This window comes from Sebastes umbrosus, chromosome 11, assembly GCF_015220745.1.
Source record: "Sebastes umbrosus isolate fSebUmb1 chromosome 11, fSebUmb1.pri, whole genome shotgun sequence".
NCBI classification, from domain to species: Eukaryota; Metazoa; Chordata; class Actinopteri; order Perciformes; family Sebastidae; genus Sebastes; species Sebastes umbrosus.
This window is the reverse complement of record NC_051279.1, coordinates 31,854,131-31,926,219: the sequence shown is the minus strand read 5'-3', so window position 1 is coordinate 31,926,219 and position 72,089 is coordinate 31,854,131. Positions and strand designations below refer to the sequence as shown.

General features: G+C 44.2%; 2 protein-coding genes across 4 annotated transcripts; one reads left to right on the top strand and one right to left on the bottom strand.

Moving 5' to 3' along the window:
• Positions 1–27,120: 27,120 nt before the first annotated feature.
• On the bottom strand, positions 27,121–31,142 carry LOC119496637 (prostaglandin reductase 3-like). The gene is made up of 2 exons (XM_037784077.1): positions 30,558–31,142; positions 27,121–28,217 (listed from the first exon to the last, which is right to left on the bottom strand). Exons 1-2 carry the CDS (start codon positions 30,866–30,868, stop codon positions 27,287–27,289), a joined length of 1,242 nt encoding a protein of 413 aa, XP_037640005.1. The 5' UTR covers positions 30,869–31,142; the 3' UTR covers positions 27,121–27,286.
• On the top strand, positions 30,239–67,475 carry LOC119496636 (teashirt homolog 1-like). Of its 3 annotated transcripts, none has more exons than XM_037784075.1 (3): positions 30,239–30,414; positions 32,540–33,077; positions 62,618–67,475. In XM_037784075.1, the coding sequence occupies exons 2-3, from the start codon at positions 33,038–33,040 to the stop codon at positions 66,127–66,129; spliced, it is 3,552 nt and encodes a 1,183-aa protein (XP_037640003.1). In that variant the 5' UTR covers positions 30,239–30,414; positions 32,540–33,037; the 3' UTR covers positions 66,130–67,475. The 3 variants fall into 3 exon arrangements, with proteins under 3 accessions (XP_037640003.1, XP_037640002.1, XP_037640004.1); XM_037784074.1 differs by lacking the exon at positions 30,239–30,414 and adding an exon at positions 31,291–32,335 and having other exon boundaries at positions 62,618–67,472; XM_037784076.1 differs by lacking the exons at positions 30,239–30,414; positions 32,540–33,077 and adding an exon at positions 49,101–49,321.
• Positions 67,476–72,089: the final 4,614 nt, after the last annotated feature.

The window sequence follows — 72,089 nt, the reverse complement described above, 5'->3', positions numbered from 1 at the left end:
GTAGCACACCCTGGTATTTTTGGCATACTGCATTTGGCATATTATGTATTGGGACATATGGTGCCTTCAAATGGGGTCGTGTTTACCATGTTTACTGTGTTTACCGTGTTTACTGTGTTTACCGTGTTTACCGTGTTTACGAGTTGGGCCCATATGAACGCCCCCTCAGGTCGTATTCATGATCTTGGAAGTGGAAAGTTTCTGAAATTTCCGAGTTCACAACTTGTGACGTGTTTTTTTCATTATTACAGAAATGGTGGAAGTTATGGAAGTTATTTTTTCAGTACATAATAAGTTAATATATTTTAATTTAAGCCGTATATTGTTTTTCTTCGTAATTTTATAACAGGTCTGAGGAAAATGTTGATATTCCCAACGGCCTCATCTTTCTCCTCTGTCATTATGTCTTTGCATTTCCTGCATTATGTTACCCACTTGCTAGCTTGCTAAATTGTTAGCCTCTGTGGCTTCTAGAAGTCGACAATAATGTTAATATTGCCGTTGCTTTTCAGCAGTTCTCACGACTTAACCACTGAACGCCAAGCATATCGTGTACACGACTTCCCATGTTGTAAACACGAGCTCACGAGTTTCATTTGAAGGCACCAATACTAAAAAGTATGGTAGTATGGGTATTGAAACGCACAGTCTGTGCCTAGTACAGCTAACCTGGAATATAAATGACATCACTTCCTGTACTGTACACCACAGGCTTTGTCGTAGAGTTTTTACGAGAGCAAGTATAAAAGCTTTTATATACTGGTTACTAGTATCTTTATACCAGGAACATGGAATGACAGGAGGTGTTTTGACATGAAACTGTCAAAGATTGTATAACTTTAAAGATTTATCTGATTCGGACTTCACCTGAAATAACCAGGCAGGAAACAATGAAATAATTCTTTTGGGGGCCGTTCCTACATACACACACATGCTGTAATCGCCACTACTCAGCCGCCATCTTTGCCCTCCTTACTCCTCAACGTCTCTCTCTCCCCTTGACACATACCTCTCATTAATTCAGACCTGTCACATTGACACACACCCTTACACACACACACACACACACACACACACACACCGGTGGTACCTCAGCAGCGGGTGACAGCTCATCGTTGAGTGACAGCAGCTCTGTCTGTCTGCTACAGGAAGATCTTCTGCTGCCAACAGTTTTGTAAAGTAACCCTCGACTGTCACCGCGAGAGAGGGAAGGGTCATCTATTCATATGTCTGCCTCCTCAAACCGTAAATAGCTTTCAGTGATGTCTTCCCTCATCCATTATTAACTGCTTTTGAATTAATGACAGTCTTTCATTTAGCACACGTAACTCTGGTGTGGTTGTTTCGCATTGACTTGTCTGTCCAGTAGCAATCATCCCAACCCATCCTCTGATTAATATGGTTTGAAAATGAATGGTTAAGGAAACGTTTTAAGGTTTCTCTCATACAAAAATACGCCATATTGTTCCATATTTTTTTAACTTCAGCCTCCTACTTTCCCTAAAAGCCTTTCATAAAGGCTCAGAGAAAATCAATATATGAATATCAAACAAAGCAGAGACATAGGAAACGAGAATTACCGCCTCTCGGTTGTATGCTTCCGTCAACCAGTCAAGTTGCAGGTAACATCCTTCTCTGTCCTAAATGTCATCACATCATAATTGTATCCTGTTAGACATTTGTGTGAAATTGTCATAATTAGCATATTAATTCTTGAGTTATGGCTAAAAATGTGTTTTGTGTGGTCACAGTGACTAGGGACGGCCCGAATGCTTCGAAGCTTCAACCATTGCCACGGTAGTCGACCTCCAAATCAGTATTTGAATGCTTCCGAGTATATATTTATACTTTATGTAATATTAAAGTATAAATCCCAAAATAGCGCATTGAAATAAGGAATAATCCCACACCTGTTCATTATTCATATTCAACATTAACTATTATTAGTTGTTTTCAGACGCCACTATCCTGGACACTGAATCGGGGGAAATGGAGACAGAATATTTCTCACCAAAGCTTTGAAGCCCAAAAAGTGGTATTCGGGACAGCCCTAGCAGGGACCTTGACCTTTGACCATTAAAATCTAATTAGATCATCCTTGAGTCCAAGTGGATGTTTGTGCCAAATTTAAAGAAATTTCAGGAGTTGAGGAGAATGGACCGAATGGACGTACGTACACACGGACGGATGACCTGAAAACATATCACCTCCGTACATGGCTGTGTTGCCGGCGCGGAGGCATAAAAATATCTTGTCTAAACTTGGAAATGTCCAACATAAAATAAAAAAACTTCTGTCTTCTACAGATGTGTTTGATAAAAGTTTAACTGTGTTATATGATCCAGAAACACAACTAGATATTTACCTCTCTTTATCAGTTTGTCTTTAATGATTATCAGTCTAAGTTATGGCTCACATCTCATACTGGAAGTGTCAAAGAGGACTATAGAAATGTTCACAACATATAATAAAGCCCTCTAAAACTGGACCCTTTCTTACTCGTCAGCAAACTTAAATCAAGTGCCTGTTTGTGGAACCTAGTGTGTCTGATTGGTGTATTAACTAATCAGCTTAGTTTGGACCCTGACGGACACCCGTATCGGTATTTTATTCAACAAAAAAGAACTCCCTTTGACCTAATGTACTTCTCAGGTGAAATGATTAGACTCTGAAGAACTCAGTTTGTGTGCTAATAAGTCAAGATGTGGAGCTGGATCATAAAAAAACATGAAAAATCCAAGGCCCTCAAGTTGAGTATGGACCAGATGTAACATGGCCAGAATAGCATTGTCTACCTCTTTATAGGCTGATGAGCAAAGCCAGGGGACAGACAGTAGTGGTCTCTGAGCACTTCATCACTAGCGATGTAAAAACAACCGGGCAACAGTTGTTATTGACCTCAGAGGGTTTGGAAATCAACATGTCAGGTGTACAGTAACATGGAGATACAGAACACCACATATTGTCACGTTATGGGGAAGATATCAGATCCCACACAAAACTCCCACACGTCCTACTTGTAACTGTAATTGTAATTGTAACTTGTAATTTAACTCAGGTTTGCACAACCTGTCCTGTACATGAACGTAGCATCGACATGGCAGTGAGAAATTAAAGAGATCTCTGAAAATACAGAACAATTATTAGTTTAGTTAAGTAATTATTAACAAAATATCAATATGTTGGCTATTAAAGCTAATCTATTATGCTCATTTTCAGGTGCATACTTTTATTTTAGGTTTCTACTACAACTTGTTTACATGCATTAATGTTCAAAAAATGCTTTACTTTTCTCATACCGGCTGCTCTGATGTGTCAGCTGGCCCACTGTCAAGATTGGTCAACCAAGCTAAACAGACTCAGACTCTGCTCCAGCGCTGCTCTAACTAGCTAAACTAGCCGCTAAGCAGGTATTATGCAAAAGTGTTACTTAGTGACATCACCACGTTACAGAAGAGTATTTCAAATACTCAGGATTTCAAACAAAGCGTTTCAGGCAGTTCAAGACCAGTGTTTCTGAGGGGGGGAGTAGATTGGCGTGGGCTTTGTAACGGTCGTGGCTTGAAGGCCACACGCAAATTGAGAAACTCTAGCGACATGGTTATGGTTGAGCATTAACCTCAAATAGTTAAGGGGTAGGCATTGACCTCTCGCAAGACTTTTTTCAAGTTTTAGCAATTTGCAGGTTACCTTCTAGACATGACCCTATGTAACTTTGCAGACCTTTTTACATGCAAACTAAAATATACAACGCACTAAAGGAAAAGGGAGAAAGCACAAAAGCATAATAGATCCTCCTTGAGAAGGCCAGGGAGGCCGATTGGCCAGAATTACTTATTTAATTAATAAATTGATGAAACACTTTTACTCTTTTATGACTGAAACGTTTTATGATAAGCAGATATTAAGTATAACCCTTGTTGGCTGTCAGTAAATCTAAATGGGACAATCATCAGGGGATTTTGGTCATCAACTCTTGTCCTGACCTCGACTGAACGCAAATTGGACACTGTTTAGTTTTGGTGAACAGGTGTCTGTTTTGGGATTAAAACTCAATCTAATGATATTAGCATTATTTGATACTGAAGTGGCCTAATGTAATTTAGTGTTATTCTCTGGTTTATCAGTTGTGTGCATGGACCCACAGCTGCAGATTGAAGGCAATGACTCCAGATTAACCTGTGAAAGCAGTCTCATATGAATGACATATTAATCAAACACTCTAAAACACTTGCATGTGATGTGGGCCTATTGCACGACCATTTGATCAGATGGTCTGTAAATGGTATTACTGTAAAGGAGTTTTAGACTGTTTGACCCAGCAGTTTCATTTCATCATAACAAAGACAGATTATAAAGACTTTTATTAGATCTAATGGGGTCAATTGTTGGTAAAAACAGAATATTTAATCCTGCTCCCCCCTGACATGTGACCCAGGAGAGATTCTTGGTAAAAGCTGCAGCTGTAAACCAAATAATGATATTTTCAATGTCACATTGTAAATCGAGAGGGGTAACAGGCCAAAGAGAAAAGAAAAAGAAAACCACCACCAAACACTACAAAGCACCCAGAAGTGTAAGGTACACTGCCAATTATTTTCAGATGTTTTTCAGCTAGATTTGTTTCTTTAAGGATACCTCTTTATTTTGTGACCTGTGTGTTCATGATGTGGATTTGGACTGAGTTCAAATTTTACTACTAGGACTGTGGAGGATCTCTGGCATCCCCTAGGTGAGAAGAATAAAACTGTGATTTGTAGTCAGAAGTTCTGCCAAGGAAGCCCATAGCTTGAGGGCTCAGAGACTCACAAGACCGACAAGAACATGCAATAAACTGGTCCGCCAAACGTCAGAAACACAGGATTTTTTTTTTTCATCATTTGATCCGTTCCGCATCAGTCTAAAAGAAAAAAAAATAATTGGCCGTTTAGAGGCACAAAAAGAAAGTTTGCCTTTGTTGTGAATCTGCATAAGAGTCACCACCATACATTATCATGAATAATACATTCATATCTCCTCCATAGCCACGGGTGGTAGGGATTAGATAAAGCGCCATAAATAAGCTTCAAAGCTCGCTGTATGCCGTTTTGTTACACCTCGCCATAGAGGCCTTTCCTTTAATCACAAACTTAGCCTTAGCTGGTGGGGCCCTTTTGTTGCGATTGTGCTGGTGTCGCTATTAGTGCAGGGCGGCCCCGTCTGTACACACGTATTCATTTACCTAATTAACACGGAACTCACACTGGGAGTCAAATGAAAGCTACCGTAGGGGAGTCACAGAGAACAAAGTCTGGCGAGGAAGCTCGGCTTCTTACTGTCGCCTGCCATCGGAATCACTGGGGGAAAAAAGCAAAGACGCCCGGACGGGCCTTTAGTTAACTGGTTTATCTGAAGACAGAGATGATGAACTGACACCATTCTCTTAAAAAGAAGTCCTCTCTCGTTTGTTTGTCCACTGCTTCTTATACAAATTATATAATGTATTATAAAAAGATTAAATCTGTTGATCTTGTCGATACCAGTGGAAATGATATATGCCAACATTACAAATATGAAACCAAAGTTTCTCTAATATCTATTGTGTAGGCTCAGTTTGCAGATATACAGTATTGTGCTGATATTGACAGTATAAGATACCAAGATGGTCTGGGAAACCTATAATGACGTTTTATTTTGTCATACATATATTTAACTGTTTGATAATGTTTTCTGTGAATTCATACTTCACTTAAAGGAAGGAATATCTCACTAGGTTCCACTCCAAAGGTCAAAAGGTCACCACCCTACCTTAAAAATGTTGACTTTTTCATTTAAAAAGAAGAAAATGTGTTTAATATTTTTGTGGCTTCAAAATCTAAAGACATCTGCTACCCCTGACTGAGTCTAGAAATATATTGGGCAGACACTGGACTTGGTGTCGGTGAAAACCTAATTAGTGGATTATCATGTAAATTTCTTAGTTAGATCTTTGTCAGACAACATGAAATATGCCCAACATCAGCTAGAATAATAACATCTTGCTCAATGATCAGCTCTGGAGATATACAGTCTCCTGCTCCTGTTATATCTCTGTTCTATATTCAAAAAGTGTATACAGTACGGCTACTTCAACTCAGTAGAAACGCACATAATTAACATTTTATTTTTGGTGACATTTCAAAAGTTTGCGTAAAATGTGCTTGACAGTTGGATGGAAACAGCTTCGGTCTCTATCAGTGTTTGTATCTCTCTGTTCTTTGTCTTTGTCTTTGAGGTGCAGGACTCGCCATCTTGTGTTTTAAAGGGTTGGATGTCTTTAAGGACTGATTATCTTTAATTAACACAGTAAGATAGATGCTCATTCTATCTGCCTCTTATCTCTACCTTGTACTCTGTCAGGTTATTTTCACGGCTTATCGCCAACTGCAACGTAATAACATGGACTGATATACCTGTGTATTATGTGAAACATTATAATGTAATATTGATTGCCAAAAATGGATTCTGATTAACTGAGAAGGCTTTTGTGTGCTGTTCTTTACATAAACTAATTATTAATGCTTTAGTTTTTCTGGAGGATCCCATACACTGACGTCCCAGTGATTGTGTAATCCAAATATCAACATCAACACATCAAGATATTTGAAAGGTGGGCTTATATGTAATATAACTCTGGAAATTAAATGCAAAATATTGTTGTCTAATCAATTGGTTGGTTGGAAACAAAAAATACTATAACGGTCCACTGAAAACTCAGATTACATTTAGTAACACGTCTTTTATGTCTGATGCCAACTTTTGAAAAATTCTCACTTATTCAATTTATACAAACAAACTATGGTTAAAGGTGCAATGTGTAAGATCTGGCCACATGCTCCATACAAATATATATGTGGCACAATCTCACCTCTACTACTGGATCCATACAATCTAAATTTACAATCATTATTTAAAAAAAAAAAAGCCGACTACTAACTAGCGGCAGGGCAAGAATACGCAAAATTCAACTGCTGAAACTCTGAGAGACGATTAAAATAACACTCTTCTAATCTTCCCGTGTGGTGTCGGCCTATACTGTGTTTACTGTGCTGCTAACCGGGGGCTGTACGGTCCGTGTACATTTTGATAGTTTTTATTAGATTAGATCCAAAGAGGCAGAAACGAGACGAAAACAACTTGTATTTTCATTTCGTCCTCCCTGCCACCAGAAGACTACTTCACCGGGAGGAGTGTGCAGCAGCTGCGGGAGACGGACCTTCAGTTAGCGGCTGTAACAACTCAAATTTAACCAGCGCAAACCCCCAGTGACGGGAATCACAACAGGCTGTGGCCAGCGGCAGTGCCGGGTCTAACCTGTGTAACAGCAGCAACACAAAGTTTGCTGATCTGGCGGGGAGTTGGGGCAGTCCCCCCGGGATCAGACCCTATGATGGGGTTTGCACCATTGGTTGAATTTGAGTTGCTGCAGCAGCACAGCCACTAACTGAAGGTCCGTCTCCTGGAGCTGCCGCACGCTCTCCTTCCAGCAAAGCTATAGTCTCCTGGAGGACGAAGCGAAAATACGAGTTGTTCCTGCCACTTTAGATTCCAATAAATAAACTATCAAAACATACACGGACCCTTTACCTTCAACATGATTGACATCTACTTCCTCTTCCTCTCCTCTACGACTGGCTGGGGGCTAGCTGGTTAGCATGCTCATTTCAGTCGATATCTCTGTGGACGTTTTTTCTAAGGAAAGGACTGCACAATTATAACAATTCTGTTGAAAGCATTGCATTACAGTGATGAAGTGTGATGATAAATATTACAGTAAGTAAGCAATCAATCAAGGTCTTTTGATACTGATTGGTATTCAAGCAATAATGCACTTCAAGGTGTGCTAATATAGGTGGATAAAGAATGAAGCAGACTCCAGTTTCCAACATAACACCCCATCAGAGTGCATTACTGCACCATGACCACTTGGTGAACATTCATTACCAGTTTTGGACAATTTTTTTTACAATAATGAAAAATTAATACTGACGCTGTCAAAGATATAAGCAAACAAATATTATTACCCAAAAATGTATTAAAATAAAGGTGGAAAAAGTTAAGTGTGAAGGTCAGATTTAGCATTTTATCAATGACGTAAATTATTTTAGGTCTGCCCTCCTTTATTTTGTACTGTAAAAATTGCGTGTTCCATAAAGAGGTGAACACGTGTTGTCTGTGGTGCACACACACACACACGCACACACACACACAAAAAACGGCTGAGATTAATTACGAGGGGTTGGATGTTGCATCAGCAGCCAATTATCACCTGAGTAGAGTCGGTTGGCCTCAGTCGGTTTCGCAGCCGCCCTTCTTTCTTCTTCTCACGCTTCCCCTGAAATCAGCTGCCCATCAGCCGCCAGCAAATTGGATGAGGAGCCAGGAAACACATTACCACCCAAATACACAGTGACAACAAATTGGGGATGGCGGTAATAAACTCTAATCTATCAGGAAGAATGAGGGGTGAAGGATGCAGCCTGGTCAGAGAGCTGCAGCACACGGAGAAGAGAGTGGAGGGGACATGAGAGAAATGAGTGATGTGTTTAAACTTCATTCATCCGGGGGAAGTCAACAGTGTTTTACCGGTGGCTGTTGGGAGGTTCCATGGGAGCAGCTGGGGGTTCAAAGGCTTATTCAAAAGTACTATCAAAGGTTTTCTTTACTAATGTGGGAATTTGAACCAGACCACAACCGAAAAATTGTTGCAAAGCTGAAAGAAGTGATGATGCCTGTGGAGGAAGAGGAGAAATAGCAATGTGAGCAGAGGTGATGGACGGACAGAGAGTGAAGGATGGAGGGCATTTCATGAATGATTTCTGTGAACCCCACATTCGCCTCTCACCAGCGGCCTGACCTCCTCTGACTTAGATGATCATTGTTGTCATAGAGACTGGCAAAACAAGTGTGACACTTCCCTGCTCCCCCCCACCAACCCCCGTATCTGAGTGATGAAAATGAATGTGGCCCCAGGATCAACACGCAGCCATATTGGCAAAAAATCAATACTTCTTCCCTCTGTCTTGCATCGGTCCAGTAAGCTGTAACATATCAATCCATATGTGCGCGCAGTCTACACTAATCCTCCCTGTTTGTGTGTGTGTGTCTGTGTGAACGTGCGTGCGAGGGAAGAGAAAAATGTAGCATTGAACAAAAGCTGCCCAGTGTGTTTGAACTGCTCCATTAAAACAATCTTTGTTTTTGATACAGAGGAGAGAAAAAGAGCAAGCTGACTGAACACAGACTGGATGTCAGTCTAAGATGGAGGTTTTTTTTTGTTGTTTTGTTTTGCTTTTCTTTAAATTCTGTTTCTCATTACTGTGCCGAGCCTCAAGCAGTGAAGGGAAAAAAAAAAAAACGAACCGGAGCAACTGTGCCTGAGCCCAGGGGCCCCCAGGAGCCACGGGGGGTCCCTACTTTGATGGAGGCCTGAGCATCATTAGAACAGATAGCATGATGGGGTCAGAAACACACTGCTACCACTGCACCGCTTCTGCAAAACTCCTAGCAGCGCTCTCACTGACAAACACAGACACCAGAGTGTGTGTTCCATCCGGCTATTTCTGTGACTTATGATGTATTGAAATAGGAAAAATATCACAAAAAATATTTTAGAACTCGCTTAAGGCGGAAATAAAGAAAATATGTGCAGCTGTGGAAATGCCTTCAAATATACTGACAGCAGAATGGTTGAGTTTTACTGCACTTAAAGTCTGGATCTATAGATAGATAGATCAATAGATAGGCAGATCGATAGATTGATAGATAGATAGATAGATAGATAGATAGATAGATAGATGGATAACAAGGTTTAAACAGCGTAAAGAAACCAAAAGAGTAGGATTTTGGAATATATGGCAATGGGTTAACAGAAAGCAGAAATTAATTATGTAATCCATTGCAGTTCGCTCCGAAAGTTCACTGTTCACTGTTCATGAAAAAATTAATGCGAGCTAGCGCTTCCTTTATGGGCATAATAAAAATTATACTGTTGTACTTAAATTTTTTAATAAAGTGACTGAGAACATTTAGGGAGACTGGCATATGTTAATAAGACTGAGAGGAGCGGGCCGTCCAAACAGCATTGGGGAGGAACAGTCCTGCTTTAAACCATCCCTGGTCCTCAAAGGTCAACCATATTTTTATAATAGCAGCCCTATTGGCCAAATCTAAATCTGTCCTCAGAATATGGAGCGCAACCAATGAGAAGGTGTGGGAGATAAAGTCTAGTAGCTGCGCGAGGCAGCGTTACGACGCCGTCTTTATAGGTGAGCAGGGTAGAAAGATGGGACCTGTGATACACTTTGTGTTTTATAGGCTGGCTTTAAGTAAATTTCTATTAAGTGAGGATGTGCGGAAGCAGTGGCATTTGTTAGCATCAGTCTTGGTACATGTGTATAAATGTGAGAACTTGACCGCTAACATATTTTTACAAGCCGATATTATACTATATGCATTACAGTGAGACTATGGAAATTTGCTGAACAGCGACCACCGCGGCTACAAAGGGTAGTTATTGGATAATGCTAAATGCTCAACATCTACTACAACCACTGACTGTATATAAGAAGTGAACGTAGTCACCGTGACGTCACCTATTGGTTTATGGACTACGGGTTTGAAGCCTCGAGTTCTGCATTTTGGCTGTCTCCATCTTGTTTTTTTGCAACCAGAAGTGACACGAGAGGGTGGAGCTAAGTACAACCAAAGAACGTATATTGCCAAGAAGTGAAAGTCAATCAGCGCCCAGCAGCAAAGCTATGCTTCTGCCATTTTGGACTGAAAGCGACTATCGGACGGCGGTAGGACGTCTGCTTAAAAAGTGCCGTACAAAAGTAAAACAAAATTATTTCTATTTTATTGTCATATTCTAGAGAAATGGCCTGTTTTGAACAATAAAATATGATAAATATAGTACACGTCTTCAGTCCAAAATGGCGGCTGTTAAAAAAAACACCGGAGTTTCGTCTTTTTGCTTCTATACTCTTTGGTACAACCGAACACCGAACTGGACAACACTGTGACCCGTCAATCACAAGGTAGCCCCGCCCTAAAGCATCCCCTGCTTTATGGTCTATCTGACTCTAAATGGGACCATAATTTACTAAATGAACATCATGCTGTATTGAAGAAGACTTGAAACTAGCGATTGAAACCATAAACTCATGTTTACAATGTTTACTGAGGTAATAAATCAAGAGAGAAGTAGACTCATTTTCTCATAGACTTTTTTACAATCAGACTTCTTTTTGCAACCAGAGGAGTCGCCCCCTGCTGGCTGTTATAAAGAATGGCAATGGCTTCAATTCAATTCTTTTCAAACTTTTTGTGACACCAGAGAACAAAAACATACACTCAAGAAGCAGTAAAGTGCCGTGTGATTTCCTGTCGTGGTGATGATGCAGAGCGACACTAAAACTGTCCGATGAATGAGTTAACTATCGGCCCGTATCACTTAATGTTTACTCCTCTTGGCTCATGTGTAAAAAAAGTCTGTGTGAACACCAGCAGTTGTGAAAGTAAATCACGTTCCAAGTACGTTAATGAATATTTGACACGGTAGCGAAATCGTTTCAACGCTTTTTCTCAATTTCCTCAGAAAATCATCTATTAGCCAGTAAATATATAATTATTCAAACTGCATCAGGTACATCACATCAGAGGTAGATGATGGTTGATACCTGAGTTTTAGTTCCGGCCCACTTACCTGTACATTTTTTCCAGTATGTGTGTGTGTCTGCATATGTGTGTCCATGTGAGAATGTATGTTGGGTGTTGATGTCGGGGCTGTAGGGATCTCTGATGGGTTGTCTGTGTGTGTGTGTGTGTGTGTGTGTGTGTGTGTTCCCTGGCGGTGATGAGACCCTGTCTCTGACACAATGCTGCTCTGTTAAGGTCAAGCCCTACAGAATGTCAGGGATGATGACACGCACTGAAAGGTTTCATCTAATCCCTCCATTTCCCCTTCTTCTTCCCCCTCCGTCCCTCCAATCTGTCTCCCCCACCTCCGTCTCCGGCCGGCTCACTCACAAGACAAGACAGACATATACCGGCCTTCACCTAGAGTCTGCATCAAGACTCTTTGTGGGTGTGTTTGTCTATGTGTGTAAATAGCGTCAAGCCATGCCATCCCACTAGTAAGGCCAATTCAGAAATGCCTGAGGCGACTGTCTCTGTATCTGCATGGTTGGCCTGGTCTTTATACAACCCACTGTCAAACATCTTTGCTTCATTCTACAATGGCTGCACATTCACTGATACTTACACTTAGTTGCTTTAATATAGTGAATGCAACAATAGAATAACCAGCAATCATGACGATTTCCCTCCATGCATAATGATGTGCAGGAGATCTTTATTATAGAGATTACAACAGCTTTGAAAACAGTTTTGAAAAGATGTAAGACATCAACTTTTATATTCATATGAATTGACATCAATTTATGTCAAAATCTTTGCTGTATTTAGAGCATTTAGCTGACATTTTCATCAAGTGACTGCACTAGAATTCTACATCACAATTGAATAACGGATTTGAGTGCAGTCCTTGTGCAAAGTGCAGTAATAAGAGCTCTGCAGGCACAATTTCCTATTTCTGATCCCTTCACATCTGTTTGAATTGTAAGTTTAATTCCTCTTCTTTTCACCTTTACAAAGACCGCCTCTCGACAGTCTTTGGCTGAATTTGAAAGCAAATCTAATTCTGTTATTTCTAAATAGCGTCAAATTAATTCAATTAAGCTGCCACGAAAAAGAATGTTATTTACACCTTATGAGATTACCTGGACTTAATTTCCTGGGGTTTTAAATAATTGACAAACAGCATGTGCGTACTTAACTAAGCCTCATATTATGCGCACAGTTGAACATGTCATCAGTTAATCTTAATGCTTTTTACTCCTACATTTTCCCTCATTTTTCCCTCTTTCCCTCGCTCGGCTGCTCCATAGTTAACACTTATTAAATTAGCAGTCATCCAGTGATCAAACAACAAGCCTTTTCCATCTAGCCGACTGAATGACGACGGAGGTCTCCTCAGCATCTGGTGAGATGCCTAGTTTGGTGCATGCGAGCACAGAAGCCCCGCTAATTATGATATTACAATTCCAGTAAACCGTTTTGTGAAAGCACTACAGTTTGGATTTGTTTTTTAACGCCGGTAAGCAAAGAAAGAACAATGCTGGATTCAAGATGCCTGGCTTCCCCTGCACCTTCTCAAACTGTCATTTATCCTCTCACCTCTGTGGATTGGGTCTGAAGAGTCAGTAGAGGAATGGCGGAGATGGAGTGAGCGGAGGGAAAGGGGGGGTGAATGAAGGATTATATAAAGAAGAAGCAGCACTTGACGGTAACTGGTTGAGATTAGCGCCTTAGGGGTACAGCAGTGGCTGTGATTTTGATACTGCGCCCCCAGCTAAACGCTGAAGGCCGCCTTGCCTAGAGGAGTCTGCCTTCACCCACAGGCAGTCAAAGATTGTTTTCTTACTAGCATCTCCTCCTCCTCCTCCTCCCCCCCCCCCCCACCCCCCTTCTCCTCCACCCCACAGACACCTGTCATCTCCAATGTCAAAACTCCACACAGAAAGGAAAAGACAACGCAAAGAATAAACAAAAGAAACATGCTTTTTTAAAGGCACACTCTGCATACAGATCTGTGAGGGTGAGGCCCGGGCTTCACCTGCAGCAGCCGGAGCCAAGCGTACTCAAAGTCATGACAAACGGGGCTCTGCTGGCTATTAGGATGAAGTCTAAATAATAAAACAACTATATTATTCTTTTACATATATAAGTGGGGGTCATCAATTAATTCAGCCCCAACAATAACATATTTTTCTAGGGCTGTCAAAGTTACCGCGATAATAACGCGTTAACGCAAAGACCGATAATTTCTTTAACGCAACTTGTGATTTTTTGTTTGCATTTTTAAAGCTAGAGTGAAGATACTAGTATCATATGAAACTAAAAAACCTGATGAATCCATTGGAACCAATCATGTCAGACTAGCTTGTCGTAAAGGAAGCTAAATAACGCTCCAAACTTACACTACATTTTGGTGAGGAAAAACTGTCATGGCCATTTTCTAAAGGGGTCCCTTGACCTCTGACCTCCAGATCAGTGAATGTAAATGGGTCCTATGGGTACCCACGAGTCTCCCCTTTACAGACATGCCCACTTTATGATAATCACATGCAGTTTGGGGCAAGTCATAGTCAAGTCAGCACACTGACACTGACAGCTGTTGTTGTCTGTTGGGCTGCAGTTTGACATGTTATGATTTGAGCATATTTTTATGCTAAATGCAGTACCTGTGAGGGTTTCTGGACAATATCTGTCATTGTTTTGTGTTGTTAATTGATTTCTAATAATAAATATATACATACATTTGCATAAAGCAGCATATTTGTCCACTCCAATGCTGATGAGAGTATTAGATACTTGACAAATCTCCTTTTAAGGTACATTTTGAACAGATTAATAATTTGCGATTAATTGCAATTAAATATTTTAATTGATCGACAGCCCTAATTTTTTAATGTCTGAGTCTTGATAGCAAACACATTTGTGTCTCAGTTTGCTACATGTTATTTTTTTGATGAAACAAAATAATTATTTGCAACAAATAAAAACTAGAGGCATCTTTACATGAATAAAATGGTACAGAAATATAATCAAATTCTTAGCAAAACTGTCATTTAAAATCTTTATGTATGACATAAAATTCCTGCTTCTGTTGTGATGATCACCACAATCACAAAACAATACTACAATACATGGATAAAGTAAGGCTTAGGTCCAATGCAAGTATTTACTGAAACATTCTAAAGATGAAATTTATTTGCCCCGATGAAGGTGTAGCGACTGAAGCTTGGCTTTATCCTTAAATACTTGTATTGGACCTAGTTAGTGTGCAGAGCCTTATTTTCTCCACATTTCTCAAAATTCCTGCATCTAAAATTATTCTCAATCAAAACTACCAAACCAAAATTTCTGCGTACAAAATGAGGTAATGACCTGCGGCTGACAAGAGACTATTATTTAGTTTATTTGATAAATTAAAAGAAAGGTCACCAGACATCATCAATTTAGAGGGAACATTGGGGATGCTCCAATTAGCAGGATAATCAGATTGAATTGCCATTTCATGTAAAAAAAAGAAAATCAGAGATGTGGTTCTGAGTCTGGCTGTTATGAATACTTTTTGTGGGGATTTTTAGCTTTTCCTTTTTCCCTCCATGAAGATGATAAAAACTACAAGATCTAATTTGAACTCTGGTTTAGAAAAGAAGATTTTTTTATCAAATCAAGTGTGAACGACCTTTGCCGCCTTGAGAAAACACAGCTACCTTAGAGGTCTGTGTAGTTGAGCAGAAGCGTGAGATGACGTGACACTGGCAGCCCTGCCAGGCGGTTGTTGTTGCAGCCAATGGGGGGCAGAGGACACAACGGAGAGTAATGGCTGCTACATGCAATCAGCCTCACGGCGATAAAAACACACTGCCACGTTTCATCTGCTGTTTTTCCTCTATTTTAATTCCTTCTGTTTGTTTATTTGTTTGTTTGTCGACCTTGCCGTGTCAGCTGACCTTCCTCCATCCAGGACCCTGAAGAGAGGGGAAGGAAGAAAGGAAAAAACAACAAAGAGAAGGACGCTGACATTTCTGCACAGGGAAAGAACAAACAGCACATACGAAACGCCCCCCCCCCCTCCACTCCCCCTCAGACAAATTTACTCAAAAATATGTGTGTGTCTTGAACGTCCGTGGCTGTCCGGCTCGCGGCCACCATTGCCAAGGAAGTGTCACGGTGTCGTGACAACTTCAGCGACTGCGGTGCGATGGGTGACCCTCGGCCGGCGGAGGGGGGGCGCTGAATCCTCCACCCACCCTGGATCCTGACAGATGTCATATACCTCCTCCATGGGCACCTTCTGTTTCCTGTTCACCTTTCTCCATCCTGCAGCGTTAGGGCTCCTGTCTCCACCTCGTCAAAGCGCACACACACACAAACACACAGAGAGAAGGAGAGATGTAAAGTTGACCGATATAGGTTTTTAAACACCAATATTTCTGGACTGACAGCGATTTTCAGTCGATTTTACCAAAATAAATGCAAATATTGAGCATTTTCCACCTGAATTAAAGAGCATTTACACCATTGCGTCACACTAAAGCCAGCAGCTTTATTAATAAAAGCCCAACATCGGTCTGATACATCAAATTAATTCTCATCGTCTGTTTGCGCTGACTCTATTCATGCCTTTTGTTTAAATACTGCCTGCTTAACTTAAAAGGCAAACGTGCACGCGGCGCTCTCTGGCATTCATATCGCCTTCTCAGAAGACGTTTCCTGTTATTTACCAAAGGCTTTTCTCTGAGAACAGTTGGTATTTTAGTCTTAGCACACCCCACTCAAAACCTGTTTGCACAGATTTTCCCAATCATCCTTCAGACCATAGTTTGACAGAAACACTTCAACAAAATGAGATTCTGCCTCGTTACATTGTCTTATACTGTTACATCAAAAGTGTCACCAGCCCACTCCGTGAATAACAAGTCTAACAAACCAAAAAAGCCTTATGATATTAGATTTCCATAAACCTTCTGCCGGCCGCCTCCTCGTAGGGATTGTGTATCATCCACTCAAAATGCTCCCCTAGATGGAAATGTGCAGACTAAATCTGATCATGGCGCTAGATAATGTTCGCTTCTCACTCCTGAAACACAGACTTGGGTAGGAAACGGAGGGGATCCTGTGACTAACCCATCAATCACGCTGACGTTGTGCTCGAGTGATGGATATTCTAATTTCCCTTTTATATACAGGTGCACAGGATGGATGGATGACGATTAATGGACGGGCAAGGCTGTTTCCACAAAACAAAGAAAGACGCAGCGCGGCCTGCGGCGTCACTTTGGAGGGCAGAGAGCTGCGTTTCCCCGTGTTTTTGAAAAGGATTCCTCACATTTGGGACTTGATTTTCCCTGTAAACACGCGAAGACAAAGTATACATCCTGAGGTGACAAAGGTGTTGCTAACACAACAATCGTCTTCCCTCTGCGGGGACCTACAACAGGTTCTGCAGTCACTTTTATGACAGCCCTCGACACCCTCACCTCACCTCGTTTTCACACAACCTGTTTCTCGCATTCTGTCATTGCTATCACCTCCGTAATTATTCCTTAACTTTCACCCCACCTCAGACTGCTTAGACCGTAATTTATTTAAAAAAATATCCTCCTCCTCAGGCCGACTCTTCCGACGCGGCGTGCTTATCTGTCAACTCTTCAAAGTCGGAGTTGTGCCAAACATCCTTTTGATGAAATCTTCTGACATATCGGCGCTGCAGGCTTGAATCTCTAAAGATGTCTCCTCAACAATCTCTTATCCTTTCTTTTCAAGCAAAACTTTCTCTGTGTTCGGCTTTTAAGCAAACACCTCTTTCATATCGGCCCTTCCGTTTAACCGTTTGTGCCACGCTGGAGGTTAACTGGTTTCACCCCCACTAATTGGACAAAGTCATCACTGACATGGAGGCAAACAAACTGGAGGAAGTAGGAAAAGGACACAAATGTGAGTTCACTAAATTAATTTTCTTGAATCCTGAACGATCTTTCTCCATGTTTTCAACAAAATGTATGGTTGAAAATTATTTTATTTCATGCAACAAAAAGGCTAGAGTCAGTATGTTTTTATTGCAATAATAGGAGAAAATATTTTGTATTAATTTCACTAGAGTTGCAATGATTAATCGAATCGATTAGTTGTCAACTATTAAATTAATCTGCAACTATTTTGATGATTGATTAATTGGTTTGAGTAATTTTTTAAGAAAGAAAAAGTCAGATTGCAGCTTCTTAAATGTGAATATTTTTTTTGTTTCTTCCCTCCTCTATGACAGTAAACTGAATATCTTTGGAGTTGTGGACAAAACCAGACATTTGAGGACGTCATCTTGCGCTTTGGGAAACACTTATTGACCTTTTATAGACCGAACAACTAATCGATTAATCGAGAAAATAATCGACAATGAAAATAATCGTTAGTTGCAGCCCTAAATTTCAGCATATCAGCTGATTTACTGGAGCTATTTGGTACTGACTACACTCATTTTCTGTCGTTTTTGTTGGACATCAGTTGCAAACTATTTCCCCTGTGATTTCCAGTTTGTCCCTCCACAGCTGACATTGAACATGGGCATTCATAAACCATCCAGCGCTCGAGACTTTTCATGAGACTTAACAATCCGGCCTGAGATCTCTCTTCCACCTCCGTCCTTCTCCCTCTCTCTCCGTCTCACTTTATCTCTCGCTCTCCATCCCTCCCTCCCTGTCCGAAGCTGTCCTCCCAGCCATCTGTCATGTGATGTTTATGGGCCCTTTTGCTTTTGTGTCCTGATGACCACTGTCACAGAGAGCTACCCATTACCGATGCGGCCTGATGAACGATGGTACCCAGACGCATCGCTGACACCCCTGTGTCCTTGGCCGCAGAGACGCTGCCTCGCTAGCCAGCTCAGGCCAGTAAAGAATGAGGACGGGGGGACCTGGGGGAGCTGGACTGAGGACCTGTCCGTCATCCCGCCGACAGGATGCTCATATTACCCCTCTCCCCTCCGCCCCACTCCCGCCGCCGTCTTCCGTCTCCTCTTTATCCAGCCAATGGAAATATGGGGCTGGTCAGCATGGCAATGGCGATGATGTTGTCATTAATCCTGAGGTGGTGAATAGTGCCCTTGCCTTTCACCTGAATATATATCTACATCTGAACAGACACGGTGAGGGACCCTCGCTCCCCTCCAGAGGCTACAGAAGGTGCCCTAAAGGGTTAATGTAGGTAGAAAGAGATGATGAATGTTGTCGAGTGTGATTTTATCTGTCAAATAGAAACGTTAGTGCTCGTTTTGATCTTTTATTCAATGCGTTTGCAGGTAGTGCAGCGAGCTGGAATAAAGTTTTATTATACTGTGTTGATAGTGGTAAATATAAGCTCTTCTAATATGATTTCTTTTTTTTTCAGCATGCTGTTAAAGGTAGGGTCGGTAAAGATTTTGGAAGCATGTTTTGTTATATTAGCTGAAATTCTTATTACATCCCAAAAGCAATCAATAAATCAAATGTTATGACAAAACAAAAGAAAATAATCTGGTATCTGTGGCTGTCGCAGAACTGTAATACCCCGATCCGAATGAAATGATTTGTCGGGCTACCTGCCTACCTGCGTGCACTCTGCCCGTGCACTCTGCCCGTGCACTCATTGCGCGTCACCGGAGTCTTCCACAACGTGCTAGCTTGACAGCTGTGAGTACAAACAATAGCCATATTCATTGCTTATGTTCATTATGATATGTTTATGTTCGTAATGATAATCATTTGGGGGGAGTGGCTTTGGAGGGAGGCCTGAAGCGATGGACTGTCAGTGTTGCTGATTTAGCGACTTTCTAGCTAGATTTAGTGACTTTTGGAGCTAGTGCTGCTTTCATTGGAAAATACAGTAGTTGGCAACACTGGATCATTTTTTAAAATCTAGTGTACTCTTTCTAGTATCTCAAGACCCCCCACCCTGCTTTTAAATCATGCTTTTAAATGTGCGTGCTTATTTGGTTTGCTCTTGAACTTGGCCACACAAACCTGCAGATCATCTGTCAAATATTGGCAGTGACAATGTTCCAGGATGTTTCCTACTACATTACTGATTCTGTGAGCTGCAGGTCAAAAGGGGTCTAGATGTCTCGGTTAAAACCAGCTACGTTTGGTTAAGTCAGACATGTTAAGGTCACATTTAACCATTGTTTTAATAGTATCTAATTGACTATTTTTCTTTTCTTTCAAATTGACATATACTGATGCAAATGCTGTTGAAACAACTGCAATATATAATCAAGTTATTGCCAACCCCGGACTTGAGACCCCACCAAGGGGTCGCCAGAAGCATTTGAGACTTAGAGACTAACTGAGATTATTGATGAAAAGTGAGAAAAAGAAAAACAGAATCATACCACTCTGACTTTTCTCTAATCTTTACCATTTATTGTAAAATACTAGGTGATTTAATCTCTTCAGGCCTCTGAAGATGATCTAAATGAGTCTCAAAAGCTTTTGGTTGACGAAGACCTTGCTTCATTTTAAAGGGCCACATGTCAAAAAGGTTGACCTAGACCAGTTTTCAATCAAATTAAGCCCGCTTTTAACATACATCTCTGCGCTTCAGTGCTCACTGTGCCACTTCAATATATCATAAAGATCAGCCTTTTAACATGCTATTGGTTTGGACTGAGGATAATACAACACAGGTGATTCTAACAGAGAAAATAATCCTCTCACAATAGTGTAACATAATGTGAACAATCTGCTGGACTAAATAAAAATCCCATTTAATCAGTGAGGCCTTCTCTCCTCTGGTGTCACCCTCCCTCCCTCCCTCCCTCCCTCCGTCTCTCTATGAACGTCTTTACTGGCCGGTGAAGCCGCTGATGAATTCTTAAGCAGATCACACTGATAATTGTATTTCATAACTGTCAGTTGTGCGAAGGCTGCCAGTGTGCCCAGGAGCTATTTGTGTCTCAGTATGTCCTCCACACACCTTCATCCACTCCCCCCTCCACACTGTCCAACCCCCCAATCACCAGGGATGTGCTTACTGTCTCCGGCCCCGAATTACTCAATCAGGAGGACACATTTACGGATGACACCTTTATTACAATTAATCAGGGGAACTTGATTAAGAAAGTTATTCCTCCCCTTCATTGAGACTTACACAAGTGGCTCTGCTGCATATTGTAATTTATGTCCCACTGAGCTCTCACGCCGCTGATAGACAGAAAAGCCGACAGATTGCCAGCCATACTGAGACACATGTGGACGTGTGTGTGAGAGAGAGGGTGCGTGTTTGTGTGTGCATCCCCCACGCACATCGTCATATCCAGAAACACATGCACCGCCACAAACAAACACATTCCCCTATCATTCTGTCATGCACAACTCAGGTTTCGCAAAGAGTTTAATAAATGACTTTAATTGGCTGTAGAGATGTGCTCGCTAAAGGAGGTTTGAATATTCCATTTCCCTTTCTTCTTGTCTCTTTCCTTCACTCTCCCTCTCTTTAACACACACACACACACACACGCTCGTGAATGAAGCCATCTCTTTACCTTTACTCACAGTTCCTGGGTCTGCTGTGGCTAATTAGTCGAGTGGGGTTTTAGGTTTGGTAATTAGGCGGAGGTAGGAGTGACGGGGGCTCGGGGAGTTGGGGAGTTGAAGGGGGTCTGACTGACTTGCACAGAAAAGAAACTGGACTGTCTGGATCCTGGCAGCACCAAGCAGCCAGCCAGTGTCCCTCAGGCGCCTGGAGGTAGACTACCATCCCACAATATGAGGGTGATGTCTTTGTTATGTGCCACATGTTCCAGTGATGGGGAAACTGTGGAAAAAAAGAGGGTTTAGGGTTTTTTTTAAAAAAAGAAAGAAAAAAAAGAAGAAAAGAGACCTTTGAGAATTTCACTACCCCGAATGTCAACGTGCAAACATGAAATCCAGCTCTGTGCTCTGGCCTTGGATTGAAAATTGAAATGGATTAAAAGACATAAAGTTGTGATTTCAGGAGTTGTTGGGGGGTTTTTTTGCATTAAAGAAAATCGTCTATATAAACATGTAGGCTAGGTGAAAAAGGAAAAAAAGAAAAAACAAATATTTTAGTAACCTTTCGCATGATTGTCCATAGTTAACTGCGATCAATCTCAAATTAATCTCACATTTTTTATCAGTTCCAAATGTACCTTAAAGGGAGATTTGTCAAGTATTTAATACTCTTATCAACATGGGAGTGGACAAATATGCTGCTTTATGCACATGTATGTATATATTTATTATTGTAAATCAATTAACAACACAAAACAATGACAGATATTGAGCAGAAACCCTCACAGGTACTGCATTTAGCATAAAACAGTATGCTCAAATCATAACATGGCAAACTGCAGCCCGACAGGCAACAACAGCTGTCAGTGTGTCAGTGTGCTGACTTGACTATGACTTGCCCCAAACTGCATGTGATTATCATAAAGTGGGCATGTCTGTAAAGGGGAGACTCGTGGGTACCCATAGAACCCATTTACATTCACTGATCTGGAGGTCAGAGGTCAAGGGACCCCTTTGGAAATGGCCATCCCAGTTTTTCCTCGCCAAAATTTAGCGTAAGTTTGGAGCGTTATTTAGCCTCCTTCGAGACAAGCTAGTATGACATGGTTGGTACCAATGGATTCATCAGGTTTTATAGTTTCATATGATACCAGTATCTCCCCTTTGCTTTGAGCACCGCTACAACCTTAAAAATCGCAAGTTAACAGTAGCATAAATAGAGACTGGTCATAAAGTCAGACCGTGGATGCATTATCAGAACTAGATACCAAGATCCTAGGTCCCAAGATGGTGCCTATTAATACCGATGAGAATTGCTCTCCTGGCACCTGCACCGAAAAGGTTTTCTAGCATCAGGCTTTACTTCTGGGTTATGCGGCCCACTGAATATGCACGGTAGTTTTCCTCCCGCTGGCCCCGCACCGTATCCAGGTCTTATTATACATCCATGAGTCAGACTCACGAAGCAAGTCAGTTACACAGCAATACGCATCTTTAGTTTGCTAACATTAGCCAGCAGAAGCTACTGGTCATACCAGACCAAGTCAAGCTGAAACAGTTAAACCCATGAGTGTGTTGATATTAACAAAGTTGTATTTTAATTCTCATGAGTTCAACATTTCATTTGCATGAGGAAGAATTTTTTTCTTTCAAAAGTTACATAGTCCCACTTTAATGTTCACCGCCACCGATATCTGCAAATCTCAGACAACCATCACTTTTTCTGGCTTTTCTGAAGAGCACTGATTCATTGGTAATTATAAAGTTGCATTAACTATAAAATATCCATTCATACAGCAATAAAAAAACGTACTCACAAATGAAAACCAGCACATCCACCATTTTCCCTTTTCAATGCCACATCAATTTGACACTTTTTTATAATCTATGCTCTGAATTTACATCATTCACATTTAGGTTAAAACGGGTACATTTAGTTTACCCTCCATTACTTCCATGTACATAACTATTTAAATTTAACTGGTGTGTTAATGACCCTTTCTGAGGAGAAGTACCCCAGATTTAAAATGAGAGAGACACTTAGCATAATTCCTCAAATGAAGAAAAATTTCCCAAGTTTCACCATCAGACAAAAGTCTGTGAATGCTTCTGTAGAAGACCTTCTCTATCTTTAATGTCTTGTTTACGCTCCGCAGTTCCAGCTTGCTTCAGTACGTTGCCAGTTAGCAGCCTCCGACTGCAACACAATCCAATTAAATAAAGAGTGTTGTCTCTCCAGGTTCCTGTGTTCTCTAATTGGGGCTGTGACTGCTCACTAATCAGCGGAGGTACAGGTAGGCCCTGGAGGACGCCGAGACGAGGCCTCTCCTGCTAATTGAAGAGATGCTAAACCCGGCCTCCTCCTCGCCGCGCGGCGTGGATGCGCGCGGTGCTCGAGCACGCTAACTTCATCTAAACATCCATGTGCATCATCACCTCCCTCACCTTTCGAGGGAGGTGATGATGCACATGCACCAGCTTGCTTTTGCATTATAACGCCTGACCAAACAGCGGTGTTAACGGAGGTGATCGCAATGATATAACGATTACCGTTTGTTCTGCTGGTGAGATGAACTCCATGCATTTCACAGTGTTAGTTTAATTTCTTCTTTAATTATGATATTAATTTAATTCAAACCAAGTCACTCCGACTCAAAATCATCTGCAGGCATGAATTTTAAATGTCATGTAAGGCTAAAGGTCACGGTTATGTGCAAGATGTACCAAACCTCTATCTAAGTGAGTCCACATTTTATAATGTAGCTTTAAATAAAAACAAAGCAAAGAAAAGGAAGTTTAAAGGAACAGTGTGTAACATTTAGGAGGATCTACTGGCATAAATGGAATATTAAAGGTACCATATTGTAGAAAGTGAGATTTCCAGGTCTTTTATATTATAAAACAGGTTTAAGTGCTATATAAATACTGTTAAACTATCAAAACACTCACCATACGGAGAAATGCACACAGCCCTTATTCAGAAATTGTGCGTTTGAAACAAGCCGTTAGGATTTCTGTCCATTTGTGATGTCACAAATATACAATATTTAGATCATTACACGGTTTTAAACATAAAAATTCTAAATGTGTCCCAGTTTATATCCTGTTGCAGTGTATGTGAATAACATCAGCTGACAGGAAGCAAACATGGACTCAAGCTGTTGCCTAGCAACGCAATTCTGTTGAAATGCACTAAAACAGAGCGTTTCAGACAGAGGGTAAATACAGGTATATTCAGGCAGACAGTATGAGGAAAATAAAGTTTTTTTTTTAACATTACAGCATGTAAACATGTTCTAGTAGAAACACAAAATACAAGTATGAACCTGAAAATGAGCACGATATGGGACCTTTAATAAATAAGTTTTCTTTAGTGTATAATCATCTGAATATACGAATTGTTGTGTTTTCGTTACCTTAGAATGAGCCGTTCATATCTACATATAGAGTGGGTCCTCTTCACGGAGCCGGCTGACATTTTTTCCTACAGTAGCCCAGAACGGACAAACCAAACTCTGGCTCTAGAGAGGGCCATTTGCGTTTCCGCGTCGGCCACCATGGTTCTCCTACACGCTTTGTGCACAGGAGAAGTTTCAGCGCGTTGCAAATCCTACACACTGCACCTTTAAAGGAAACACGTGACCTCTTGGAGAATTCAGCACCCAGTGTTGTGTCTACCTGCGCTACAATCATGACAATATATATAATATTAACAAAACCATTGTTTCTAACAAGAAATTGAGTGAATATAAGCAGGGATGAAAGATTTGGAGGAAAAAAAGAGAATAAAATATATCGAAAGATGAGAAAAATTAATGTCCAGAGGTACTTTTCAAATTAATTATTTTCTTGTTGATGTGTTAATAATTTAAAAAGTGTTACTTTAATATTTTCATAATTTGTAGTTGATACCTATCACAACTGTTTCTATTTGGATAACTACCCCCAATAAACCAGAACACAATGGACCTCATGTAAGAAGCGATATACAAACTAATATTCTCTTATTTTTGTTCGTATCCACGATTTGCTCTTATTATGTTAGTACCCACTGATTTCTTTGATTCACCAATGTTTTCTGGTCGGTAGCACTCTTACCGAGATAAGAAAAAAAACCCATCTTGTTTCACAGTCCACAAATTGTTTGTTTGTATAACGCTAGGAAATAAACCTTTTAAATTTGAGGAACATAAAAAAAAATCCATGAATATCATATAATCAAATTTAGATTATTTGATGTTTTAGAGTAATTATAATTATTGGATTATTCAATTTGTGGGCTAAAAAAATACTATTGGTCCATTGATCCCAATTAAGATAAAAAAAAACTCTTGGATGATATTGCGTGGCTTACATACTGCTCTTAGATGCTTTTTGAATTTCTTGTAACGCTAGTACTGACGCTCTGGAAAAGTGCATGTTTACCTTGCTTAAGTTTATTTAACAGTAGCAGTAACAGAAGTAATATAGGCCTGTCGGTTTCAATATGCCGCCCACCCTCGTTCAGATGTTTTCCGTGTTCCATCTATCTATCCGTGTCGTCTATCTTATCAATTGTTCTTCTCCTAATAGTGTTTTTTTTCTCTCCAATTCTCGTGCATGTGTCAGAGTATTTGCACACGGCACAACACCTGCTCTTATATAGTGTTTAGGGGGTGCTGCCTATGCTAATACCTGCCCTTTATATAGCGTTTGGGGGGCATTATCTATGCTAATAATTTACGATCAAGTGGGATTCATCACTCAGCACACCTGGTGTAAGAGCAGATTTGGATGGTTAAGAACGTTCTGAGCATCTGGAGTTGACATCTCTTATTTTTTCTCTTAACAGAAATTTAAGAGAATGTTGCAGCATGAGGCCCGATGTGTATGTGAAAGATATTATAGGACTTAAAACATCAGTAATCACCGTAACTAAATGTGAAAAAGTGACCACTATGTCGAGGAGCTGTTCGGACTCGCTACACCATGGATGCAAACTGGCCTTGGCCTGGTGTGTTTGTGATTTCCTGCACCGTCTGGTGAAGGTAGCAGCTTTGCATGCTGGGGTCACACCTGTAACGTATTTCACACTGGGTTATATTTTGAGTGGCCACCTGGATGAGGAAATAACATGTTCACAGTGCATGAACACTACAGCCCTCCCTGCCAGGTAGGAACAGGTGTTTGTTTTAGACTACAAACGGTACATTAACACAACACGGACTGCTTCAACATACAGCGGCTCTTCTCTGCTTCTTGCTTTTTAAAGAAGTCTGTGAAACTTTTCACCTATTGAGGCCTTTTAAATCTTTGGTCAAATGATCTGCCATGTGACTTAACTTCCCACCATATGTTGTGCTGCTTTGTTTCCAAAATGAAATTAAATAGAAAAAAAAATGTCAAAGGGCATTCCACAATACATTCACTACAAGTGATTTTTTTTTTTTTTTTTTACAAGGAGTGGGGAAACGTAATGGCGTTTTCTAGTCCAACTCCTGGTTAGCTGGACTAATTTTTTTTTTTTATTATGTGCAGCTTCGGGGCATGTGAATGAAAAGATTGATTGTGTGAATGCCATTTCTGTCAGCCACAAACAGGCGATGAAATACCAAGCGCACCTGGAGCAGCACTCACTTCTGACAAGCACATACCAATGTAAGCCCCTATTAGAAAAACAATGAAGTCTATCATAAAACATTTATGGTAGATAAAGTGCCTGAGAGTGCTAAAAAGCAAGCACATTATGGCAGCTGGTCTAAATTAATTTCAGGAGGTGGGCTCCTACCAGACGGTGGGCACACAAGATTAAGAAACAAAAAAAATCTATCGTTTCTGATTTTTAATCTGAATATTTGTGCAATAACATCATCAATGCATGGTTCTTATTTAATTTTCAGATTTGTTTTATACTTGCAAATGACAGACTGTTGAACCCTCACGTGAATATTAATAAATGTAGTTTACAAATCATGATAGCAGAAAATAAAGCTCATTATGTTTATTCGTAAAAGCATTGTGTAGATTTACTTATATTGTTATATTAATCATCTTACAAAAATAAAGAAAATAACCTCTATTAAAGCCCTGCAGATTTCAATCATTTGAGTTCAAGTATGATTTTTTCTTTTGTGCATTAACGATCACTTAACTCACAGTTTACTATCGCTAACAGGGGGCGGTGCCACTTCCACCACGACCTTGCCCAGGTTTTTCCCAGCATACATGTAGTCCACCGCCCGGAAGACTGACTCCAAGCCTACGAACCTCCCCTCCGGAGCCAAATCCCCACAGTCCACCTCACACACCAGCTTCCCCTTGGCAAACATCTGCATCATGCTACCCAGAGCCTCCCTGTAGTCGCTGACGAAGTGGGGCAGGAAGAATCCCCGCATGCTGGCCGACTTCTGGAGCAGCTTCACCGGCAGCGTTCCCCCTCTGAAGGCCGGGACCCCTGACGCCGTCTGGTACCCCGAGATGAAGCCGATCACTATGAGCCGCCCCTTATTGGCCAGACTGTTCACTGCAAGCTCTAAGACGCTGCCTCCGACTGACTCGTACACCACGTCTACGCCTCGCGGGTACTCTTTCTTCAGCGTCTTGGCCAGATCTTCTGTGGTGTAGTTGATCGGCCGGTCGCAGCCGATGGATTTAAGGAAGCCGGCTTTCTCGTTGGATGAGCAGGTCCCGATCACGTGGCAACCGGCCTGCTTGGCAAACTGCACGGCGAACTGTCCCGTTCCCCCCGCTGCCGCCGTGACCAGGACCGTCTCGCCTTTGGCCAGGTCGCCCAGGCGTTTCAAGGCGATGTAGGCCGTGGCGCCGCTGACCAGCAGGGTGAGGAACTCTTGTTTCACCGAGGGGACGGGCACACTTTCCTTGGCTGGCACCACTGTGTACTCTGCGAACGCACCGCTGCCAAAGTAGGCCACGGTGTCCCCGACGGTGTAACGGGAGCTGGCGCTAAGGCCGAGGCCAACAACCTCACCGATACCCTCGAAACCGGCGTCGAAGGGGGGCTTCACCGAGGGGTCGTACCGGCCTGCAGAGTAATTAATATCAGAGGCGTTGATTCCCACAAAACTGAAATACAAACAGAAAAAGTGGATTAAAGTTGAGAAAATAAAACAGTTACATGATGAAGTTGTGAATAAATCACACACACAGTCGTGGACAAAAGCTTTTATGTGGTCATTAGTGTGGGCGCATATTTCCTGAATTCTGTCTGAAGGTCAAGGCTTCAGCTTCCTTCTCTAGACATGTCTGCACGGGGCACAAACACTCTGGTTTGTTTTGGCAATGATTCCCTTTTCTCTGGAAGAGAACGGCCCTGCGCTGACAGGGAAAGGCTTGTATCACAAAACACATTGCATGATGTCATGATTCATTGTCTTCAGAGACACCCACAACAAACTGCACTTTTTAAAAACCTTAGATAGTTGCTTCTTCTTGCCTCGACACGAAAGACGGCTGTTTTCATCTTACTTTGGTAACATGCTGGAAACAAATATGTGAGAAAGGAATGTATAAATAAATCATTTACCGTCTCTTAGAGCGGCACGCATGCTGGGCCTCATTACTGTGCATGTCACACGTGTACTTTGAGCTCGTAGATAATGCTTCTGTGGTTTATAGACGGGTCACAGTGATATAACAGAACACCTTGATTTGACTACTTCACATCCATAGAATCACTTTCCTCACAGGGAAATATTATGTTCTCATCAAAAGGTGCAACTATTTCAATGTGCATGAGTAAAAACACTGAGCCACTTGAGTTTTAACAAATTAAAATAAGCCTGTTTGCACGTAAACCTCTGAAAAACTTCAGAATCTAATAACGTAGCTTCGCCAAGATGATAAAATGATGTACAGCAAACTTAAAAACCCAACACTTGTTACGGTAATATTATAATATAATAACATGAAAGGTGTTTTAAGCTACACTTTGAAAAATACTAAATGAAATGTTAAGGTTTTGAGGCCTGTATTTTTGATTTATAGTAAAACTGACACAATCACATTTATGCAAATTATTTATTTTGGCGTGCATACATATAAAAAATAATTAAAAGAAAATGCTAAATTCATTCATGAGAAGGTCATATATTTGTACACATTTATGAGACTACATTTAAGCTTTGTGTAAAGTTTCAGTGAACACATGGAGGTGTGGGGGGACTTGAGGATTTACTGCATGTGGCAAAGACCTGCTTCAATGACATCATCAGTAACATCTAAAATAAAGAAAGAAAGTTGAATTTCTTCTTTGTGAATTAATCCGCCTCTTCCACTGCAGTCGTGATCTTTCCAGTGATCAATTTATCCCTCTAAAATTCATCACTTTAACACTTTCGTATGTGATATTTCATTCGGATTGTTGCACTGACGCTGTGCAATATGGGACACAAGTGGTTCTCAATTTGCACAATTCCACAAATATTTATTTTCCGTTAGGTAAAACGTCTTCACTGATGCCCATGACTGTGACGCCTCACTAATACGGTCAAAGGTCTTGCCAGGCAGTAATGTATCTACACTCAATCTGATGGAAAAATACAAATTGTATTGGCAGTAAATACCACAATAAACCCCGAGGTGCATTTGTGTAAGGCTAACGTAACATTTAAAATCAGATCAGGTCGGTAATGTAGTAGTAAATCAAAATTAGGGTGAGATATTACCTCCGGCTGGAATCAGAAATACTGCTATTTTCAAAAAGAGCATCAATTTATGCCTTTTTTACACCTTAAAAAGGAGCAAATGTAGTTTAATACCATTTATATAATAATAATAATCAGTCAGTCTGTGTCAGGATAAAAAGAGACAAGGAGACTGACTGACTTCAGGTGGGTTTACTCTTCCCTAACCGAGAATACACTGCTGCTGCTGCTGCTGAATGAGAGAAATGATGCTGCAATTCCCGCGCCATGTAACACTGCATCTCCTTCTCCATCATCATCTCCATCTCTTGATGCCAGTCTGAGCCCCCCTCCCCTCCCCATCCCCACCTCCATGACTTTCTGTTTGCAGTTTGGTGACGTAGAGAGACAGGAGGACAGAGAGAGAGAGAGAGAGAGAAGAGAGAGAGAGAGAGAGAGAGAGAGAGAGAGAGAGAGAGAAAGAGAGAGAGAGATGCCGAGATGGATTGATAGACAAATGCAGAGAAGAGGGCGGAACTTGGAATTACAGTAGAGCGCTTATTCCTCACGTATTTCACCATCTTGTGATGGTGATGATGATGATGGTGATCGCAGGTGCCGGACATGGATAGATGAAGGTAAGAGGAGCCTTTATACAACTTCTCAACATCACTGTGATAGATCGCCATCAGATAATGATCCTTTAAAGAGACTCCTGACACGCTTTGGGTCACATTACTGTCTGTTTCTGTCCACCTTTTAAAAAACAACAACAACTTACCGGTTCCTCACGAGCAGCTCCGCGTCTCCGGGAGTCGGAACCGCGACGGTTTGAATAGAAACGGCCTCTCTGAAATCAGGACTGAGCTTGTTGACGACCAGCTTCCTCATGCTGCTCGGTATGGACGAGCCGTTAAAATCCATGAAGTGCGCGGAGTAGGACATGTCTATGATGGAGCGGCGCGGAGCCACCGGGTGAACTCCGGAAAGTGCGTCGGTTCCTCTGCGACCCGCTCCGACCACCGACACAACCGACACCGCTCTGCTGCCGCTCCTCCCGGTCCGCCCCAGCAGCAGCAGGAGGCTGGACATGACGCCTCCCAAATGTGACAAAGTTCACGGACAACTTGACTAGCAGGCTCCGTTAGTGGCGGCAGTGAGCCGGGCTGCCGTTAGCCTGCGCTGTGGGCTGCTCTCCTCCTCTCTGTAGCCTACACAGCGAGCAGGCCAAGCCGAGCTGAACCGGGCTGCACGAGCTTTTAAACACAAATAAAAGGCGCAATATTTGTGCAGCGTGCCTCTCTGTTTGCAAAAAAAAACAACAATGTAGCATTTGGGTTTAAATGGTAGCTGTGGTGCAGCCCTGTAGCAGCTCAGCAGCAGCAGCAGCTTCGCCCCAGCAGACTTGTAGTCGGAGTCCCTCCCCTTCCCGGACACAACACTCACTTCCTAGTAAGGTGAAACAAATCAATCCTCGTCTCCGAACAGATCCTCAACCGTTTTCCTCCCACCAAACCGACACCGACCTCTCCAAACATCTACAAATACGCAGCTCACTATATAATAAAAGGTCGCGTTGTGCCGTTGCGCACCGTTTAAATCGCATTTTGATTCGGTTGCTGAACCGTGTTTGCGCCCACATGTCGGCTACACCTGTAACCAAAACCTCCAGCAGACATTAGTGTGTTTGCATTCCTTTCTGCTCGAACATTTCCTTTACATGTGTTCTCATCTAATTGTCACCTGACAACTGTCATTTTGTGAACACGTCTCCAGGCTATTTAAACGCATGTAACTCCTACATAACTACGACGTAGTGTGTAACTCGTAGTACAACCAGTGACTACAACATACTGTAACATACAGTAACATCCTGTTTGGTCCTATTGAACCCCCCACCTAGTGGGAGACGAACCTCCAACTCGTAGTCTGACAAGCTAAAGATGGACATTAAGTTGGACCAGCCGTGTACTAGTGGCGTGTTTGTTGTGCTTTGAGCTACATGTTCATCTAAGTTTTGGTTTTAGTTGGTAACTTCCGGAAGGATCCTCTCCTTTGTCGGAGGTTTTGGGTTTTAGTAAAGCAAAGGGAGAAGGAGAGAGAGAGAAAGAGAGAGAGAGAGAGGGGGGGAAAACAAGACAATTAAAGAGATTGACAGGTAGCTCCTCTGTCAGGGTGACGCTGGTGGAGAGGGAGGAGTAAACTGGAGCAGGAACAGCCACTCGATGCGTCTGTCTATCAGTTGAGACTGTCTGAAACTGCTTCTGGATCCACCGCCTTTTCCATTTTTTCTTTTTTTTGGGAGAGCTCGGATCAGTCCCTGGAGTTTTTCCCCTCTCTCTTTTTTGCTCTTTTTAAGAGACAAATCTTTGAGTCCGTGTCGATCTGCTGTGTGTTGTTGGTGAAGCCTGGATGCGCCTGCGTCCTGTTGGTTTCTCCTCTCTCTCTCAACTGATCCGCTCTCCACCGCATCAGACACCCCGACAACAAAATACACCCGACTCTGGTCCAACATGCGATGAGATGAGCGGGGGGAATTATATCTGCGACTCTTAAAACGTAAGTAAGAGAGAAAGCCTGCTTGTCCCATTTATTCTTATTTTATTCTTTGGTTCAATGGGAGAGAAAGAGGGAGGGAGGAAAAAGTGTCCGCCGGACTGGTGAGTCTGGATCCGGGCTGAGGTGGCGTGGTGGTGACGGGACTGACTGACATTAACCCATCTAATGCCTGTCTCTCTGTTCTCTCTCCTTTCTCTCTTCCAGGTCTCTGGCTCAAGAGGAGAAGGAAACGCGAGGATACCAGACTTATCAGAGCGGGACTTATTGGTTTTGTTGAGTTTATTTATTGTGTAGTTTCTGTGCGTCAAAAGACGCAGCAAACTATCGTCCCCCTCCAAACAGCACTGGAGATTAGGGAGATTTCTTTTTTTCCAGGGGGAGTGAAGTGAAAACTTGGGTTTCAAGGTGCTGCTGATTCTTTTCTTTTCTTTTTTAAACCCCTGCCATGAGAGCCATGAAGGAAGATGATCTTTGATGGACATGGAGGTGTCAGGAGCTGGCCCAATCCATTCCTAATTTTTGGTGCTTGTTGTCGAAGCCGAGCCAGCTATTGAGTCCAAAAAAGAGCAGTCAGTTTGAGAACAACACAGCTCCGAGATCAGAACCCCTTCACCCCGACAAACGGGATGATTTGTCCGAACTGACAGACTGTATTAGTTTGTAATCGCTGCATGAGAAGCGCCGTGGAGAGCGACGGTCACTATGCCGAGGAGAAAGCAGCAAGAGCCGCGGCGATCAGCAGGTACAAGCCGCTCCTCCATTTACCAGCACTACACAACTACTTCTCATTTACTGTCAAGTGTCAAATGAAAATATCTCCTTCCACATCACATTGTTTAGTTGTTTTGCATGCTGACATTTATTTAACAACTGTGTTTAAATTTAATTAGTTGTGTTATTAACACAGCGCGCGACTCAACCCCCCTGACCCACAGTTGCGTTTTAAAATGGGTCTTAATTGCACAAATGACGCACATATCTGCGCATTGCCATTTTTTTTATTATCCTCCTTTGCCAGGAAAGTTCTCTTAAGAATGGTGAGATAAACTAAATGGCATGTTATGGGGATAAAAGGGAGCTTTTGAGGTTCAAGAGTGAGTAATGATGAATAATTGACTGGGAAAGAAGGGGGAGAAAACTGGTGAGAGCCGGTTTTTTTTCCTCCTTTTCTTTCTGTTTTATTAGAGGATTGCCATCCTTGATTTGATGCGTGATTGATCGCCTGTCATGTGGCAGTCTTTGATCTATTCATCCCTGATAAACATCAATAAATCCTGCCATGAAGACAAGCATGCCTCTGGTAGGTTTAGCACACAACCCTCCTGTTGTCTCAAGCAGAAAAAAAAAGTTGTGAATTAGGGTGGAAAAATCACCTCGTTTTATTTTCAGGGAAAAAGCAGATGAAAGGACGGTGTGTATGTTGAACAGATCACAGGAAAAAAATCAACCCAAACACTCCTTTTTTTAATCAGGTGTTTGCCTTTTGGTTGATGGAGATAATCTTTTAAGCAACATTCCCATCCAGATTCAGCCCACATTCACTGTAAGAATCAGTCCAGTAATGAAATCAATATCCACTGCTGGAGGCGAGTAGAACGTTTGCAATGTGACCAACTGATAAAACCAGGTCTTGGCAGAGAGGACCGACAAGGTTGACTTCTAGTGGTTTGGATTTGGACTCCCCCTTTTTTCCTCTCTCGTCTCCCTGCAGCCTTTAAACAAATGTAAATGAGTGACAGGGGTTTCTACCTCTGTGCTAATGAGGCCGGGCCTTTGAAGTTAGGCATTAACAACTGGAGTGAACAAAAGACAGTTACAGAATTTTAAAGAGATTTTGAAATATGAGGTGCAAAGCGGGTCGAACAGGAGGGCCAGCCGACGAAGACTTTGAACTCAGCGGGTTTTATCATTTTAAGCAGGGAGCTGCTGCTGCTGCTGCTGCTGCTGGTGGTGGTGGTGGTGAGGATGAGGAGGAGGATGAGAAGCAGTGTAGGATGGAGAACATTCAACCGGTGCTCACTGTCGACTTCTCTCTTTCTCCCTAGCAAAGCACTTCTCACATGATTTCGGGCCTACTCTGTTCAGATTTAGATATCTCGCTTTACTTTTCCGAGTGTGTGTGTGTGTGTGAGTTTCGGTTGTTGTTTTGGTGAAATAGCCCACTGGAAACGGTCGACCATGGTGGCAGCTGAGTGACTCCTGTTAGCTTTCTGCATGTAGATGGAGGCATGAAAACATGACATCGCTGTGACCCCTCCCTTCTCTCACCACACACACACACACACACACCATTGATCCATTACACTGTCCACTGAGTGCCATGCGCATCATATGGGTTGTAATGGTCAATCACAGCTTGGCAGACGGGATGTTTTCCATTCTTCCATGAACATGACAGTCAGTCAGAGATAACGCCCTCCACTCCACACTCCCAGTAGCAACAAATAACCAACACACACTCACACACTAGGCTAGCCTGATGCTCCACTGGGAGCTGGTACTGACCTGTGGCTTCCTCTCTGTGCTGCTGCTCAGAGAGGAAATTGCTCATGGTGGTGGTGGGAGCGAGCGAGCATGGAAATCACAGCTCAGACAATTAAAACAACAATAGCAGACTTGTCTCGACAGGTTTCTCTTTCTTTTTTTTCTCTCACTTTGTACCTTTTTCAGAGAATATTATTTGTTATGTAACGTCTGTTTTAGTGTTTCAAGGCCGAATCAGGCATAAAATATTCCACAACACCAGAAATGGCGAAAAGTCTTAATTGTGGATTTCTTTGGAGATTTACTATCAGCTGTAGAAATTATATTTTCCTATAATGTAGCCAGGTTATAATCAAATGTCTTCCATGGGCTTGTAGCAACAACGGCATTTTTGTATTCCTTATTTACCCCTAAATTTGTAAAATTTCTTTAATTTATCTTTTATTTTTTTTTTATTTTACAGTTACATAAAGACATCTCTGATTTTGACTCATAATTAAATTTATTTTCTCAAACAATAATTTTCCAACTCAATTTTCTCCTGAAGCTTGTGTGTCTGTATGTTGAGTTAAGATCCACCAAAAATGGCCAAGAAACCAGGATATTTTACAGACCATATGTAGCTCTCATTACACTTTAAAAAAATAAATTATAGTTTTCATTCAAGAATCCGAGTAGTAAAGCTGAGATGGAAAGAAACCTGCTTTAGAGAGTGTGTAAAATGGATATTTCCCTCTTTCCACTATACATTTTATAGTGCACAGATGCATGTTCCTGTGTGTGTTATTACACTTGTAGCCTCACCTCGTCATTAAAACGACTGGATTTAAGAGTGAGGGATGAGGGTGGGGGGGTGCAGGAAGGAAGGAAGGCAGGAACAATAAAAAAGACAGAATGGAGTGATGCCGTCTTTCATCCGAGGCAGGCTTTTAGATAGCCTTACAGGAGGAAGATGAGGAGGAAGAGCAGATAAGATAGTCGCTCTTATTTCTGCGGAGCACGGTGGTTAATTATAAGAAAGACAGTGTGTGTGTGTGTGTGTGGGTATTGGGGGGTGGGGGGGTAAGGTTGCTTCCCGTTGGCTTCATTAGAGAGAGCCCTAATTATCTGCGGAGCTGATGGATTTGTGACAGGCCCTAACGATTAATGCTGACAAATTCAGTAAGGTGTCAAGTCCGCAGCTGCCTTGATGTAATCAAGTTGATATTATACAGTCCCCATAGCCCCTAGTGCAGCACCAACTCAATTTGCCTGTGCAGGTGACAAATGGACTTTGCTACCTGACTAATCACGTCAGGAGACAATGCCAGTTAATGACCTCAGTGAGCCCCCGCCGCCCCCACCCCCACCTCTCTTATAACCTTGTAATAAGCGAGCCAGACCAGCACATCGCAACCTTTCCCTCTGTTCTCTCTGTTTTTTATTTGTATTTTCGACGGTCTCATTCCCTTTTGTTTATATTTTAATCCCTTCAATTACAGAGTTTATCATTTCTGTTTCAAGTAGCGTTGCATTTTCTTAAAGTTTCCTCTTGTTTTTCGGCTGGAATGTGAAGGTGGAAACGTTTCAACTGTTGCAGGAGATTTATTTATTTTTATATTAATGACACAGCCCGGGCCTGTTCTAACAACTTGATGTATCGGCACTCCAAAGTAATCCCACGGACCGTTTTTAAAAAATATAGACGTTCGGTTGGAAGGTTTTTTACACTTTTTGCATGTGTTGCAGCCCTGCTAGTAAATCACCACCACATCATAACACGGCCCGCTCGCACTTTTGGCTGAACGTCCTCCCAACTCGATGCTGTTTGTAGCCGCCTCGCTGAAGGCCTCCAGTTTATTTCCGAGCTGGAGAATCACAGTGCCCAGGGATTAATGATTTTGCATGCCCGGGGTAGCTAAGATTACACAGCGACCTTTGTGCTCTTACTTGACGATGCTGTTATGTGATATTCTCTCCCCTCGAAATAATCAGCATGCTGAGATTTATGTGCACCCCCCCACCACCACCAACCACCCTTCTGTCTACACCAGCGTCCTGAGGAGTGCAGCAGTGTATAGCCTCTAGGTGTGTGTTTTTTTTTTTACTTTTAATGTTGCCGGATTTGAATACCCCCCTCTTTCCTGAGAATTAGAACAGTCTTGTTTTGATAAAGAAAAAGTTTATTTCCAGCAAAGGAACTAGTGTCTTTGGCCTGAAAGTTGGAGTGGCTTATTACATCCGATGGCTTAAGGGCTCCAAAGCTTCTGAGAAATGAGAAGTTTATGTTATAATTCAGTGAAGAAAGTGTGTGTGTGAGAGTTAGAGAGGGAGGGAGCGGGGGGAGACAGAGGCGAAGAGAGCGTGTGTGTGTTTGTAGCTTAGCACTGACCGGTGTTAGTTTTCCTGGAATGAATAACTTGAACGAGTGTAACGGTAACCGCTCCGTGTTAGTCATCCTCTTTAGCGGGGCCTGTCTTCGGATCCCCTCTCCGTTCCCTCGCCGGAGCACGAAAACAACCTTCCAACAGCAGCTCCACATATTCCTCACTTCTTCTGACTGTCATATCTGTTCACTAATCCCAATCAAAAACGAGGGGATACCAGACAGAGCAGGAACACTATATTGATCCACAGCAGCCAGTTTTCAGTTATGTTTCCTGGGCATTCCCTTTAGCGTATGTGTGTTTGGCGGTCGGACTCGGCTAGAGGTTACGCTAATTGGAGCGGTGGTGTCGTTAGCAGGTGGCATCGATCGACCTCGTCGATAGCCACTTTTGCTCCTGCGCCACCCTCCGAAACTATTAGTTAAATTTACATCAGGGATTTGAGGCAGTCAAAGGTCAAACACGCTCAGCTCGCTCTTCTAATGCCTCGAGTCACCAGAAGTGCCCGTGTGTGTGTCTGTGTGTGTGTGTGTGTGTGTCTGCGTGTGTGGTATTAGTTACTTACATTTATTATCCTTGCACATGCAATCCTTTTGCACAGATCTTCCATTTATAAAACAGCTTCAAGATCAACATGAAAGGTTTTTTTATAGTATTGATTATCAGTGAATAACTAATATAATGAAATGGAAGGTGTTAGCAAGGTTTAAGCAGCATGCGTTAAGCTTTTTCTGTTCACACAGATAAGAATATATTTCACACCGTAGCAATAGCACCCCTCCTTGTCTCTTTCTCTTCCTTTCTTTCTGATTCTTTCCGGGGCATTCTCAACAAAAGCTGCCCTCAGGGCACGCTGCTACCATCACTAGCAGTGTGTTGCCCTCGCTGCACTTTAGACACACACACACACACACACACCGTCAGCCATAAACACAGACAGTCAGACTGACAGACAGACAGATCCACACACACACACACCTACACCTAATGCTTAAGTGCAGCCAGCATGTCTCTGTGGGAGGTCATAATGGAGGTGGCTTAGTATGATGGGAAATCATATCATTAAAGCAGCCAGATGTGCTTTGTTGCCTGCCTTGCAGCACATAAAAACAGCAGCAAGTCATGGGATCCAAAAAAGAAAAAGAAGAAAAAAATCCAAGTCTGAGAAAATCAAGTCTGAAACAGATAGAAAGCAGCCCCTCTGGGACTGGGCTGACAAGCAGTCTTACTCCTGACTGCCATAGAAAAACAATTTCCCCCAAATAAAGAATTTTTGTTCTCATTTTTCAATGTCGCGGCAGCATAACAAACTCGTTTTTTTTTTTACTTTTCGTGAAATTCAGATTGGACTCAAAGCTTTGATAAACGGCGCGCTGTTGCTGTTATCAGCTCTTTGTTAAGTGTGCTTAATTACTATGTAATATTTGTGTTGTGCTGAGTAATTACATTTTGTTAAGGCTCCACAGTGGGGATGTAAGGCTCATTAATGAAAAATTGTTCACATGTTGTGTTTCTTTTTTTCTTCTTCTTCTTCTTCTTCTTCTCTGGCACATAATTTGAGACATGAGGAAGATAAGAGGGGAAGCGTTCAAGAGAAGTAGTCGTGCAACATTTAAGGCGCTAAAACTTGACATCTCAAATTTTCTTAAGTAAAGTATTACATTTGCCGAGGGTAAATTTGCTCTCTTGATCAGCGCCGTGCCTCCTCGAGAGGCTATGGGAAAAGTCTGCTAGAGCCAAATTTAACATGTTACTTCTATCAATAAAAGATGAGCAATTACAGAATATTTTGTCTAATAAGTATTTGAATTCCTCGGCGCAGGAAAAAAACAAAAAAAACATGTAGCTTACCCACTCATTACATCAGTTAGCAGGGGGAGTGAGAGGCAGCTCTTTGATGCCAACAAACAAACAAGACAAACGAGATGGGCCCACTACAGAAGAGCAAAAGCCCTATCCAGGGACAACCAACCCCTGCACACTCCTCCCTCTCCTCCGTCTCTTCTTCCTCTCCCTCTCCCTCTCTCTCCGTCTCTTTCACGTATACCTCTCATCTCTCCTCTCGTTTCTCGGCACTCCCTCTCCCTTTATTTCTTGCTCTTTTCCCCTCTCCAGCATGTTTCTCATCTCACATCCCCCTCTCTTCTGGATAAATACTCGTTCTTTGCCACTCAAAAGCAAAGAGAAAAGAGAGAGAAGTGCTGGTGGTAGAGGAGGAGGGGGGTGAATGAAAAACGGGGACGTGAAAAAAACATTTTTTTTTTCATTTTTTTTTAAACTGAGCTCCTTTCTTTCCCCCTGTCGGTTGTACCTCATCAGACAAAGTTAGGTGGAGATCGCCGGGGAAATGAAAAGCTGAAAGGGAAACAAATGAGGGAAGTTAAAGTGTGCATTCTTGATTTTTTTGGGAGCCAAATCTTTAATCATCTCAACATGATTTCGAACGCGTAGAGCAATGTAGTGAAATATGTTTTGGCGATCGAGAAAAACGGGAAGAGTGGATGTTCGTCGATGACGGCGGGCACCGATGTTTAGTCCAACAGCAGCATCAGAGAAGATGGTGTTAGTGGGTGGGGGTCTACGTGGGTGGACGGATGGATGGTAAGGTGGTGCGATGGCGTTAGAGGGAGGGGGGGCAGCTTTTAGAACGGGTATTAGAGCTGACAGATGAACGGGATGATGAACAAATTCTCCTGCAACAGCTGTGACTGCCGCCATTATCCTGACAGGTGTCAATTAAGAATTACTGCCCGGCCGGCCGAATGCCCCTCCCGACTTGCACACGTCCCTCCATCCCTACAACCCTCCCACCCCCTTGTCCAGCTGTCGGCGTGCGAGCGAAATAACACTTTACCCTTGTCAGTGTTGTCACAGGCCCCGCAGCCCCGGTTCTCTCCCCCCCCTTTGAAACGGCGGCCAGCGGCAGAGGCTCGCTGATCAATAGCTCGGCGTATTAGCGATCGTGGTGTCCGTAGGTGGACCAGTTTTGTCCATTTGTTTCTGCACAACTTGTGATCTACTGTTTGAATCTCGCCCTCCGATCAGGTAACTAAACATTACCGGAAAGATGCGATGACGCACGCATTGAAAAAATGGTGATTTAACTCCAGCGTGAAACCCTGTTGCTGCCTTTTTAAGTAACCCGTAGTTCTAAAGCTTTAGATCAGGCTGCAGTATGGTGTTTAACTCCATTCTGCAGGTTAGAAAAAGCCCCTTCATTACATCCCTGGCCTGTGTTTGTGTGTGTGTGTGGGTGCATTTTGTACACAGTGTGTGGTGTGTTCACCTTTTGCAAAGCAGCGGCTGCAGAGTAACCTAGATTCTGCTTCCCTTGATCCTCTGTTACTCACGCTGCTGGCTAATACAGGGCTGCTTTTATTCCACATTGTAAAGTGGGGAGTTGAGGTCAATGAGTGAGAAAATGAACAGTTGCCATTGCCCATCTCGAAGGCTCCCTTCCAGTAAAGCCGCTGGCTGACAAACACATTTTGGGGTCGGCAGGCTTCTGGCTTTTTTACAGCAGGGGAAAAAAAAGGAAATTCAAGCGTGTGTGTTCCTCATTTGCCATATTTCCTCAATTTTTAGGGGTTTAAATCAGCGCGGTGGCATGCAGTTTAATTTCCCTTTAATTATTAAAGTGTAATAGAAAGCATCATGTGTGCGAGGCTACGATTCAGCTGGCCAAAGTGGTGACAGCGTGTGTGTGTGTGTGTGTGTGTGTGTGTGTGTGTGTGTGTGTGTGAGTAATAAAGAGGGAGACATACTGTAAAGATTAGCGTTACATACCTTTATTTCTAATTATACACCATATAATTTACCCTCTCGTGCACATGTGTTCTATGAATTTTAAAGTTATTATGCGTTCATGTGCCACGCTGTTGACACTGTGTAGTTATTACTTGCTTTCTGTAATAAATGCAGTTTTTTCGGTGCCGGCGCAGAATAAACATGAGAAGCTTCAATCGGTAGAAGGAGGAAGCAAAAACAGCAACGCGGAAAAGGCAACATGAGAGTGAGCGTGAGCGCGAGGCTCCCCAGGAATACACAGATGGATTTGCATGTTCACTTGGGAGTTACAGTTTTGGATTTCCTCCCTAGAAATCATTTGCCACAGAAAATACCCGGGGAAGATAATATCAGTGTTATTCCGCTATACTTCTGCTTTTATTTGCATATCTCTTGTTTTAAATAAGGCAACCCCTCGGAGTGAAATTCGGTTTGTTTTTCGGAGCTTCATTCTGCATCACCTTTTCTTTTTTTCTTTTTTACTTCTCAACCTCTCTCCCTCTATTTAATTCTTTCTTCAGGCCTATAGCTCCTCTCTTCTGTCTCACACTGGCACTAGACTGCTCCGAGCGATTATCAAACCTGAGAATATTTTTCCATCCACATGCAAATCACCCACCATGCTCTCTTATCATTCCTGCTTTGCCCCCCCCCACCCCCGCCTCCCCCACTCTCTCCCACCCCGCCCCAGCCACCCCAAACGGTTGTGTGTAATCAAAGTAAACGGCAGCTAAAGCTAAAAGGGAAACGCTCTTTGTGGAGATGGATGGAGGGATTAAATATTAACCGGATGCGGCTGACTTAAGGCAAGTGTTTTACATAGCTGCTCCCGCCGCGGATGCCGCGCATTGATCCCCTTGCCCTGGCGCCTTTACTTGTTTGGCTGCCTGCCGTTAATTTTTCACCATCGTTTCACTGGCCAGGCCTTTTAGAAACGGAGAGGGAGAGGGGAGGCCAATGAATGGTTCACCCATCCACCACCGTCCCTCCCCTCCACACCCCTCCAATCCCCTCCCCGTGCCTTTAACGGGGGCAGGTGAGATGGATGATAGCAATTTGAGATTTTGTTTGTGCGTGTGATCATGGAGATTGTTTTTGGTATTACCATGGTGTAACAATCACAGTGATTAATTGAGGCGAGTGCTCGGCTAGGATCGGAGGAATTGGGGTAAATGGGAGGTTGCAGGTTCTCCACCTTCCTCCGCTCTTGACTCGTGAATGTGGTGTTTATCGGCTGACCTTGGAGTCCGACACCGCTGCCTTCTTTACACACACACACACACACACACACATAGAACAACAACAACGCACTCCCGGGACCCTGCCTCCACACACACACTGCCCCTCTTGTCATATCACTTCCTTCATTTCCTCATGCCTCTTTCTTCCTCTCCTCCAACTGTGATTAAAAGAGAAAATCTAGACCGCTCAAAACCAAACTTTGGTGCAGAAAGGAGACTAAACAAAAACAAAATGGCTACAGTGGCCACAGTGTTCATGTGGATGGACGTTAGCGGTGGGAAGGCTCCTCCAGTGGCTGTGTGTGTTTTCAATGTGTTTGTTGTCTACATGTGTATAGAAATATCCTGTGGGTCACAGAGGCAGCTTGTTAACAGGGGGGGGGGGGGGCTCATACCAGTGGTGGTCCCCCCCCACCACCCCTCCTCCTCTAACCACACACACAGTTGTTGCGCTGGTGCTGTTGACAGCATTGTGAAGGCCTTCTGGCAGTGTCGGTCCAGCAGCGGAGCTCTACCTTGCAGTCGTCAGACATGGCCACCGCTCATCACTCAGCCCTTAATGATGCCTTGTTTTCCCCCCACCCCCACCCACCCATGAACCCCCCCCCCTCCCTCCACCCACCCATGAACCCCCCCCCCCCCCCCCCCCCTCCCTCCACCCACCCATGAACCCCCCCCTCCCTCACCCCCTCCCTCCACCCACCCACCCTGGCCAGATCTGAAGGGGTCGAAGGCAGGTCGTGACCCCCAGGTGGCTGCAGTCGAGAAGATTGCTGCACTTCTTTACATGTTTTGGTCTCTCTCTCTCTCTCTCTCCTCCTCGGCTGACATTATTATATTCCATTTAGGTTCAAACACATACAAGCCTTTTTACAGCGTGCATCAATGTTTCGGTGCTGGGAGGTGCAGATAGCTGATATTTATAATGCTGCATGGTATTAATTTGACAATTTTCATGCCACCAAAAATTGCAAATATTTTCTGTTTCAAGCAGAATTATACGATACTAAAATGCACTAAGCCAATAAGCCAATAATAATAGCAATGATAATAATAATAACACTAAAAATATAGTTTAATCCAATCAGAGTGCTGCATCACTGTTAAATACAGTTAAAAGAGCTTATCATTTTACAATAAACGTGACGAAATATATCCATCATAATAGATCAGTCGGTCATCTTTTAATATATGATAAATATTGGTAAACAAACGTATTAATATGTCTGACCCTACTCTTTCTTTTCCTCTCTTGGATCCTCACCAACTTCTTCCTTTCTTTTCATGCTATTTCCTTTCTTCTCTGCTCCCTGTGTCTTTTCCGTGTCTCTCGCTCTTTTGCTCTCCTTTAGTCAAAGTAGCCCTGGTCCCCATAGCAACACATAGTGAACTCTTTACTCATTAGTGTGTATGCAGCCACGCTGAATGGCCTGAATCCTGTTCCTGTGATTTTCATACCAACAACGTCCATCACCTCGTCGTGATTTTTTTTTTTTATACCGGGCCGAGTAACCAGCCAGTGTTGATATTTGGACATTTGCTTGATTCCAAAATCAATGTGTTTGTCTTGTAGTGGCGAGTGAATTGTGTGTGTGTGTGTGTGTGTGTGTGTGTGTGTGAGATCACATGAAGATTGAGAGGCGACACTGGGAAACGTCCCTCCGTCACGCCTGACTCACGCTCGCCTGTTTTTTTTTTTGTTTTTTTGGCCGTTAAATCTCCAGAGCGCTGATAACAGGTCAGCCGTTGAGAGAGAAACGAGAGGGAGGAGGGAAGAGAAAGAGAGAGGGTGAGAAGGAGGGAGGGAAGGAGGGAGGGGGTAGAGTGAGGAAGTGAAAGAACCAGGATATGATTAGAGAGAGAGTAAGAAAGTGTGTATGCAGACGGAAAAAAAAGGGAAAGAGAGAGAGAGAGATTGGTCTTCTTTATGCTGGCTCACCCATTGCGTGGGCGGCGCATGGAGTGGAGGGGTCAATGGGATGCCGTGATAGGCTAATCTGCCAGGAAGGGAGGGTTAGGGCAGGCCTCACGGGAGCAGCTCATTGGCTAGACTCATTTTGCCCTGTGAAATAAAATCTCACCGCGTCTTTGTTTTCATTTTTTTTTTTCTCTCTCCACTGTTTGAAGATTGATAGTGCGGGTATTTGCTCTGAAATCTCTTTTTCGAGTGTGAATATTTATCTGCCTGCATCTGTACAGTATGTGCCCGCATACGTGTATGTGTGTATGTGTGTGTGTGTGTGTGTGTGTGTGTGTGTGGCATACTTTTCTTAGTTCATCCCAGTTCCTGTGGGAGTGTGTGTGTGTGTATGCACGATGTTTCCAGAGCTGTGTGTGCCTGTCCTCCAGTCAGACACATGGATGACAGATGACCCAGTGGGAGACACCAGCCATCCTGCCCAACCGGAATCTTACCCCCCCCCCCCCTCCTCTCCACCTGCCCCCCCAACCCCCCTTTTGCCTACTAAAAAGTGCATACTTTGTTTACTTCCTCGGCTTTTAGCCATAAATCCTGGATCCACCTCCAAGGTGGCGTTGCCCCCTTTTCCTCGGGTTACGGCTTTGTACACGATCATAATAGCTGCGTCACCGCGACTATGTGTGTGTGTGTGTGTGTGTGAGAACAAACCAGCCGCGAACCTGGCTGCATGCATGCCTGTCTATCGCTGTGGGGGGGGGGGGGGGAGCTTACTGGACCAGAGGAAACCTAAATCCTCATATAAAAAGGCCATGCACTCCTCAGCCTGGGCCGAGGGAAGGAAGGAGGGAGGGAGAGAGAAGGAAGGGAAGAGAGAGGGAGACAGAAACAGAGGGAGAGTGAGAGAGAGAAAGAGAGAGAGAGAGAGAAGGGAAAAAAGTTGATTTCCTTTTTCAGCAGAGCCATACATCACAGGGCCTCCCAGCTGCAGTGTCACAAGCTGACAGAATGACATGTGTCATTTATCAAAGGGGCCAGGCGGGGGCCTTGGGAAACGTGCACCACAAAGCCTGAGAGAGTTCATTCCAACGCTCAACCCTCCCCTTCCTCCCCTCCCTCCCTCCCTCATCTCTACTCCCTCAGCCCGCCCCCGCCGTTCACTCTCCTCCTCGTTTTCTCTCCTCTATGCCCCCCCCCTCCCCGCCACCCCTTCTCTGACCACCTCCACCCTCCCCTGCTCACTTTGCCTGGTGCCAAAAAAAGGGCTCTGTAATGTTTTCTGTCTTCTCCTGTACTCACACACAGCCGCCGTGTGTGTGTTTGTGTATGCAGGGTTGCTCCGCTGAATACAGCCACTTGCGTTATACCTTAAAGCTGAAGTAGGCGAGATTGGAGCAAATATAATTAAAAAAAAAATTATAAAACGGTCGCTATATCGTGACGGTAGTACATGAAACAGGTAACCTGAAAGAAATCATGTTCCTCTGTGTCCTCCGGTGTCCTCCGGTGTCCTCCGGTGTCCTCCGGTGTCTTCCTGTGCTCCTAACGGCATCTGCAAGATTTCACAGACCGGAGGAAAACAAGCAGTAAGAGCTGATCTGAGGTCTGCTGTTCAGCTGCTTCCTATGAGAGCCGGCTGTCAATCACTCGCGAACTCCGACCAAACGGTCAAACTAGGCAGCGCTGATCGAATATGAATCAATATTCTGTTACGTTGATGCCTATTTCTCTCCTCAGATGTTTTCATGGTTTAGCTATAAAATGTGAAAGTTTGTGAAGCCGCCACCATTGTGAAATCTGGTGAAGGACCGCCAACTTCCAATCACATGACTGGAGCACAGCCAATAGGAACGCTCTCTCTGATTGGTCAAAGTCTCCCGTCACGGGCTAGATGTTCTAAAGCATGAAAACAGAGCCATGAGGAGGAGCAGAAGTCTAGTTATCTCTCAGAACACTTGAATTACAATATGCTAAAAGGTTATTATGGAATTTTTGCCCAATGATGCCAAACATATACTGCCTACTGAAGCTTTAAAGCCAAAGTCGGTCCAAGTTTGAAGAAAATCTGAAAGAATAAATCACATTTAAGAAAGCGTTCAAAAGCCTTCAAGCTAACAGTTCAATAACCTCATTCATAAAATGATCACCCTGTGATGATATTAATAACACTTTAGTTCCAAAGTTTTGTTGCCGAAAGATGTTTAATGCGGCTACTTTACCTTGCCAAATGGATTTGGATTTGTGTGTGTGTGTGTGTGTGTGTGTGTGTGTGTGTGCGTGCGTGCGTGCGTGCGTGTGTGTCATGCTCCTCCCGGGTTAGAGGTTGGTTGTCTTGCTGTTTCTGATCTGGTTTAAGACAGTTTCTGATTGTTATTATAGTAGCCTTATTATAGCGTAGCTGTTCTCCACATATCCTTCTTTACTGACTTTGTTGTCATTTTTATTCAGTTGGTTTCCTACATTAGTGGCCTGGAAACATTTATATGCACACACACACACACACACACACACACACAAACACTCCATACCTGCTACTGAAGAGTTGTTTGACAGAGAGATTACAGCTTTCCCGGCTGGTCGGGCCCCAGTCGGAGGTCTGCGGGGTCACGGCACTGAGCGCTCGGGGCCCGTTTAAGAACGAATTACGTTGCAGAACAGCTTGTACATAGGAACGGCCGTTGTAGCCGACGTGTCAGTTACAATAGCAAGCTGTGTCAGTCCAGTCATGGCATGCCTATCTACAACTTTTTTTTTGTGTTAATGTCTTACCTCACCGCACGCACTCCATTTCCAGCTTCCTCTCATCCATCATCGGCTCACCTTTCATCCCAACCCCCTTGTCCACCCCCCGTCATCGGCCCCCCGCTAGGGTTAACTCCATCCTGGGCCACTAGCAGAATCAATAAGCTATCTCACCTGGGTGCCCTTCCCTTCCTCCACCATGGCCAGATTAGACTTTAAGAACACTGTAATCTGCCTCTTGGCCTGTGTTTAGTGGCCTTGTTGCCATGTTTGTCCAACACCGAGCGACGTCTTATTTTCAAGAACTTTTCTTTTGAGCAAGTGCGACCAAATTATGAAGAGATCAAGTAAAACCAGCATGAATTTATTTAGAAATATATCAAAATAAATCACATAATTCCAGACCGATGTTACCATTTAGTAGCCAGACTGCATGTCGTATCACAGTGATGACATAAACGTTTTATGTAAGTTAACACAACCGGGTTTTTGGTAGCTACCAATATTAGATGCAAGATCATTTCCACAGGTTAGTACTTATGTAGTAAATTTTTTCTCAAGGCATTCTGGGGATTTCAAATACATACAATTTTGATCCATCTTGCAAGCGTGCGTCTTCTTTTAAAACCGTGTCCACCCGCTCACTTTTTGCTTTCCAACACCAGACTAAACCGAGTATATTTCTACTTCTAGCAGCTGAGAAACTTTGGGTGAAATTCTCTATTTAATAATTAAAAATCCAACTCGGGGCAGCACGAGGTGGCGAGCAGACAGACAGCGAGAGAGAGAGAGAGAGAGAGTGAGTGAGTGAGGGGAAAAAGAGGAAAAGAAGCAGAAGAGGTTGTGGGGGGAGCCCTCCTGATAGTATAATGTTTCCTTGCTTTGTCTGCGGGGGTTAAAAGAAGTGGTACATCATTAAGAAGAATATTCAGTGGTGGTGTCACTGAGGGGTGACCCTTCTAACAGGTCATGGATAGTTCACCCACCCAGCCCACTACATACCTCCCCACCCCCCCACACACAGCCATAGGTAGAGTTCAGGCCGGAGAGTTTCCGTGGCCATTTTGATATCTTTGTTTTCCTCTTGAGCAGTAAACGCTTTTCATTGATTGTAACGCGCAGCCAAGTTTGGCTAAAGCACAATAAAACAAGCATATTTACACAGTCCTGGAGCACATTTTGGCACAAACGGACAACTGGGCTCACGCTGATGCTAAACGTACAATGGACAGTGTTTACAGGGAGATGAAGAATGAGAGAAGAGGCTTTGAGATGCTGTATTTCTTCTCACCTCTCCTATTCTTCTTCTTCTCTCTTTGTCTTTTCACCTCCTCCCTCTATCCTCTCTGTGTGTCAGGGAGGTGGGGGACCGGGGAGACGGCCTCTTTTCATTCGTCTTCATAAGCCTCATTTATTTTTGCAGCCAGATGTGAGCTGACAGACATCACTCAGTGACCCCCCCCACTCCCAACTCCCCTTCTTCCCTCCATCGGCACCCTTGAGCCCCTCTCTCTCCCCATACTCCACCCTACTAGGAGGTCAGGCGAGCACCCCCCCACCGCCACCACCCCCCCACACCCCCACCGTCAGCATTACACAAGATGGATGTGTCTTTAAAGCAGAGATTGATTGTGGATATCAGAGTTATGGCGCCATTCATCACGGCCGATATTATTCAGACGAGCGGGATTGAACAAGGAGGTGGGACTCCTGAGCTCATGTGGGTGGGTTCTGGTGTGGGGGGGGGACTTTAATAGATTGTAGATGAGAGTGTATGTCATCGTGTGTGTGTGTGTGTGTGTGTGTGTGTAGAATGAATGTGTGTGCTTATGCTCATGTACTCGCTTGTACCTTCATAAGTCGGCCTCACTTGGGAATTCTGGCATGTGCTCGACTGTTTCTTGTCTTTATCCTCGTCAGTGTGTGTGTGTGTGTGTGTGTGTGTGTGTGTGTGTAGCTGTCTGCATTGATCTCCAGTGATGTGATCCTCCTTGAGAGCCTGTTCTCATCGGACTCTGATTTACGGCTTCATTAGGATCCTCGCGCTACCTCCCCTTTCTTTTTGTCTCCCTAGCTTTCGCCAGGTCACTCTTGGAGACACACACACACACACACACACACTCTGTAAGGGGGGGTGAGCTGCAAACTAAAGGACTTTTCATCCCAAAACACGTTGTATAGTTTGTTTCTGTTCTGTTTGTCATCTTTATGAATAATCTCTTATTATTCATCAAGGGCTCAGCACCTCATTGTGCCCCCAAGAGCTGGAGTGCCGTGGCGGTTTTTCGGAGGTGCTTCCCCCTACCCCCAGGCAGCCCCCGCTCGGCTGAAAGGAGCTCTCATTGTGTGTGTCGTCTTTTATGGCGCCGTCTGAAAGGGAGGGATGCACTCCAGTCGGCATTCAAATGCACGTGGTAAAGCAGCCAGCAGAGCAGGACAAACACCACAGGTTGTAAACGCTTTGAAAAGGAGAGTGTGTGTGTGTGTGTGTGTGTGTGTGTGTGTGTGTGTGTGTGTGTGTGTGTGTGTGTGTGTGTGTGTGAGAGTGTGCATGCATGAGGATGTGTAAATGGGAGTGTTTTGAGTGTGTGCAGGCTCTTGACTGAAAGGTTTTCACTCTCTTTACCTCCACTTTTTCTCTCCCGATACAGTTCGCCACTTACTTTGCTCCTCTTTTTTTCCCCCTGTCTACCTGTCTTTTGTAGTCGCCTGAAATGACTTTCTTCTTCCTCACACTAAGAAAAAGAACCTCAAAGTTTTTGCTTCTCATGGTTTTAAAATCCCCCCCCATTATCAGGAGTCAAGTCATGCAGAAATGTAAAAAAATAAGAAGGTAATCACACTTTGTGCTGGTGCTTTTGTCGTCAGTCCGTGATGGAAATGGGTCTAAATATGAGATTAGAACCTGCCGGTGACTGATGCTATTAGGCAGATATGCCATAGACTTTACTATCTCCCATGAAGGATTAGCGCAAATTATACTGGGAGACAGGCTTGATTTCTCCTCTGCCTGGCTGGATGTGGGCATTTGAGGCACTCTAAGTTGACAGCGTCTGTCTCCGCTTAGTTCTCCGAGACAGGTTGTGTGACAGCTGATGCCAGGCGAGGGCTTAAAAAGTGTGTATGTGTGGGTGTCTGTTTGTGTGTCGGACAACGTTCGGTGGCCTGTGTGTGCGAGCGCGAGTGTGTCATTGTGTGTGAGAGTAGGAGAGTTATAAACTGACAGGCGAGTGTGTTTGAATGTGATTGCGCGTCAATGACGTTTTTTTTTTTTTTTTTTCAGAAAACAGGTTCTCTTTGAGTAGGGTGACAATTGGGAAAGGCTAATTTTAAGCTCGGTGGCTTCCTCTTTAATTCTACACACTCTTATCTAGCGTTATTTTGAAATAATTAAACTGTCCAGGTGAAGCTGTTTTTTTTGTAGCTGTGAATAAGTAGGAAAGCTGGTCAGACGTCTGACCGGGCGGTGGATGTTTTAAATCCGTTTGAAGGAAAAAATGCTGAACAAAACCTAGATAACAGAACATACAAGTTTCACTTTGCTCCAGAAAGGTCCATCGTGACAGCAGGCCGACGGCATCCATCACGCAGAGCGTAATCTCAAATTGAACTATGTTGTTGATGTAGCTGGAGGTAGGTGGTCGAGCGGTTTGCTCACCTCTCAGGAATGTTTTGAGGGGGAACATGCAAATGCTCCCTGTTTTAGCCCGGCTGTCTCCTCTCGGCCGGCTGATTTAGGAGGCTGACATGTCCTTTAATGTTGGGTAATAAACTGGAGGGGTGGATTTACGGGCTCAAGCCTTGTTTTCCCCCCACTGTCTCTGTCCTCTTGGCTCCATATGACGACAATACAAGCTCCGCCCTCTCTGCATTTAAGGTGTTTTCAAAGTAGCTTTACCAGAGCCGTTGGTTTCCACCGTAGCCGATGTGTGGCCATGTGTCACATGGAGAGAACGTTTCTCAGTACACTGGAAATTAGTTTGGATCGAAAATCACTGAGCCAACTGCTGCAAGCTCTAGTCATTCTGGGTTAAACCTGTTAAAGACCTCAGAATAATGATATTTCATTGTGATTTCTGTTGATACATTTAGCTTTTGAAAAGCAACCAAAACAATGCAGCAAAGCAACCCTCCCTTAGAACTCAGGCTGTCAAAGGGAACGCCATGATAAGGCGTTAACGCAAATTCTTTTGAACCCCACTAATTTCTTTAATGCAGTCGATCTTTCAGAGGTTGTAGCGGGCTCGGTTTTAAAGCCAGAGTGAAGATACTGCTATCATAGGAGACTAGAAAACCTAACGAATCCATTGATACCAACCATGTCATACTAGCTTGACACGAAATAGCTCCAAACTTGCGCTAAATTTTGGCGAGGAAAAACTGGCATAGCCATTTTCAAAGGGGTCCCCGTCGACCTCTGACCTCCAGATATGTGAATGAAAATGGGTTCTCTGGGTACCCACGAGTCTCCCCTTTACAGACATGCCCACTTTATGATTATAGTCAAGTCAGCACACTGACACACTGACAGCTGTTGTTGCCTGTTGGGCTGCAGTTTGCCATGTTATGATTTGAGCATATTGTTTTATGCTAAATGCAGTACCTGTGAGGGTTTCTGGACAATATCTGTCATTGTTTTGTGTTCTTAATTGATTTCCAATAATAAATATATACATACATTTGCATAAAGCAGCATGTTTGTCCACTCCCGTGTTGATAAGAGTATTAAATACTTGACAAATCTCCCTTTAAGGTACATTTTGAACAGATACAAAATGTGAGATTAATCATGACTAACTATGAACACCTCATGCGATTAATCGCGATTAAATATTTGAATTGATTGACAGCCCAACTTTTAACCAAAGCGAATGATCTTTACCGCACATTTAAAAACACGCATATCCACCTGCAGCCCATATTTTGTCTCAGCTTGTCCTCACAGTACCGCTCCACACCCTCAGATTTCTGCTTTGTCTTCCCACTCGTCCTCCTCCTCCTCCTCTCTGCTCTTTCCTCCTCCTTAGTGTGTGAGGTGCGATGCACAGCGGTGCTCCGCTGTGTCAGCAGGACTGAAGCAGGTCAAAGTGTAGAATGACTCAGATAGGTGTGTAGCGTCAGACCGATATACACTCACTGTACAGTATGTTTCCTGATATTGGCTTCTTGTTGGATTTGGGCCAGACGAGTCTGCCCACCTCTGATGTGATGTAGTTCAGACTTCTGCCTGACTGCAGCAGGTGAATATGACTGTGTTAGTAATGTTTTTATTTCAGGTGGCTGACCAGAAAATGCACCTCGAGTGTGGTGTGGGAGGATTTACTCACCAACTTCAGTGTGTAAATCCTGCAATGAAACCTGCGTTGCTCACCTCGCAGAGCTGCTAAAGCTAAAGGAATTGGTTGAAAAGCTGTTTCAGAAGCTTTCCTAACCTGCCGAGAGTACATTTTGAGGGGATACACATAATAATGAAATCTTTTTAGCGTGATAGAAGTCATGTCGGCACCAGTATCAGCCTCTTAAAACTCCATATCGGTCTCCTCTACGCAGGATGCTCCAAATCAGTCTCATCTTCTCCTCGACACAGTTTGACTGATCAGTCCGAGGCCTAGTTTGCTGCTGCCAGCGTGGGACTCGATGTTCGTTTCTCTATTTATTTCCACAGCTCATGCGTTTTTCCCCATATAAAGACAGTCTATGTCCGACCGTGTCACCGCGTGATGGATTGCATAGTCCTCTTCTCTCAGGAAGAGAAAGGAAGGGGGGGGGATGGTGGAAAGAAGGAAGGAAAGAAGGAGGGAAAGAATGAGTGAGAGAGAGAGAGAGAGAGAGAGAGAGAGAGAGAGAGGAAGCGGAGTGGTGTGGTGCGGTGCAGCAGTGAAGGACATGGCAGCTTAGCGCTGGCCAAAAAGACTGTGCTGAACACCTGCTCCTGTCTCCAACGCCCCTTCAACCTCCTCATTACCTGTCAATCTATCACAAGGCAGCCAGATCAAATGTCTGCAGCAGCCAGGACTCGCACAGGGACGGAGGGAGGGAAGAAAGAAGGGGAAAGAGAGAGGGACAGATTGCATGTCTGGGAGAGAGGAAAATGAAGGGGAAGTAAATGGAGCAGCTACGTGTGCATATTGAAGATCTGTTGATAATTTTGGAGTAAACTTTGTCCAGAGTGCAATTATTTAAAAAACTTCTGGAGGTAGTTTGTCATGTTTGCTAAATGAATGTACGGGATACATGATGCAAATGTGTTTTATCGTCGTCACCGGAGGGTTGACCAGCACCGTTTGGCCTTTGATTGGCGCCGCTGTGTAAAAGAGGTGAATCTGTGACAGACAGGCACCTCTATAGGGAGGCGGGGCCTGCGGTTTCAGATTACAGTGACAATGCTGCCAATGTGTGTGTGTGAGAGAGTGTGTGTTTGTGTGTTGTAAACACGACAAAACCACGCACATTTGTATGTATGCAAATGTGTATTTTTACGAGTGTTTCATGCAAATATACACAGGTTTATTTAGTGTGCCGGAGTGTATCAGTTGTGTGTTGTGTGCTTTAAAAGGCGGATGAATTTGAGCTCACCAAGGTGCATTAGTGCACACATGACCAGTCCCAGCCCTCTATTTCTGATCCCTTTCAGCCCCTACTCTCTCTCTCTCTCTCTCTCTCTCTCTCTCTCTCTCTCTCTCTCTCTCTGTCTTTCTCAAGCTCTCTCGCCCCTCTCTCTCCTTTAGCGTGTGAGCTGTGGTGATTTACGGTAATTATCCATCGTTGGGTCATCTATCAGGCTGGCCGTTGCTAGGAGATGGAAGCAGCTGCTGCTGGCTGTTGTCTTGTCAGGGACAGTGCATGTGTGTGTGTGTGTATTTGTACATACTTGTGTATGAATGTGTGTGTGTTTTGGGTGAGGGTGATTGCATGTGTTTATACGTGATTGTGTGTGTGTGTGTGTGTGTGTGTATTTACTGGTTAACGTGCATGTGTGTTCAGGTGAAGCGGTCCATCCTGATGTGGGGATTTAAAAAGCGCAGGTGGCGTCGGAGACGGAGGGAAGGGAAGGAGTCGACGGATGGAGGGAAGGATTATAGGAGGGAGGGTGAGGGTGGGGTCAGAGGTTGAGAAAGGCCAGGTGGAATTTGAGAGTGTGTGTTTGGGGGGCGGGGGGGGCTTAAAAGGCACAGGTGTGTGTGTGTGTGTGTGTGTGTGTGTGTGTGTGTGATAGACAGGGGAGCTGTATGATGAATGTATCCAGGCAGATGGAAGTTGGAAGAAGTCGGGCCTTGGGGAGTAGTTTTAGTGGCTGTGAAAATTGCAAGATTCAGTGTGTGTGTGTGTGTGTGTGTGTGTGTGCGCACGCGCGCGCGCGTGTGTGTGTGTGTGTGTGTGTGTGTGGAGGGGGGGGGTCTATTTTCTATTGGCAGGTGATCGTCACACAGATGGGTGCTGGTTCAGATCCCCGCTGAGGGGCCTATTTCTCTCCATTTTGCCGTTGTAATCCACCGTAACCCATTGTGTTGCAGCCGTCTCGGGTTTCATGATCTACGCACGCCATTCATGTCAGAGCAGACGTGAACGCACGCTGCTCCAACACACACACACACACATTTTAAAGGTCAACGGCAAAACATTATAGTCTTAACGCTGCATTCAGTGAACATATGAGGGGGCGTTTTCAAAGAAAGTGCAGGGCTTTATCATCACAGCTAACTGGTGACGTAGAGCTTAGACACGGAGATTGCTGAAACTGTGATATAATAAAGGGACAAAACTGAGAGGACACTATGATAGTAATTACAGTATACAAGCAATCATAATAATTAGACAATTATGTTGATATGAAAAGTAGTGAAGTAAAAGTAAACAAATATTATAGCCTAAATAGCTAAAATTACAAGCAATAAATAAAATAATTTACTACTGTTTACTACCTTTAAGAGCTAATTCACAAACTAATTCAATATACAATTAAAAAATACACACCTTGACTGTTTGTGAATCGTCTTGTTGACATTTTTGCGTCTGAGTAGTTTCACTGAAGTTTTATTTGCTTGGCAGATCTGTAAAAAAAGCAGCTGGATATTTGCCACACGTCCATATGAGCGACGGTAACTGTAAATACAACCTCCACTCTCGGCTCTCCATACCGGCCTAATTAGCGCCAGTTAGCATTTGTCATTGCGTTTAGGGGTGAAGATTAGGAACACCTCTCAATTAATCTGCAATCAGCCTGTTTGTTAATTAGCTAACCTGTTCTAAGTGGCCTTCAGGGCTCTTGTGTAATTAGCTAAGCTGCTGGGAAGCAGGTCTGTGTGTTGACATTGACCTAAAGCACACAATACACACACACACATATATACTGTATAGGACGCACAGATGTCTCCAGTCGTGGTCAAGAGGGACAAAAACCTCTGGCTTCCAATAAATTATACAGAAAAACAAACTGTGTTCAGGAAAAACAAATGCTTAAACATGCACACACTTGCTAACATACTTTATTAGTTGTCGCAGGTGTGCCGCGCTCATCCAAATATACATATTTGCACATCGTCATGCTCGCAGCGCTGATTATTCCTCTGCTCACTCTACAGCAAACCTGCATCCCTCAAAAGCATTCTTAGAAAAGACAGGAGGGGGAAAAAATACATACTGTACTCCCCGTGCACGTACACTCTTTTGAACATTTCATCCTTTTCAAGTGCAACAACATCCCCACCAAAATGAACAGCTTCTCCATTGCTGTGTCGAAGCGTTCTTTTTTCTCTTGCTCACTTCAAAGCCATTTGTTTACTCTGCTGCCTCCTGACATTGTCTGTGGTAATTAAAGGAGCGCACTGAAATTTATGGTTTAATTATACAGGCCTTGTTATGCAGAGAAGACCAGGATGGGGCTGATATGCTCAATAAAAATAAATAAATTCCATACGGGGTTTATTGAACCCTACGTTTGCAACGGAGGGGTGCAATTGTTCCAGCCACTCAGGTGTGCGTACCGCGTTCATGTGTGTGCATATGCGTGTATGTTTATTTATGTATTGCCTCGCAGGACAGCAGCAGCAGCAGCTCAGTGTGAGTGGGTGAGAATGAAATTTTAAAAAGAAAAAAAAGCCAGATGAATTGCAATCGATTGGCGCTGGTTCACCGTATTGATCCGGCAGCATGTTAAAGCCTGCTGTACTCCATGAAGAACACTCAGTCAGTCAGTGTGGGCTCAATACCCCCCCCCATGCCCCCCGCAATCCCTCATCCACCCCTTCACCAACTAACACACGGCGGGATATACTGCAAATGTCTCCCTGTGTTGTTACTGCATGCATGTGTAAAAAGCGGATTGTGCTTGCAGCCTCAGCTTCAGTATGCATCAGCGTGTGTGTGTTGGTGTGTGTGTGTGTGTGTGACTCGGGTTTTGTGCATGCACAGTAATGGAGAGTGATCTTGGCTGTGGCCCACAAGCTGCTTCTCTGAACTGATCTTTGAGTTGGGTATAAATAGCGCTTACTCTATAAATAAAACAGTAGCACCTTTCACACTCACTCTCTCTCACTTACCCACACACACACACACACACACACACACACACACCACACACGCAAACACACACACACACACACACACTCAAACCTGCCCACATGCCTCTTGGATCTTACACCTGCCCGTATACAATCACATGTACAAATCCCATCAATCCATATCTGATTTTTCTGCATGGAGGTCAGATAGAAGGATGTCTGTGGGACGTATTGACATATTTACATGAGAGCATGACCTGTAGCAGCTTAGCACCGGCTACCTGCTTGACCTCTGACCCCGCCTTGCTTAACAGAACAATAATGCATCGATCTGTACTGTGCACATTTTGGTATTTAGCTTTTATTCAAAGGGCCTTGTAGCACGAGAAAGTAGATGATCGATATCTCCCCAAAATGGTGATAAAACAGCATTAGCCGATAAAGACATTGAACCTGAACCTCTTCAGTCCTGGAAGATTTTGTCCCATCTGCGTCTGGCCAGTATAGTTGTTGAGAAATGGACTACAGACTGGTAGGATCGCCATCCTGCTTGCAAAGGCAAAACCCACTAACAAACTGCTCTCTAACAGAGCGGCGCTGTGACTTTACATAATGCTACCGGCCAACTGTAACTCAACACGACTTCAAGTGTTTGCACGGAGCCACCAGCGCAAACGATCACTGGAAAGGCTGCTGGTTGACTCGATGAATATCAATAATACAGAATTTCACCCGCTAATCCTGTTTGCACAGCACTTATTCACATTCACTCCACTTTCTACGTCAGTCCATTATGTAGCTGTGTGTCTCAAGAACAACATGTCCCATCCGCCTGCTGTCTGCTGAGCTCAACTCAGGCTAGGAGTGTTTTGAAATGGGGTGAAGGAGGGGGTTGGGGGGTGGGGGGGAGTGGTGGGAGATAAATTGGTACAGCGAGCTGGAATGCTGCAGCAGTTATTTAAGGCCCTGTAGGTGCTGCCTAGGCCATATGCTCCCATTATTCCGCTTGGGAGGGGCCTATGTGGGCATGTGAGCAAGGCTGGAGAGAGGAGGAGGAGGAGGAGGAGGAGGAGGGTGGGAGAAAAAGAGAAAAGAGGGGGGTGATGGAGGGAAGTGAAGGGAGAAAGGTAGCTGAGGAGGAATTATTTTAAGGAGAGCCCCCCTATCAAGCCTTCGGAGGAATTTTGAAGAACGGGATACCTGGAGAAGCCTGAGACGAGATGAGAACGAATTAGCTTCCAAAGTAAATGATCGCCTTCACCCTCAATATCCGGCTCTCTCGCCGTCGTCTTTGCATAATTCATCTCGTCAAATTTTGAGGTGTGACAGAGTATAATTCATGAACTGCTGAACTTTTCAGGTTGATAGCTTTTTTTCTTTGGGTTTAGGGCTTCTCAATCATTTTCACATCATGGAGCTGCACTTAATAAGATTCTGCACGGCGCGCCTCCTCACGGGTGATTGTTTGGTTGCTTGTTGATTTTTCAACAACTCAATGCAACTGAAATTTTTTTGTAGCAGTGAGAATGAAATATGATGAGGGTAATATCAAGTAAATGGTGAGAATAAACTTCAAAACCTGGATCCCCAAACTTATCTTTTCTCCTGCAGAGAGCTTAATATCTGTGTGTTAAGAAAACAAGGCCCAGACGCAGCTTTGTTATTGGCTTCATATCTCTCTCTCTCTCTCTCTCTCTCTCTCTCTCTCCCTCTCTCCCTCTCTCCCTCTCTCTCCTCTTCTTCCCCTTATCTGTACAGTCTCTTGTCAAACTGAGGCCTGTGTTCCTGATCAGGGCATTGCTCTCATGTTAGCCGCTTCACGGGAAGCACATCCCAGCATTCCCTCTGACACGCCGGCAGCAGCATTACCATAATTGGCTTTTCTACATGACGGGACAGAGGAAATAATAATGTCATTTTATTTACAGCCCTCTTGTCCCGGTCCGAGAGCTATCACCCCTCCTCCTCCTCCCTCCTCCCTCCTCCATCCCTCCTCACCGCAGCACTCTTCCTCCTCTCCGCACATACACTGACATACACCCCTCCTTCTCCCCACCCGTCCTCCTCGTCTATCTCATCTCCCTCTCTCCCACTCTCCCTGTGCGGGGCGCGAGTCTCGTTCTGCCACGGCGTGTAGGTCAAGCGATGGCTTTTTGATCAGCTCCTGTCCAAAGCCATCAGGGTTGAGAGGCACGTAATGGAGAGCGGGGTGACAAACAGAATCTGGGGAAGGAATAAGACTGCCAGTTTCCTATTAGGGCCCGGCCTAAACGGCCTCTGCCCCCCACCCCACCCACCACCTACCCCCCCACACCCATTCTCTGCTGCGAACCCACTCCTACACTGCCTAAATCACATGAGTGAAGGGGCCCGTGATTGGACATTAGTGCCGCAAATGACTGCCGTGATTGCCCCCTCTTCCCAAACTCACATCAAATAAATAAAGAAATGTGTGTAAATAAATAGAAGGAGGGGTGTTGGAGGAATGGGGCTGGTGGTGGAGGTGGTGGTGGTGGAGAGGGGAGGCTGACTGGTTTCATCCCCTTCTTTTTCCTCTCTCTCTCATTTCATCGCCTCTCTGCCTTTCTTATCTGGTTTGTTTGGCTTTGACATCGGCCAAATGGTGAAGCTCCGCGAGCCTGACAGAGAGTTTTATTGATTTAACAACCAGCAGACTCTCAGCGAAGCAAAGGGAGAAGGCAAAAAAAAATAAAAAATGGGGAAGGGCGGAGAAAGATAGCAAAGTTTTGAAAAGGAGTGATATGTTTCTGCTTTGCTCCCTGCCAAAACACTGACGTGTCCGTCGGTTATATTTCATTCGGTATCGTTTACAAAAATCAAGTCATACACAAAATCTCAGGCCGCATGTGAGGGGGGGATGTTTTCAAGATGATCTGTGCTTAGGTCGATCATGTTGTCCCATGTTGAGGCAGGATACGGGGCGTTCACCACGGTCTCCTCATCAGGAAAACATCATATCAAAGTGTCGTCTGATCCGCACAACAGGACTCAGCACACCCTCGGCTCTGGTCTCTGAGAGCTAGTGCTAAATGCACAAACCTGATCACAAATGCAAAATCTGTAATGATGTGTAGCATTCTTTAATCTTCATATATAAGGTACAAATCAGAATAAAGGGTGCTTAATGCACACTTTAAAAAGTGGTAGTCCTTCTGGAACTCTCTCACTGAGAGATGAGAACAAAACACGCTTCAGCTCTCATCTCTAATCACATAAAGGTCCGCCGCCCAAACTGTATTTTGTAGCCTGAGACATGAAAACCTTTGATACCACCTCCTTTACAGCACCATAAAGTGTGTATGTCAATCCATTTGTGCATTATGCATTTTTAAAAAGGCTCTTTGTAACATCCAAAGGGGCTACTACAAATCATTTTTGGTGCTTAACATATTTCAGATCCCTTTTTGTTCACAGTGTATTAACCGTATGTGTAGGTGTTGGGAGATCAGCGCTACACTCCGATGCTAATTCCTGCCTCCTCGGTGTGTGTTGCTGGTGATCTGGCGTGGCTGGTGGCGGGCTTGATCGCTGCTGCTTCTGACAGTGAGTCTGCGGCGCTATCCTGGCCACGCTGCCGCCTGTCTCCTTGATGGCGGCACGTCCCCGAGCAAAAGTGACAGGCGCTTTGGCGCCCGTGCAGATGGCCCTGCTCACAGCCATCACCCGCTCGGCAAACCAAACCGCCAGGGACGGCGCGCCGGCCCTGCCCCTTCCCTCCCGAGCCCGCCCCCTTGCCGCTGGTGTTGCTCGGCGTATGCGCGTCCAGGACGAGAGAAGGGGGCTTAATCTGGTCCGCCAGTCAGAATCACACATCCTCAAGTTGCGGTGATTGAACAGATAGAGCTTATGTGTAGATTCAGGTTTTAGCATCCTGTCAGAATGGATGCAGCATCTCAAAGGAGATGGGGGGGTAATTTATTTCAGACTAACCTGAACGCCACGTTTCATCACTAATATTGTACATTTATGGTTTGCGAAAACCGTCCACTTGCTGCCTGTGATTTTTACAGATGTCTGTGTCTGCCAGTCTTTTGTCTGTGTGCTTTTGATATCTCCCTCTTTGTTGTTTCCATGACAACATAGCAGGACAGGCATTGATTGACAGGGATCGTCAAAGGGTTCCCTGGCGACCTGCTCATTGTTGGAAGCCCCTCCCTGCTGCAGTCTGTGTTTTGTCACTCACCCAGTGATATTTCTGATCTGCTGCTTCTCATTCCTGCTGTCTGTCTCTCTCTCTCTCTCTGTGTGTGTGTGTGTGTGTGTGTGTGTGTGTGTGTCTGTGTGTGTGTGTGTATTAAGCACTTCCAGCTATCGGGGGGTTTAGCTATTTTTTGGCTGCAGCCAGCCGTTGTGACTGACTCACATAGGTAATTCCTACTGTATGTTTGCACTGTTCGTGTGGGCTCGTGAAGAATGGACGTGCGTTCTGCAGGACGCTTTGTATATTAAATGGCTGATATGTATTGATAGCCTCCTGTTCTGGAAGCGGGTTAGTGAGGGGGGAAGGCACTGTAACAGAAGACACTCTGCAGATGTGTTGTAGAGAGTACAGCACATAATGCTAATCTGCTGTGTTAGGGATTTTCAGGAGTTTTAGAAACTGTCTCGGTCTCAGTCTGTCAGTGGGATTGAAGCGCAGCCAGGTTCTCCTGTAGTGCTCTCATTTCACTGAAATCCTGTCAGGCGTTAGGGGAGTATGTTGCTCATTTGGAGAGGGGTGTATCAGTAGCACACAGCGAACTCAGACTTATAGGCAATATTATGGTCGGTGGGCTCAGGTTCGCACCGTAAGAGCAAACATGCATGAGCCGCAGAGTGCGTGGAGTAGGCACGGGGAGGTGAGCGCGCGGGCAAACGCGCATTTCGCAAGCAGGCACTTACCGAGGCGCTCACACGCACACGCATGCACATCATCATCGCGCAGTCACAGTCGACGGTGCAGCTGCTCACCTCCCCCACCCCCACCCCCCTCCACCCATCTCCTCTCAGGCAGCAGTAAATGTTGCCAGTGTATATATATCAGGTATTATGTCCACTTAGATTATGATATGACAGGTTAGCGTGCCGTTTGAAGCTGACAGCACATCTGTTTCATCAGGAGAGACTGATACTGGCATCTAGGACACACATCTCACCATGCAGGAAGGAGATAAAGGAAGAAGCTAGGGGGCCGTCTTTCCTGTCTCCCTGCCTCCCTCACCCTCTCTCTCTCTCTCTTCTTTCTCCCTTTTCTCTTACACCCACTCTCCCCGCCCATCAAACCCACCACCTCCTGCTCACTTTTTCTTTCTCCCCCCACATCTACTTTTCATTCACTTGTTCTCCCCCCTAACCACCTCCTGTCTCTCCTACTTACTGATGCTTGCTGTGTCTTCCCTAGCATGCAAACACACACACACACACACACATGGTCTAGCCCTCTATCTCATTTGCCTTTTATACATTTTACTAGTAAACCTGTTACAGCTCAGCCTCCTTTAGTTCCCTTTCCTCTTTTAATCTGTCTTTCTGTTAAGCATTGTCCATGCCATTTTGGATCACAGAGCAGTAGTAGTATGCCCCTGACTCCTTCCTTCAACAATCATTGTGGCATTCTCAATCCAAGTGCCATTGTTTTGCCAGTTCCTGCCTATTAGCTCAAACGAAAATGACCTTCAGCTCATCAGAGTGGGTGAGAAAAAAGCTGCAATATCTCTGAATTAGTGTTTTGTTTCTTTCCCTCCCCAATCAGTTGCATAACCTGAACATGTGAGGAGCGGGACTTCACCGACTGGATGAGTGAAAGGCAATAAAGCTTGGGGAAGAGAGAAAGAAAGAGAAGGGGGGGGGGGAGTTGAACATGCAAGCATGCAGCTGGCTAACAAGGCCAAACAGCCAGTCATTTCCTGGGGAACATGAGGCATGTGTGGAGGAATAGGGAGTTGGGAAGGAAAAGGACAACTGTCAGAAGCTCAGTGATTTATTTTTCCCTCGGAGGCTTTTTTCACCACTGGCTTTCAGAGCCACATGTGTGTGAGATACACACAAATTCATGTATGCATGCGTACACACTAACATTGGATGAGAGTAAAAGCCTACATTTCCCATCGTTGAGTATTCATTCCATGTTATTTTGACAGTGGTCCTGTTGGTCTGCTGTAAATGTTTAATTTCACTGAGCTGACCTCTTTTCTCTCTCTTCTCTTCTCCTCCCCTTTTTTGTCTCTCGCTCTCTTTCTCTCCAGCGTACATGCCCGAAGATGAGCTCAAGGCAGCCGATCACGATGAGGAAGAGCACCTGCAGGATGACGGCCTCTCATTAGACGGCCAGGACACTGAGTTTCTGTGCAACGAGGAAGAGGAAGATGTGGACGGAGGCCAGCCGCCTAGCTACAGAGACTCTCCGCTCAGCAACGGCACTAACCCCGACGCTGGATACGGGTCTCCGCTCAGCGACGCCAGCGACCGGCTGACGGACTTCAAGAGCACCTCTTCCAGGGACGGTCAGGAGAGGGATGGCACGGCTCTGCCCTTCCGCCCCAACAACGGCCTCTCTTTCCAGGATAGCCTGGCGCAGATGAAAGCCGTCTATGCAAACCTCATCTCAGATGCCTCTTGGTCCAGCATCACAATGGACATCATGAAAGCTAAGCCTGCTGCAGCCGGCAGTGTCAACAGTGCCCTCACCACTCCGGAGCCCGCCCTTACCGCAACTGTCTCCACGACTACGACCACAAACAAGAGCAGCGGGGCCAACATGTCTAGCAGTCACCATAACGGCAGGAGCTCCAGCACCGCTGTCAACCACACGGGCAGCACCGCAAGTGGCCACACTAATGGCACAGCAGCTAGCTCTGTTAGCAGCCACAGCGCAACCAGCTGCAGTGGGAGCAGCAGTGGCGGGGCTAGTAACGGTGTAGCCTATGACTGGCACCAGGCAGCACTTGCCAAAACTTTTCAGCAGACCCCCTACCACCTTTTACCAGAGCCCAGCCTCTTCAGCACAGTGCAGCTCTACAGGCAGAACAACAAGCTGTACGGTTCTGTTTTCACTGGTGCAAGCAAGTTCCGCTGCAAAGACTGCAGCGCCGCCTACGACACACTGGTGGGTTTAACGGTCCACATGAATGAGACGGGCCACTATCGAGATGACAACAAGGACAAAGAGGAGGATCACGGGAAGCGCTGGTCCAAACCGCGCAAGCGTTCCCTGATGGAGATGGAGGGCAAAGAGGACGCACAGAAGGTGCTGAAGTGCATGTACTGTGGCCACTCATTCGAGTCCCTGCAAGATCTCAGCGTTCATATGATCAAGACCAAGCATTACCAGAAAGTGCCTCTCAAAGAACCAGTGCCAGCCTTGGCCACTAAACTGATGCCCAATAAAAAGCGAGCTCTCCATGATGCTATAGTGTCCCCGTGCTCCCCAGACTCTGTCCATGCTGGTGGTGGTGTATCCCTCGGGGATGTTGGCAAAGACGCAAAATCCGCAGGTAACCCCTACGTTACGCCAAACAACCGCTACGGCTACCAGAACGGCGCCAGCTACACATGGCAGTTTGAAGCTCGTAAAGCCCAGATCCTCAAATGCATGGAGTGTGGGAGCTCCCATGATACACTGCAACAGCTGACTGCCCACATGATGGTTACTGGTCACTTTTTGAAGGTTACAAATTCCGCGTCCAAGAAGGGCAAACAGCTGGTGTTTGATCCAGTGGTGGAAGAGAAGATTCAGTCTATCCCACTGCCGCCGACCACCACCAGACTCCCTGTTCCCAGCGGCGTTAAGTCCCAGCCGGTGTCCCCCGCCCTCTCCTCTGGCTCAGAGGACAAGAGGGAAGGCGTAGAGGATGAAAAGGTTGACGGTGGTGAGCTAGTGGAGAGAAAAATCAAGGAGGAGAGAGATGACTCGGGCGAGAAATCCGAGAACAGAGCCACATCATATAAATACCTTAGAGAAGAAGATCTGGAGGAGGCTCCAAAAGGGGGTTTAGATATTCTTAAATCCCTCGAGAACACGGTATCCAGTGCCATCAGCAAGGCCCAGACAGGCACACCCACGTGGGGGGGCTACCCTAGCATTCACGCAGCCTACCAGCTCGGGGGCGCCATGAAGAGCTCTGGTTCTCTTCTACCCCCGATGATCCAGAGTGTCCAGATGCAGCCGATGTTTAACAGCGGGCTACGAGGCCTAGTGACCGACCCCAACTCAGTCATCCACTCGCCTCGGAGCCCCTCCTCCCCCACCCCCCTCAGGAGCAACGTCACTGCCATGGAGGAGCTCGTGGAGAAAGTGACGGGGAAAGCTGCCACTGTGAAGAAAGAGAAGGAGGAGAAGATGGTGAGCTTGGAACGATGCCGGCCCCCGTCGTTAGTAAAATCCCCCTCTCCCGCACTGAGAGAGCAGAGAGAACATTTAACGTCTCCAAATGACCTTTCTGTAGGTAAACCGTCTGGTATGAGAAGTAGCAGCCCGGGCAGCATAGATTCAGAGCTCATCTGCAAGAAGGAGCCCAAAGAGAGCCTAGTAGACGGCCACAACAGCCATTCAAAGAACGGCTCGGAGCCATGCCAATCCCCGGTAACTAACGGCAACAGCCTTGGCATCATCACCGATCACTCGCCGGAAAGTCCTTTCATCAACCCTCTCAGTGCACTCCAGTCAATCATGAACACACACCTGGGTAAGGCCTCCAAACCAGTAAGCCCGGCTGCAGACCCACTATCTATGCTTTACAAAATCAGCAACAGCATGATGGATAAGCCGGCTTTCAACTCAACTCCTCAGGGCAAGCCAGCTGAGCCCATCAACCACTATCAGCTGTATGAAAGCAGCGACCAGCCCATAGACCTGAGTAAAAGTAAGGCCAGCATTAACAGCAACAATAACAACAGCAGCAGTCTGCTCTTGACCAACAATAGCGTAAATGGTAACAAACCGCTCATTTCCCTCCCTGACTCAGTCTCCTCTCCTCTGAGAGAGAACGCTCTGATGGACATTTCTGATATGGTAAAGAACCTCACCGGGAGGCTGACGCCCAAATCTTCAACTCCCTCGTCCATCTCAGAGAAGTCGGACGCCGACGGCAGCGCATTCGAGGACGCCCTGGACGACCTCTCCCCAGTGCAAAAGAGGAAAGGGAGGCAATCCAACTGGAACCCCCAGCACCTCCTCATCCTCCAGGCGCAGTTCGTATCCAGCCTGAGGGAGACCTCAGAGGGCCGCTTCGCCATGACTGACCTGGGCCCCCAGGAACGGGTCCACATCTGTAAGTTCACAGGCCTCTCCATGACCACCATATCCCACTGGCTGGCTAACGTCAAGTACCAGCTGAGACGGACTGGGGGCACCAAGTTTCTCAAGAACATGGACTCGTGCCAGCCCGTGTTCCTCTGTGGCGACTGTGCCTCCCAGTTCAGGACTCCCGGCGCCTACATCGGCCACCTGGAGTCTCACCTGGGCTTCAGCTTGAAGGACCTGTCCAAACTGTCAACTGAGCACCTTCGGGAGCAGCAGGCTGCCTCAAAGGTGATCACAGACAAAATGACATTCGGCAGCTCCCTGTCAGCCTTGACCACGGCAGAGGATGACACAAGCTCCGTGTACCAGTGCAGACTTTGCAATCGGACATTCGTCAGCAAACACGCAGTCAAACTGCACCTCAGCAAGACCCACGGCAAGTCTCCGGAGGACCACCTGGTGTATGTCACTGCTCTGGAGAAACTGGAGAAGCTAGACAAGATGGAGAAGGTTTAAGCGGGGGGGTTGGTGGGGTCTCGAGCTGAGCGTAGAGACTGACAGCTGTGGAACTGACTAGAATCTCATTGCACTAAAATGACATTGTTCACAGTTACTGCACTGGGCCGAACTGAGCCGCCAGAAAAAAAAATCGGTCTTATTATTTTTTTTGTTGTGATAACTGCCTGACTGGACCATGTCTTTTCATGTTGATTTGTTTTTGTTTTGTTTTGTTTTGCCAAGCTTTTTTACACTTATTTTGTAATATATTTATATGCTATTTGTCTGATCTGTGCATGTATTTTAGTGAATCAAGGTTAAACACAAGATTTTAATCTTTTCATGGCAAAAATACAACTACTGCTTCAATGGTAAAAGTGGAAGAGTGGAAAAAGAACTGGTGGAAGACAAAACTGTATAATACTTGATATGAAGAAGGTGAAAATTAAATGTATACACCAAAAGAATGAAAGAATACCCTGAAAGACTGAAGTAGCACCTTAGACGGTTGAATTTTGAATTTGTAAAGAGAACATGTTTTGAAATATCTTGCATTTGTCAAAATCAGATTGATTTGAAAAGATCCAGGATTATCATTTCCCCTCCTCCCCCCCTTCTCCTTTTTGGGTTCCTGTCACTGCAATGTTTCTGATGACGAATGGCCTGCTCATAAATCTGTCAGTGTATTAGAAAAAAAAAAAGATCACGTGAACATTTGGAAAAACTGAAATGCTGCTTCTGGTTTACGAGTCAATCAGTGAAAATGAATGGCCGTCAGTATGCAAGTTTGCTCAAAAAAAACCTTTTCCTCGTTGTGAAGTATCACCTTATAGCAATTTTCCAGTTGTATGGTTTGTTACAACATCCTCTTTCTAAATTGTGTCGCTTTATTCAACTGTAAAGAGAAACAGTCCGTTCCATGTAAATGATTACCAGTGAAATGTCAGTACTCCATCAGACATATCTTACCATTTGAAACGGCTCAACATTCTTTGTATCTTAAGGTGTGTGCATTCTCTAACTTTTATATTGTCATTTTATATACAAAAATGATAAAAAATAAAAACAGATGGTGTATATAGATATATGCTGTAGAGCTACAAAAATGTCCTTTTTTAAAGAAAATTACAAATTTAGCTTCTTTGGCTTGGTTTACAGAAAATGATTTTAATTATACTTGCATCCAATTTGATGCATGAAAATGGTGTGGAAAATAAATAAGCGATGCACAATGACTATACATTTCAATGTTTTATCGACAATATTGTAAAAAAGAAAAAAAAAAACTTTTTAGCACCGATTAGTTTGTTTCATTTCTTTCTCAATTGTAAAATAAACCCCAAAGCAGTTGTTAAACAGTCGTACATTTGTGGTCGTGTGTTCATTTTGTCACGGTGGTGCACCGAACTCAACATGTATAACATTCACTCTGTAGCGTTTGCTTGGTGGCAGATTAAAGCGATCACAACCATATCAAGTCCTAACCCAGTGTGATAGGATTTCTCTTTTTTGGGGGGGTGGGGGGGTGGGGTTATACTTTTAGCATTACAGAGGTAAGATTGAAAATGTTTCCCTGTTAGCACATGTTTTGTGTTTTACAACAAGCCTGCTTTTATGATATTTTTAAGAGAAAAAGAGAAGCCACTGGTGTCATACTCATAACTGATGACTGAGCCACATCATACTGCCGATGATTATTATAATGATGAAGATGATGGGGATGATAAGTCTGTAAGGGTGCCTATTGTGCTGTGAGAAACTCATGCTAGGCTTGTGACTGGCCTTCGGAGGGCCTCTTCTGAAAGAATCAGTGTTATATTAATGACGGCAGACAGTGTACTTTTGCCTGTCTTCTTGGAACAAAATCAGATGGGTGTCTGTTCTGCCTGATATAGCCTCCTGACTGGCCACAGCCAATAATTAACACAAGTATTCATTTGATACATGAGCAGGAAGCTGTCCTTTATTTCTGATCAGCTGCAATACTGCGTATTGTAACTCATTCTTGTGATGGGGACGCTACAGTGAAGGGGCATAACTGGGATCTTGATGTTTCAGACACGGCTCTTCAATCGGCGAGCGTACGTCGCTGGCATTGTTCATCAGAGCCAGAATCTAATGCGCATGTGTACAGTAAATACCACATTGTGAACACACCTATCTGTATTTTAGAAGGTTTCTTCAGATAAAACATTGCAGGATAAAGCGTCACCTTGGCATCATTTTTTGATTTCCACAGCCAGCATGTGATCATCTAAGGTCAGTGAAAAAAATGTAGTGCCGAAAACCATCTCCACTTCATTTACTTTGCTTCCATCTCCTCTAAATGAATGTTTGCATAGTTGCTTGCAGAGCATGACAGAAGATGTCCCCACCTTTTTGACCAATCAAGCAGTTTCTCCATCATCAAGTCAAGTCCTTCAATCTCTTCCGTTGCACTCTGGCTACGGCCTTTTCTCACCGCAACTTTTTTCTGCTGTTGTATTTTCTTATGTTTCAGGTCTGGCTTCATTCAGTGCAAACCGCCAGCCGTAACGTTTAGCTTCAGTGTAAGCTGAAAGTGATTTGTCATGTACAATGACCTCTAGGTGACCCCCAGCAAGTTGTGGGGTTTCTCTTCCTCGGGCAGCGCTGCAGGTAACGCGTCCGCATCAGGAATTTGATCTCTCATCTCGCCCTCATGTCTCAAGTTTCTGATAGAGCACTTACACTGCCCGCCTTTGTGCGGATGACGCCATGCTGCAGTGTTATGACTTCCATTCCTCACACTCGCAACATGTCTCGTGTCGGCTGAGTCAGTCACACACACTCACTCTGCCCCGGCTATATTAGCACGAGTGTCTTTTGTGCAATTACACACCTCCTCGATCTGGCTGCACCTCGCTGTGTTGATACATGGATCCAGTGACAAAGGAAACACAGGCAGAGGGGCAGATTAGCCCGGCTGAAGATGCGGCTTCCTCGGAAAAAAAGGGTGCCGCTAGAGTTGGGTTATAAAACAAACAAGGCAGATAAACAAGCAACATTCGGAGGAGATAGTGTTCCCCTGCACACCAGAAATAAAAAAACACCTTGTAGGTTTAATACCCCACAGCTAAACCTGTAATTTTGCTGTGCCGTCAGATAGCTGCTGAGCCGATAGAGACTCTTCCCTGCTTTGTTAGAGATCAGTGCACTGTTTCCTGTGCGTATTCTATGTAAATTACATGCGATAATCGCCACGCACGGCACAATGCTGGTTCCCGTGGTGCAAACGGAAACCGAGGGTAGATAAACGCAGGCTGGGCAGATTTGCATAGCCTTTGTGTTTTGGGCGCTGCTGAACGTGAGCCCTGAGGATTGGTAGGGATTTCCTCAAGGTTTTGTATAAGTAAATGCCTGCTTCCTCTCAGGGCTGGGACCATTATGTACAGCAGACAGGGGTGGGTGTAGACAGAGGGCACAAACGGAATAACAAAATTACCTGGGCTGGTGGGAACACAGGGAGGGAGTATTAACCTGCATAACTCGCGTCTGCCTCTGCCGAGATATAACAGGAGAGGTGTTTGCATGGGAATGTGTACACTTTACACTCTGTGCATTGCACCAATACTGTGTATGTTTGTGTCATCTGTTAATGACAATGATAGAGAGGTGTCTCTCTATGGTTACAGGAGATCACAGAGAAGTGAAGTTAAATAGGGAGGGCATGTTGATCCCATGATGTTTGATGTTTCCTCAGAAGTTCACCTCTAAAGCTGCAAGGTGTGTTATTACCTCCAATGTAAGTATGCTCAGGGAACACACACACCTGTGGTTCCCTGACGAGTCTTTTGTTAGGCTTCATATGTTCATGGTCCTTGTTCCTGGTTTGTATAGCGGCATGAGGATCACGAACCCACGAAAACAAAGACAAAGCGTCTGCTGAGGATCCCGGCGCGTGTCTGCCATCTATAAAACCTCCAACTTTGCACACAACTCTGTGCAACGTATGGTTTAATACCCTTCCAAAATACCTCAAACCAAACAAACAATGTCTGACAGAGAATCAACAAACAAAGCGACGCGACGAGCCTTTGCACTGGATCAGAAACTAAAGTCAGAGGAATCTGTTTGGATCCTGATAAAACGCCTCATTGTGGAAATTGCATTCAGGAAGAAGTTATCAGTATTCACGTTTTTGCACGAGATACCTGCCTCAGTCTATTTTTATGTTGATTTAAGTCAGTTTGTAGGCCTGATTCAATTATGTTGCTCAGCTTCATCCTGTAAAATGTGCAGGATCTGTGACAATTCTACCTTCCATACACACTAACCGAAAAATGTTCTGTTTGTGCCGCCAACAGAACATTTTAATTTTGAGACAGTGTAATCACAGACACTGAAATGGGGTCTATACAATACTACAATTTTATTATTTACTTTTTATTTTCTCATAACAGCAGTAATTTTTTAACAGCATAACAAATTACATTTACTCTCGTTAGTGTAACAAAGTTAGTTTTTTGTGTGTAGGTTAGGCCTACTTGCTGGGGTAGATTAATGCACAGGCTGTACTTCAGAGAACAAAAAAAACGTTACCCCTATTGGCCGATAAGAAACATAAAAAAATTAAGCAGCTGATTGGGTAGATTAGGTAGGAACCCATGATGTGACCAGGTTCATAAGGTCAAATTGGTTTTCAAATAATACGCCACTACTGGACAGAATGGTGGCAAAATGTCAGAAAGAAAATGTGATCACGGAGCATAAAAACAAAAAAGCAGCTGAAAGTACATCATGATCAAGATCTACTAAAGAAAATCCCGGTTCTTAAAGGTTAAGATCAAAGGCTGTCTCAATGTGTGTGTGCATGTGCCAGTGCTCCCCGAGTGTATACGTGTAGGCCGTGTAATATTCCTAGCACGCTTTTATACATGGCACTAAATTACTTTTTTCTGGTAACGTTAAAGCATGATCAGTAAGGGTGGGGGGCCCATACAAAGAGTAGCCTAGGGGCCCCTGACCACCTTAAACCGCCACTGTCTACTTATAGATCTACCTAAATAAAAATCAGTAAGCCCAATTTTACTTTTACTTAACCAGCCTACTATTTAGGCTGTCACACAAGTATTGTACAAGTCGCATCTGTTACAGAGTAAAAATAAAAATAAAACAAAAGGTACATGAAAAAGTCCTGATAAACTGTGTGAACAGAAGAAAGGAGATAAATCAGCAGTTGCTGCAGAGAAGAAGCTGCAGGTGTGTCTGCGACCGCGAGGAGGCAGAGGCAGAGTCCAGAGAGGTGACAAACCGGAAGTGATACCTTTATAAATGTTTTGCACACGGACCGCTGAGTTCACGGCCAAGGCTAACGTTACTCAGTGGGGCCACTTGAACCACATTTAGGATGACATAGGGGCTTATTGTGGGGGTAATTATTGTACTTCGGTATAGTTTAAAAAATGCTGCATCTATCTTAATTAATGACTGATTAAATGCACCGTCTGGCCGAGCACAACATGCTAAATGCTAACATGCTTATAGCAGTGACTTCTGCGTCCACTGAGGAACTTCTACCTTCATGAGGTGTGTGTGAGGACTTTCTGCTTGTTGAGACTGTAGGACCTAATTCAGCTCAAAACGTTTTGAATTTGAGTAGCGCAGTGGGACCAGAGAGGTGGACTGGATATATACTGGGACCAGAGAGGTGGACTGACATTAACTCAGAGTACATTTTAACTGACTTACTTTTTATTTTTACTTGAATACATTTTTACACAAGTACTTTTACTTGAGTACAATATTCTAGTACTCTTTCCACCTCCTATAATTTAGTTGCATATAGTTTTGGCATAGGGTTGTACCAGAAAAAAATACCTTGCAAGGCTTGATTGTAAAACCTGTTGTAGTGTTATAGAAAACTTTTTAGGTTGAATTTACACAACTCCCATTTTTAACCACAATAAAAGATCTAACCCATTTTTTCCCCAAAAGGTTTAACCAACCAGAGAGTACAT

What these genes read in the sequence shown, in the direction of transcription:
- LOC119496637 (XM_037784077.1), bottom strand. Translation starts at nt 30,868, where the DNA reads ATGTCCAGCCTCCTGCTGCTGCTGGGGCGGACCGGGAGGAGCGGCAGC. An exon ending in GAGCTGCTCGTGAGGAACCG is followed by an intron (nt 28,218 to 30,557) that starts GTAAGTTGTTGT and finishes TTTGTATTTCAG; the next exon opens with TTTTGTGGGAATCAACGCCT.
- LOC119496636 (XM_037784075.1), top strand. Translation starts at nt 33,038, where the DNA reads ATGCCGAGGAGAAAGCAGCAAGAGCCGCGGCGATCAGCAG. An exon ending in AGAGCCGCGGCGATCAGCAG is followed by an intron (nt 33,078 to 62,617) that starts GTACAAGCCGCT and finishes CTTTCTCTCCAG; the next exon opens with CGTACATGCCCGAAGATGAG.